The 70,332-nt window shown below is 42.9% G+C and overlaps 6 protein-coding genes across 11 annotated transcripts in view; 3 read left to right on the top strand and 3 right to left on the bottom strand.

Moving 5' to 3' along the window:
• Nucleotides 1–2,188, top strand: part of LOC122023848 (histone-lysine N-methyltransferase 2D-like) — a 2,397-nt gene extending 209 nt beyond the window's left edge. Inside the window, exons 1-2 of the mRNA XM_042582234.1 lie at nt 1–1,022; nt 1,098–2,188. The exon at nt 1–1,022 is cut by the window's left edge and continues 209 nt beyond it. Of these exons, the coding sequence (XP_042438168.1) occupies nt 1–1,022; nt 1,098–1,857 (1,782 nt within the window). The 3' untranslated portion in view covers nt 1,858–2,188. The remainder of the gene's footprint in view (nt 1,023–1,097) is intronic.
• Nucleotides 2,189–3,140: 952 nt separating this feature from the next.
• On the bottom strand, nt 3,141–3,892 carry LOC122025285 (60S ribosomal protein L26-1-like). Its single transcript, XM_042584064.1, has one exon. The coding sequence runs from the start codon at nt 3,810–3,812 to the stop codon at nt 3,357–3,359; it is 456 nt and encodes a 151-aa protein (XP_042439998.1). The 5' UTR covers nt 3,813–3,892; the 3' UTR covers nt 3,141–3,356.
• Nucleotides 3,893–4,031: 139 nt separating this feature from the next.
• On the top strand, nt 4,032–13,469 carry LOC122025284 (protein SUPPRESSOR OF K(+) TRANSPORT GROWTH DEFECT 1-like). 4 transcript variants are annotated; one of them, XR_006123651.1, is made up of 10 exons: nt 4,032–4,765; nt 6,073–6,178; nt 10,891–11,089; nt 11,843–11,911; nt 12,012–12,086; nt 12,212–12,310; nt 12,399–12,554; nt 12,654–12,809; nt 13,100–13,265; nt 13,391–13,469. XR_006123651.1 is itself a non-coding variant. In XM_042584063.1 (10 exons), the coding sequence occupies exons 2-9, from the start codon at nt 4,390–4,392 to the stop codon at nt 12,777–12,779; spliced, it is 1,206 nt and encodes a 401-aa protein (XP_042439997.1). In that variant the 5' UTR covers nt 4,032–4,242; nt 4,318–4,389; the 3' UTR covers nt 12,780–12,809; nt 13,100–13,469. The 4 variants fall into 4 exon arrangements, 2 of the variants coding, with proteins under 2 accessions (XP_042439997.1, XP_042439996.1); XM_042584063.1 differs by having other exon boundaries at nt 4,032–4,242; nt 4,318–4,765; nt 13,100–13,469; XR_006123652.1 differs by having other exon boundaries at nt 12,654–12,918; nt 13,022–13,469.
• Nucleotides 13,470–19,936: 6,467 nt separating this feature from the next.
• Nucleotides 19,937–20,743, bottom strand: LOC122025208. Its single transcript, XM_042583979.1, has 2 exons — nt 20,348–20,743; nt 19,937–20,107 (listed from the first exon to the last, which is right to left on the bottom strand). The coding sequence occupies exons 1-2, from the start codon at nt 20,741–20,743 to the stop codon at nt 19,937–19,939; spliced, it is 567 nt and encodes a 188-aa protein (XP_042439913.1).
• Nucleotides 20,744–42,233: 21,490 nt separating this feature from the next.
• On the bottom strand, nt 42,234–44,509 carry LOC122023920 (DELLA protein SLR1-like). Its single transcript, XM_042582350.1, has one exon. The coding sequence runs from the start codon at nt 44,408–44,410 to the stop codon at nt 42,518–42,520; it is 1,893 nt and encodes a 630-aa protein (XP_042438284.1). The 5' UTR covers nt 44,411–44,509; the 3' UTR covers nt 42,234–42,517.
• A 2,338-nt stretch (nt 44,510–46,847) lies between these two features.
• LOC122022460 lies at nt 46,848–65,295 on the top strand. Of its 3 annotated transcripts, XM_042580479.1 has the most exons (15): nt 46,848–47,167; nt 48,316–48,406; nt 48,508–48,592; nt 48,696–48,780; nt 56,950–57,019; nt 57,586–57,655; nt 58,469–58,514; nt 58,597–58,840; nt 60,125–60,330; nt 60,425–60,499; nt 62,967–63,036; nt 63,163–63,243; nt 63,795–63,874; nt 63,991–64,093; nt 64,907–65,295. In XM_042580479.1, the coding sequence occupies exons 1-14, from the start codon at nt 47,034–47,036 to the stop codon at nt 64,067–64,069; spliced, it is 1,416 nt and encodes a 471-aa protein (XP_042436413.1). In that variant the 5' UTR covers nt 46,848–47,033; the 3' UTR covers nt 64,070–64,093; nt 64,907–65,295. The 3 variants fall into 3 exon arrangements, with proteins under 3 accessions (XP_042436413.1, XP_042436414.1, XP_042436412.1); XM_042580480.1 differs by lacking the exon at nt 64,907–65,295 and having other exon boundaries at nt 58,657–58,840; nt 63,991–64,238; XM_042580478.1 differs by lacking the exon at nt 64,907–65,295 and having other exon boundaries at nt 63,991–64,238.
• The last annotated feature ends 5,037 nt before the right edge of the window (nt 65,296–70,332 follow it).

Raw genomic sequence — 70,332 nt, 5'->3', positions numbered from 1 at the left:
ATCCGCGTCATGTGCAGCTACGGCGGGCGCATCCTCCCCCGCCCCACCGACAAGTCCCTCTGTTACCTAGGCGGCGAGACGCGCATGGTCGTCATCGACCGTCACGCCACCCTCGCTGAACTTTCCGCCAAGCTTTCACGCGACCTCCTCGGCGGCACCCCCTTCACCCTCAAGTACCAGCTCCCCAACGAGGATCTTGATTCCCTCATCTCCGTCTCCACTGACGAGGACCTCGAGAACATGATTGACGAGCTTGATCGCATCACCGCCGCCCCGGCCACTTCTGGAAGCGGCAGCGGCTCGAGGCGCTCCGCCCGCCTTCGTCTGTTTCTCTTCCCCTCAAAGTTTGATTCGGCGCCTTCTTCTGCTATCGGGTCACTGATCGACGAGTCCAAGTCGGAGAGTTGGTTCGTTGATGCTCTCAATAGCGCGATTCACAGCATGGGCATGGAGGAAAACCCTCGAGGTTCCACTGACTCCGCCTCAATCAATTGTCTTCTTGGCCTCGACGACGATTCCTCCGTCCATTCGCGCGGGGGCAGTAGACAACTGGAACCAGAGCGCCCCATCCTCCCTCGTCCCGACTCCTCTGGTAGGCTCGGACGCCATGGCCAAGAAGTCCAATCTGTACCCGGTTCGCCAATGCTCGACAAGGCTTCTTCCTTCGGATCTACCTCATCTGCTCCCCTCTCCAATCTTCCACCCATCCCCGTTCCTTCCATCGATCGGGCCACCGAGCACCAGGATGATCACTCCTCCCGCATGAATCAATCACCCGTCTCCGCCACCAAGCAAAGGGCCGAAGAGGTTTTCAAAGATGCGGGCCATGCTCCTCCTCCACGCCAGTTTCCGTCCATCCCTCTCCCGGTCGTCTCTGCTTCATCTCCCGTGATCTCCCCAACCGAAAACCCGAATAGAGAATTCTCCGACGATGATAGGCCTGATCAAGGAGACTTCAGGAAGCCGACGCAGCTTCCGACGCCCACCCAAAACAATGACTTCACTCGTGGTCCAGCGTCAAGGTATGTAGACTAATGTGTGATCAGTAGTGGATTGACCAAAATTGTGTGAAATCTTACTTTGATTCCTAACTCCAGGGTCATGAACTCAAATCCAAACTCAGAACCTAAGATACCTTATGACGCTGGCTATTATGTATCACCGCCAGTCTCGGAATTACCAGCTTATGAGAGGCCTTCAATGCAACCAGAGCAACTACAGCAGCAACAGCCCCATATCCATATTCATCAACAGCATCCACAATTTATGCCGGCGAATACTCATTACATGCATCAAACAGCAACCGGAACCGTTCTCTCGATGCCCCCCTACTACTCTATTGCCAGTCACTCAATGCAGCAAGCACCACAAGTCCATTCACTTGATCCCCAGATTCCGGTGTTCTACATGCCTGTTCATCATGCTACACCTTACAATTTGGCAGCAGTTCAGCCCAATTTAACAGATCCAAATACTTTACCATCTCTAGGAAAGCCATCAGCGCCTGTCCAAGGAGTTCCAACAAGGCCTGGAATTCCAGCGACTGCATATGGAACAGCAGCAATTGGCCCTGCATCTGCACCTTCTGCACTGCAACCCCAATTAGTCCATGTTGCAGGCAATCAATCCCACCCTTATGCTGGAGCAGGGTATCATGTCGTGCAGCATCCTCACTTATCTCAGACCCCTGCAACAATGGCTAATTATAGCTACGAAATGCCCGCTGCCACTGGCCATCCTCAGCTGTACCACTCTCTGGCAGCCTCCCAACCAGCGTTACCCCGGCAGTATCAGACACCCAGCTCCACAGTTGTGATTCATGAAGGAGTAGATGCAAACACATCAAAATCACCATGAATCCATGATCACTGTCACTATTCAATGGAGGGAAACAAAGATCTTTCTTTTTCAATTGCAAAAGGCGAGTAGGCCTTCCAACATTATTCGCCTGTCTCGTTACTTATAAATCCTAATTCGATATGTAGTCTTATGTTTGGCTCGTTGGCATTGTTCTTTGTGTATTGTCTATTGTGATAGGATTGAGGTGGATACACGTTGCTTGTGTATACACTCTATTATGGTTTCAGGATTCATTCATGGGTAAGGGACCATTATAATCTAGCGCATATGTTATATGTTAATGTATTAGAATAAAGTTATCCGATATATGAATGGCCGCTTGTTCGAATGCGTTTCCAATTTGCATGTCTTCTTGTTTTCCTGTGACCTGATTGGGGTTTGCATTCGTGTCTCGATCCTTATCGATTTTGGTTTTGAGAATTGCGTCCTTTTTAATGTTTTATATCCGTGTCCTCTTGTTCTCTCGTTGGACGGATTAAATCACATCTTAAGGATACAGTGTATATCACGAGGATGTCATGTCCGTCCACTCAACGAGAGGGACATGGGAATCTTGGACGGAAGATTTGATCTTTTTTCCACCTGTTTATCCTCTGCGGATCTAGTTTGATTCTTATAAATTAATTTGAATGAGTAAAAACTCAAGCAGATGGATTTCTCTGGGAATCCTGTCTTGCATCCGTTGGTTAAACTCGTGAATTTAGAGCATCTCCAAGGTTTTTAAAATTGAACGATGACATAGGGCATGTGTGAGTTGAGGAGTGCCATTCAACAAATACCTAACGCATTACTTAATAAATTGGCTCATCTTCAAAGCTTTGCCGAATGCCGAGCACTAGCTCCTATCCACTGTGCACCACGAGGTGGGTGAATTAAACTTATGCTCCTCCAGTTTAAGCGTAAGTTTCAATTAAAGAAACGTTGCGTTGCCACTTCTCACAGGCCTCACCCAATAAAAGCTTGATTTGTCCTGGCCACTGTATGAATATCAACGGTTGAGTCAGGCGTTTCGTTCTTTCAAATCAGCCATCGCTCGCTCTTCCTTAAGCCAAATCAGATTCTTATGAAATGAAATTTATTAGTGGTTCGGAAGAGGTTTAGACAATAAATATGCGCTCATCTTACTCTACAGATAGGAAGAACATTAACTATATCATTATCTTGAGTACATCGGTTAAAGATTTCCCAAATTGAAGTCAACAAAATTGCTCTAAGAGTATTTTAAACATTAGATTCAATTGGAGAATGCATTATTAAGAACTATCCTATAAATGCCACACTAGAAATCGAGAGCAAATTAATAAATAGAAAGATTGTGAGGTGTTTTAGGCCTTACATGCTAATAATAATAGCTAGTTTTCTCCTCAGGCTAAACATTAACATTGATAACGTAAACTCCAGCTAATCATCAATAGTTAAGCAGACATATTAACTGAGATGATCCATAACCAGAATGTTGTAAGGTACCAGGGAAAGACCGATTGAGATATATGAGATCAGTCGATCTCCTGAAGAGAAGCAGCTCCTCCAGCAGCAACCTCATCTGCCGTGAATTTGCCCTTGGACTTGTCAGCGGCACGACCACGAGCCTTGCGATCGAGTAGAGCCTTGCGGTCCTTGTCGAGCTTGAGTTTGGTGATGACTACCTTGGAAGGGTTGATGCCTACGTTGACGGTGGAACCGTTAACCTTCTCCCTGGTGATGCGCTCGACGTGGATGACCCACTTCCGACGGTAAACCTGCACGACCTTTCCTTCTCGTCCCTTGTAAGTGCCGCGCACCACCTGCACCTCGTCGTCCTTCCGCACCGGAACCGACCGCACGCTGTACTTGTTCCTCAGATCGGTGGAAAGCGGCGCGCTCATAAGCACCCGCCGGACGCTCGATGGAGCCGTGAAATGCGCCTTCCGGCACTTCCGGCGGGAGCTCGACACTCTGGGATTGTACTTCATTATGATCGACGGAGACGGAGGCAATCGGGAGGAGGAAGAAGCGGCGGCGAGGCACAAGGGAGCGGAGAAAAGAGCACGAGCATATATATAAAGAGATCGATTTTGGAATTAGGGTTCACATGCTCGTGAAATGACCACCTCACCCTCTACACTGAACGATATCATCGTTCGATAAAAGATTGATCAGATACGACATAAGCCACGCCCACGAATTTGAAGACCCGGGGCGTGACCTATTTTGCTATTTCGCTCCGTCTTTCCACTCGTTCGCCAAGTCGTAAGGCTCGGCTGATCTGCCAACTCAACATCGATCGTATCCCCTCGAATTTGTCCCTGCAGATCTGAAATTTGTGCCGGGTTCCCTTCTCGGATTGTTATCTCGTTATTGGCGATCGATGGAATTGATCTAGGACTGCCGTCCAATTCTGAGGTTGTTTGAATTCCTCTTTCTCGCCTATTTTGGGTTGGGGTTTCGATTCCGATGTATAGCAATTTCAAGGAGCAGGCGATCGAGTACGTGAAACAGGCGGTGCAGGAGGATAATGCCGGGAACTACGTCAAGGCCTTCCCCCTCTACATGAACGCCCTCGAGTACTTCCGCACCCACCTTAAGTACGAGAAGAACCCCAAAATCAAGGAGGCCATCACCCACAAGTTCACGGAGTACCTGCGCCGCGCGGAGGAGATCCGCGCCGTGCTTGATGACGGCGGCGGCTCGGGTCCCGCCGCCAACGGGGACGCCGCCGTGGCCACGAGGCCCAAGGTCAAGCCCAAGGATGGCGAAGGTGGGGGCGAGGATCCTGATCGAGCGAAGCTAAGGGCGGGGCTTACCTCTGCAATAATCACGGAGAAGCCCAACGTGAAGTGGAACGATGTGGCGGGGCTCGAGAGTGCTAAGCAGGCCTTGCAGGAAGCCGTGATCTTACCCGTCAAGTTCCCTCAATTTTTCACGGGTTTGCTTCTTGTACAAACCATGATTGAACCTTGTTTACTGTTTTTCATGGCAAGTGACCCCATAACTGTCTTGAATGTGAATTTGTGGATTATTATGCAGGAGAAACTTCGAAATATTTGTCCTTCCGCTCACTTTATCTAGTTCTTCATTACTCCAGCATTAAAACAGTGCTGTCTAGTTGGATTAAGGATTTCACATACAGATATTGAAACACAAATAGTCTATCGAAGCACAAGTGGTCATTTTGAGATAGTCCTGTGAATTGAGAATTAAAATGAATTCGGTGTGGCTTCCTGTGTTACTCCTCATCCCAATAATGAGGTTAGAATAGGATGAATTAGGTAGCTGATTCTTAATAGGTCTGGTTGATAGAATTGAAGAATAGAGAATTAAAATGAATTCGGTGTGGCTTCCTGTGTTACTCCTCATCCCAATAATGAGGTTAGAATAGGATGAATTAGGTAGCTGATTCTTAATGGGTCTGGTTGATAGAATTGAAGAGTAGAGAATTAAAATGAATTCGGTGTGACTTCCTGTGTTACTCCTCATCCCAATAATGAGGTTAGAATAGGATGAATTAGGTAGCTGATTCTTAATGGGTCTGGTTGATAGAATTGAAGAGTAGATAATGTGAAATTATTTTGATCAGAGAGATGAGATGAGGAAAAAGTTGCCTCGCATGGTTTTTGACTTAATAGACAGGTAAAAAGAAGGGGGTAAAAGAAAACACTTTACTGATGAATCTCCTAGAATTTTTTAGTTCTTCCCACCACACATTTTCCACATTTGAAAGTAAGAGGGCTTTTTAGCTAGGTTATTGCCCTACACAAAGTCCAACAGTGAGAAACAATCCAGATGGCCTAGAAGGTAATTGTCACCAACTTTAAACTTTTTATGTGCAGATAATGAAATAGACAAGATTGGAAGGATAGACATTATTTATGTATCTTTACCAATGTAACTGTACCAAATACCTTGTTAATCACGACTTAAACCTAGAAGGTTGGCATTCAACAGGTTTCAATTTTGAGCACGATCCATCAGACTAATTTATGGATGACTTCTGTAGATGGGGTATAATTGGTCTAGATATCATGACAAATATACCGAACTGTTAAAGGTGTAGTATGAACATTCAATAATGCTTTATTTACCATGATACTAGTTATTGGGTTGCACAGGTATTTTCTTATTTGCATATAGATTGATGTTGTTTTGACTAGGTAGTCTGTCCTAAATTGGTCATCTAGCTTGTTTAATTGTTAAACTTCTATTCAATCAGTAATTATCTTTGGAAACCTGTAGGAAAGCGAAGGCCATGGAGGGCATTTCTTTTATACGGTCCACCTGGAACTGGAAAGTCATATTTGGCTAAGGCTGTTGCTACAGAGGCTGAGTCAACCTTCTTTAGGTTAACTCTCTATTCACAAAAATGTTCAATTGAATTGGTGAATGCATCGACTAGAAATCTTTTGTAGCTTTTATTACTTAGTATATTCATGCGATCTAAGATTTTTGTTGCATTTGCTCCTTATTTTCTCTCTTTTCCTTGTACGTTGCACACTTTTTACCCATTCTTTAAAGATTGTTTTAGAATGCTATCTCTTATTGCAAATCTATTCTATAGTCTGAACCTTTTGGATTAATCAGTTTAAGTACATTAGAGGTCACACTAAGGATATTTGTTTTCCATTTTAAAAAATGTGCTTATTTGTTTCATATTGTTTATTTCATTTTTTGATTATGTAGTGTGATTTTGTTCTCCATTTTCTATTTTGATGTACACCTGGTAAATTATGCTTTCTAGTCTGTTCCTGATTTCTCAAGGACTTATAAATAAGCTCATCTATCTTTATATAGTAAAAAAAACAGGTGTCTGATCTCATTTTGAGATGTATTAAAACATTTGGTGTCCTGGTCTAGGTCTACCTAAGGGCTTGTTTACAAGAGAAGAAAGAAAGTTAAAGGAAGATAAATAACAAGAGAAGATTAAATAAAAATCTTAAAATTTTGTTTGCTTGAGAAGAAAGTAGACAAGGTAAGAAAGAAAGTTGAAAATCATCAAAAGACTATTTTATCTTTCTTCCTAATCTTCTTTCCCAGTCTCTTCGTGGTAGCTGGCAGACTATTCACTGTGGAAGCAAACAAACAGACTACTCTGCCATCAGTGCAACTGCAGGCTTCTCTGTGCAAGAGCAGCAACAGGCTTGCATGGGAGCAACTCACCTGTTGTTCCAGCAACGCTAGAACCATGATGAGTGGATCCAATGTGGGAAGTGTGAGGAAGAATAAATAGGTAAATTCATGGGAGGAGGAGAAGAAACTTACTGTTTTCCCAATTTTTGGAAAAGATTGGGGTTTAATTTGTTGGAAGATTGTTGGTGCAATCATTCCCCGGGTCCAAGTTGACCAGTGTGACTAAGGTCGAGTGGAGTCGAGTTTGAGTTTCGATGTTTGGATAATATATTGTTGACAATATGTTTGGACAATATGTTGTGGGACATATGAGAGAGAAGTCCTAACTAAGGGTTAGACAATGGCAAAGTCCTAAATAGGGTTAGGTAAGGGTAAAGTCGTAACTCGAGGGTTAGGCTAAGTAAAGTACAAGTGGGTTAGGGAAGACTGCACGTTGGCAAGGAAAGTCCAAGTGGATCAAAGAGGACCGCACATTGACAAGGAAAGTCCTAACCGCGGTTAGGCAAACAAAGTCCAAGTGGATTAAAGAGGATCGCACGTTGGCAAAGGAAAGTCTAACTGCGGTTAAGCAAAGGGAAGTCCAAGTGGATCAAGGGTGATCACACATTGGTAAGGTAAAGTCCTAATTGCGGTTAGGCAAGAGGAAAATCCAAGTAGGTCAAGGAGGACCGCACTTGGTGATCGGAAGTCTAACGGAAAGTTGGTAAAGTCCAAGTGGGTCAAAAGGTTGACCGAACACTTAGTGGAGAAGTCCTAATAAGTCACGGTTGACTAGAGATTGGGCAAGAGAGCCCTAAACTTGGGTTAAGCAAGTTAGGGTTGGGTAATCAATCAGGTGATCGATTGAGACATGTGCTAATCGATCAGTGCATCTCTTCGCGAAGTGCATGGTGAATCGATCAGGTGATCGATTCACCCTGAACCCAATCGATCAAGTGATTGATTGGAATCTGGTTTTCACGAAGCAAAGTGTATTACACTGTGCTGAATCGATTGGGAAGAATCCCAATCGATTGAGGATATCGCGAGAGGCTTAATCGATTAAGCTTGGTCACGAGCGAATAGAGGGCTTTTGAATCAATCAGGTGATTGATTGAAGCTTCTTGATCGATTAGGTAATCGATTGGGAGAAGCTAGCGAGCAACATAAGACTTCGTAATCGATTGGGTGATCAATTAAGTAGGCCCATAATCGATTAAGTGACCAAGAAAAGAGTCGTTACAAGGTTTAGATGGCTGGATGCGCTTGGATCTAACGTGGCAATTGATTGGGGGTATGACTATCAATTGAGAGCCCTAATCCGCGGGATATAAAGGTAATGACAAAGATTCAAACGTAACTCTTCTTCTCCGATTCTTTCCGCAAGTTCTTGAAGGTTCTTGGTGCAAAGTGTTGTTGCATTTCCAAGCATCAAGAGACGATCCACAACAACAAGAGATCAAGAGCAAAGGTCCTTCATTGTTATATCTATTTCCTTGTTCTTGTTGTATCTCGTCTTCGCTTGTGTATTTGTTTGTACAAGGCTTCTTCGCCTCCTTGAAGAAGGATTTCATAGTGTACTGCGAGTGAGGAGAGTGGATCCTTGGATTAGTCACTTCAAGAAGGTGGATACCAAATAAAATTAAGAGTATTAGCGTTTGCTTCGAGTTCCTACTGCAACAAATCATCAATGAAGCTAGCTTGCTGGAGTGTCCTAACATAATCTTCCCAATGTTTTACTATCTCTCAGTTTCTCTCATAAGAGCATCCACATTGGCATTAATGTGAATGCGATAATGCCAATATGTTGTTTTTATTTTTTATATTTTTTTAACCGGTAGGCATTAACGCGTTCAAGGAATTGAACGCGTTAATGTTACAGTGCTGCTAAAAGCATCCACATTGGCATTAACGCTTCAAGCATTAACACCAATGTGGATGCTCTTAAAAAAAAAAAAGGAAAAAAGTCATCTCCCCGGTATTTTCCCTATATTTTTTGTTTTCCCTTTCTTGAAAATAGGGGCTTCTTGGCATGACTAACATTACTCCATGCCTCGGGGATGTGGAAAGTAGCTCATGGAGTTACTTTTGCTAAAAGGGAGCTATGTTTGTTCCAGTGAATGAAATCTCGAGCCGTGCCGTCCGAAACGGGCGATTTTTACCGTTCGGACTCGGGACCGGCACTGGCACTTCACGCACAACAATTTCGCGTGCGTCACACGGGCGCAACAGAAGGAAGAAGAAGAAGGAAGAAAGAAGAAAGAAGAAGAAGGAAGAAGAAGAAGAAGGAAGAAAGAAGAAAAAACGAATCAATTTGGGGATGAAGACCTACCTCGAATCATCGGTGCGAAGCGACGGCTGCGATGAGGCGACGGCGGCGGTGGCTGCAGTGAGGTGGCGGCGAGTGCAAAAATCGTGATGGGAGAGGTTGAGAAAACATTAGGGTTTATTAAAACTTTTAAATAAAACCATTATATTTTATATATAATTTCTAATTAATTATTATATAAATTATAGTTTTATATTATATAAATTAATAATTAATTAAAGAAACGGTTAATTAATTGATCTAATTAAAATATATAATTTTATATTTTTATTTAAATTATAAAAAAAATTAAAGTAAAAATAGATAATTTTAAATAATTTTAAAAACAAACTTTAAATTATTTTTATAAATTTAAAATAATTTTGAAAATTATAATAATTTTAAAATTTTATAAATAATTCTAAAAAAATTAATTGTTAAAAAAAATAAAATATAAATAAATGTTTTAAAATAAATTTGATTTTATGTGTGTGTATATATATATATATATATATATATATATATATATATATAATATTATTTAGAATATTTATAAACTATAATTATATAATTATTATATATATTATGATTTTTGTTAATTTATATAATTATTATAGATAATAAATTTTTTTATCTTAGAATCAATTTGAGATTTGAAATAATAAATATTATAATACTTATCTTCTCTAGTTTTAGATTCTTAGTTCCTAAACATATAAAACACATTTTTATTGATATAAATGTCTAATTTTATTTTAGAAGTTTTTACATAAATGGTCAAGTTACATAACATTAATACAACAACCTATATATATATATATATATATATATATATATATATAATCAAGTATCGAAATCGTACGCACGATACCGAAACCGTATCGTTCCGGTCTGAGACCGAAACCTCGGTACGGTCGAGATTTTAAACCTTGGTTTGTTCTGACTATCACAACTTGCCATGGTTGTCCTGTTGATTCATGTTTCTAATATAATATATCTTTAATCCACATTTATCTACTTTTGTTGTTTATCCTTTCTTGTGTTGTCTGATTCCATTAATTTTGATGGTATGAGTTTGTCCTTGTAATAACTTAACTGAAAAAGGCAAGTTTGGCATAGGGTTTTCTGATAGATAATGGATAAGATCCATGTTGCTAATTATGTTGACACTGTTTGATGATGATGATGATGAATAAAGATTCTTATTGGTCTACTGTATAGGATCACCTATAGTTCACATTCCTATATTACCTAAATATGTTAAAACAGAGGCTAAACCTTTTATTTTGGTTCATTTTAACTGTTTGATTAATGGCTTTAGCAAAAAGTGGAAGTTGATTAATTTACTCCCTTATTGTTGGTAGAATAAGTTTCATACAAACTGTTGTTTAGAGGTATGCTTGTTAAAATTTTGCTAAAGCCTCATTGGGGCTAAACTAGTTGTAGTTGTCGGGCTTTTAGCTACTCAGTCAGGAAGATCCCTTATTTTACTTCTTCTAGAGCACTGTTTCTATAAAATGTCGATGCTGCAACTATGATTTCTGGTTTATGCACCTATGAGTGATACTCAACAGTTAATTGAAGCAAACAAGTCTACAAACAATACTAGTGATGTTCTGAATTTAGTGAAACTGTTGTAGTATATCTTCATCTGACCTAGTATCAAAGTGGATGGGTGAAAGTGAAAAGTTAGTTTCCAACCTTTTCCAAATGGCTCGTGAAAATACACCATCCATAATCTTCATTGATGAAATCGATTCTTTATGTGGACAACGTGGAGAAGGCAATGAAAGTGAAGCTTCTAGGAGAATCAAGACGGAACTTCTTGTGCAAATGCAGGTAATGTGCTGTACATAACTTGTTTGAACCTTTATTCAATATCATCTTAATATCCATGTTAAAAACCACAGATAGTTAAGGGCATTGTGTTGTTCTTCTCTCATGTACTTGTTAAATAACTTGTTTTGTCTTGGCCTCCATTTTATGGATACGAATGAGATTGTGTTTTCCTTTGTTCACTTGAAGTGAGGCTTCTCTACTATGGATGACTGATACTTTTTTCTCTACACCAATCACCGATAAGGTTGTGGATCAAATTAGGGTTTCCTATTCACGTTTGAAGTTTTGCTATAGATATGTGCTACCGTAGAATATAGATTGACTTGAACTGTTGGGATTGCCTGGAGGTTCAGGTGGTTTATGATTCTTTGTTCTCCTTGTTTGTTTGCAATTATAGATGTTTATAATGGGTTATAATGGGGGTGGCTAACAGCAGCATCTTGTTAAGATTCATGCAATATGGTATTACTGGTGGGTAGTTGTACATTGATATCCGATACAAGTAGCAATGAGACAGAAATAAGTTATCGGAATGAATATATTAAGAGATTAGTTTGAGTAACTTGTCCATGACAGGTGGCTTATCTGTCATTTTCTTGGCTGGTTTCTACTGGTTATGTTCTGGTAGTATTCCCTAGTCCCATAGGCTAGATATTTGGGCATTAGAGCACACCGTCTGAAGCTGACTGTAGCTTCTTCATCTTGTATAACTGACCATTGTATCTTTGGCATTGAATTATTTGAATTCTTCAGGGTGTGGGAAACAATGATCAGAAAGTTCTTGTTCTTGCTGCAACTAATACACCCTATGCTCTGGATCAGGTTATTGGCTTAATGATTTCCCTTTTTTTTTTGTTAGTGCTATTGCCCTTTTGAAGGCTCTAAATCTTATCACTTTTATTATTTACAATTGCAAGCACAGGCAGTCCGTCGACGTTTCGATAAGAGAATTTATATTCCTCTTCCTGATCTTAAAGCCAGACAACACATGTTTAAGGTATCGATTATGAAGTGTATATAATTGCTAGGACAATTCCACACCTTGTTTTCTGTTATATCAATCATTGATTGCAGTTCATAAATTCAAAACGTCTGCTTCAACTGTTTGGACATGTATCATAGGTACACCTGGGAGACACCCCTCATAACTTGAGTGAAAGTGATTTTGAGTATTTAGCTTATCGCACAGAAGGCTTTTCTGGTTCAGATATTGCTGTTTGTGTAAGTGTTCTTCAAATTTTGGAGAATCCACAGGGTTTTAGTGATTATATTGCTGTTTGAGTCCTCTTGAATGTTTTTGTCTGCACAGGTCAAGGATGTACTTTTTGAACCAGTTCGGAAAGCTCAAGATGCCACGCATTTCTACATGACCAGTGAGGGTATGTGGTTGCCATGTGGACCAAGACATCCAGCTGCTGTTGAGACCACACTGCAAGATCTTGCTGCAAAAGGTCTCGCTGATAAGGTGCATCCAAAACATTGTTTAGCTGTCATTTTTTGAAAACTAATCAGTTTTCATAAATTCAAAGTTGGTGCTTATCAATCAACTTGATTGCATGAACAGATCCTTCCGCCATCAATAACAAGGACAGACTTTGATAAAGTACTTGCAAGACAAAGACCAACTGTCAGCAAAGCAGATCTAGAAGTCCACGAGAGATTCACAAAGGAGTTTGGAGAAGAGGGTTGATCGGTTTTGATGCTTGTGTTCTTCAGCTATGTGAGTACACATTGTAATTTGCTATTCCACCAATCAACACAGACAATTTGCTTACAAGAGCGTTCTTGAAAATTGAAATGAAACACGCCTTAAATCACATTCATCTCAAGTAGGTCCCGTTGCTGGGAATTATCTGATTATTTATGTTTTATCATGAACTACTTTTTTCTCTTCTAATATTCGGCTTCTGCACCATACATGTTTGTGTACAGTGGGACAACAGCTTTCTAAATGAACTCCTGGAATGTTTATTGATATTTTGAAATTGAAAATTGGGATTTGATGCCTAGATATACGAAGGGGAGCAGTCTATTTTGAGCAACAATCGGAGGCCTAGGTTCATGGATCACAAAGTTCATCCTTTACAGAAGATAAGGATGGAGGATCATCAAATGTTGCCCAAGACAACTTGTGAAAGTCAACACTATATGCGGTGCTTGTTCAAGTCTTAAATTTGTGAGATTTGAACTCTATTAATTGTAAATGGCAGATTGATGTCTAAACTTATTTTTGCTGATTGTGATAGGTGTAAGTGGAAAACTAACTATATTGTTTTTGTTTTTTTTGCATTTTATGTACAGATGTGCAGATCTTGTTCTTAACAAATCTGTTGGTGCCTAATCTAAAACTTGGTTGCAATTTAGAATGTGCATTTTGTTAGGTTCTCAAACTTTTTAATGGCAATTTGATGTAACTTTTTTGGGTGAGTGTGATATATCTATGAATGAAAAACTCAATTTTAATGCTGGCTTTACTTTTTGTGCACAGATCTGGTTGTGCTACATATGAAAATTGATTGCAGTTTGAAATGCTTATTCAGTTCATTCTCAGACATGAACAAAGTGTTGTCCATGTTTGAATTATATTTATGGGGTCCCCAAGGCATAGCACAGTTGGGGGTGCATGATTTCGTGGCCGAAAGGTCCAGGGTTCGATCCTCATAGTGTCATTGTCTGGAACTAGTGTCCTGGTCATACGTTTTTAACTGTGTATCTACATTTACTTCTCTTTATATCCGTGAGGCCGGTTCTAGGGAGTCGTTGATGTGGTGGTTCCATATTTTTGAATTATATTTATGAAAAAGTAAAATTTTCAATGTGGAAGTAATATAGAGGAAAATTAAAAAACAAAAGATTTTGTCAAAAAGCTCATGAGCAAGCTGCGCATTTAAACAATTTATTTACGTTGGTCCAATATACACCATGTCACTTAAATAAATAATTTTAAATAATTCATTAAGCTAAATAAATACGTTTGGATTAAGTCATCATAAAAAATTGTGAATGGTAGTAAATAAAATCCACAAACAAAACTTTATGAACCTATTTACCAATATATTGATTATCAAACTTGTAAGTAAATAGCTCATCCTAACAGAATATTCAGTTGATTGGAGAATGATAGTTTCATTATAATGGGATGAGCGGTTAATTTTCGACGTTTGAGACAAGTATAATCACTTTTTTTTTACTATAATTATAAATTTCAGATTTCACTGACTCGACAAACAAGTATGGATCAGTGTGGAGACCATCAGTGGTGTACTCCTCTCAGGAATTCATTCACGTTCTCTTCAAAGCAACTTTACTTTGTAAGTTTTCTCAAAGTGTCAAACATTACCATATCTTCATGCCAACAAAAACTTACATCAAACGAAAGAACGGACTGCCAAATTGGTCCAATCGTGAGATAAGGAAAATAATAAGTCAGAATGGTGATCTTTACCTAAAAGACTCGCCAATCAGCATCGCAAAATGTTATTCCCTCCTAAACCCATCACCGGAGTGTTCATCTGCACCTCCGGCACACAATCACAGTTTACGATTTAAAGTGTACTTATTTAAGGATATCGTCTACTAATTCATGACAATATGATTGATCCATGATTGTTCATGACAACATAAAAATGAAGACTTCCATTTCGACCCTGTCCATTAACATACTCTAACCGCTCGAAAGGCATTCGCCATGCTTCAGCATTTAAATCATTAAGTATGGTCACCTGGGTGGAGGACAGATTTGTCGGAGTAACCGAGATGATTTTTATTTCTCATCGATCCTGCTAATAGCAAAGTGTGGTGGGCTGAGCAAGAACCGTACCGGCGAAAAACGTAAATCTCTGCGCGAGGAAATTAATTTAGATCGCTGCAACTCCTGTTTGAGACATTTCCTGAATTCAATGGCCACTGTGCTGCGCAGAACATGAGAGCAGCTAGCTAGCAAGTTGGTGCAAGGGTGGACTTTTCGAGGCGATGCTCATGCGAAGACTTTGCCAGACAAGTGTGTGCGTGTTGGATATACGGTATCCTTTGATTATGATGTATAATTGTCTTTCAACGGCATAACCCTGGCAATGCAGCTTGAGCTTGTCATGCTTTGTGCTGACCACCGTCCTCTCTCTTCAGGGAAGGAGCGAAGGGCAACTGGAATCTGCTGGATCATTCACGTGCCCTACGCCATTACCAAGGTAAACTACGCTCTCTTTTCCATTGTTGATCTCGCCATCACTGTATTTCAACGAGCGGCCATAGACATGCGGACAACCATACACCTATTTGTTTTCTGCTACGACAGTCCCGAGAGTTGTTTTTTTTTTTTTTTTGCCCTTTTATTTTGAGCATTTTGTTGTACTGCCTTAATAATTTTTTTTTTTTTTCGATTAATAATTTTATTTTTCGAATTTTGGTACGGATGGGGTGGGTATGAAATCGGTGCATTGGTAAGCGTACTAGCTTTGTGGGTCGCATTTGATCCCCGACTGGTAGTGGGCGTGGCCCCTATTATGTTAGTTCCCCTTCAGGGCCCCACCGTCGCTTTCCGGACAAGCAGATGATACCGGATTCCACTGCCATGTCTGTGATCGGGACGGTTCGAGGGTCCGTTCTGGTATAATCCGTCCCTTTACTAGCTCTTTTTGATGATTATCTATAGTAAAATTGTAAAAATATTACTGTCTTCGAATTGACAGCGTAATCGTTAATTATTTATCCTGTCCAAGAGTATAGTCAATGGATACTGAAAACGTGACGTTTTCTATTATCTTCGGATGATGCGGTTGTTGTCTTCGAATGAAGTGGCTGCTGTCTTCGAATGAAGTGGACCTCCGACGAACCTGTAACAAAGCCGAGCTGAGAAGGGATTCTCGGCGACGACCTTTCGACGCTCAAATCAGGCAACGATAATGAGAAGCAGAGTAACAGGATGAGGATTGTAGCTACAGTAAAGATGAATGCGTACCTCCGTCAGAGTCTGGGGATCCTTATATAGGATCCTTGGGAGGCACGCGCACACTTCTCGAGGCGTGTACGCTCCTCAAAGCATATCTCTGCTCGAGCGCTATGAAGATGATACACAGCCGCTCGGCGGTCTAACCATTGAGGCACTACGTTGGTCGCTGATTGTCTTGCCGACCCGGTGGCAGTCAATGCTGACGTCTTAAAGATCTCCTCGGAATTCATGCAAATCCTTGACATTAAGGCTGAGCACACGGCAACGCCTGCGTAATGGAGCTCATTAAATGCGCCCTATGAGTGGGCGACGCGTGGCGACGTCGCCGTCACCGCATGATCGGATCATCAGGTTGATGTGACCTTTGGCCTTTTAAAATTATACGGTGGGATCTGGTCCTCGGGTCCTGTGACCTGAATCTAACGGCTCGGAGGAATCGAGCCCAACCTTTATAAAGCTTTCACCGCCCCCTCCGCCGCAGCTTTGTGTTCGTGCGTCCAGAGGCTTCCGGTTGCGTTCAGTGCTACGGCGAATCCGTTCCTCAGCATTCCGGCAACTCTTCCTCTCCTTCGACCATCCTCTTCTCTGTAAGGATTCTTCGCCTTTTGCATCTTCATTCTTTCGCGTTTCTCTTCGCATTCTAGTAGTGTTTGCGCCCATTTTCTACTGTTCCGATCATCTTCTTCATCGACCCCTTTGCCTTTCTTCGGCTTTTGCTCTTTCTACGATTCCGGTGATGGCTAATTCTTCTTAGCCTTCGGAACTGGCTCTGGGCCCATGGTACACGACCATGGAGTCGCGGTTCGACGCGAGTGACGCGGAGAACCTGACCAATGCCTTCGATCTTCCTTCTGATTTTGAACTCATTTTGGTCTCGCCTTCCGATCGGCCACATATGCTGCCGCGCGGCACGATCTGTGTCTTCCAAGATCAGTTTGTGGCCGGACTGCGGTTTCCTATCCATCCCTTCATCATCGAAGTCTGTAACTTCTTTCGCATTCCGATCACCTAGCTCGTCCCTAATTCCTTTCGCCTCTTGTGTGAGGTTGTGGTGTTGTTCAAAATCCACAACATACCTCTCCGTCATGAGATTTTTTGCTATTTTTATTATCCCAAGCAGTCCGAGCTGGGCGCTTATCTGTTCCAGTCTCGGATCGGCTTAGTCTTTTTTGGTAAGATGTCTTCCTCTAATAAACACTAGAAGGATTATTTTTTCTACCTGCACCTCCCCGAGCTGCCGCCTTTCCGAACAAAGTGGCAGGTCGGACTTCCTACTCCTCCCGTGCTGAAGCGATATAAAATCCGACCGGACTATCTCCAAGCTGCAAGTATGCTGGCCGTCCTGAAGTTTGATATCCATAAGCTGTTACCAGAGGGAGTGATGTATATGTTTGGTCTGAGTCCGAGCCGAACCAAGCTCCTGGACAGCTTTGGTAAGAAATTTACTTAATTATTTGTTTTAAGTCTAACTGATTTTCTTCCTTTTCTTTCGCAGCGAGCATCGTGATGGAGTCCGTGTTGTTCGGTATCCTGAAGCAGAAAATCGACGCGATCGAGGTGACAGCAGCCAAGGAAATAGAGCGACTTGACATTGCTCCGATCGGCTCTCATGAGGGTGAGAGCGAAACGGCTATGGGGGAGTCCGCCGCTCGGACCTCTCCCATTGAGATTGGCGCAACTTCTAGCAAACAGCCTGCCGCTCGGGGCGACAACTCTGAGTCGGGGGACGATCTTCCCCTTATCAGACGGAAACGACGCAGATCGGGGACACATTTGCGATCAGCCGCCTCGGCAGCCCAATTGTCCGAGCAGACGGGTCCGGTCTCCCCAAGAGACAATTCTCCCTCTGTTGAGGCCCTCTCCTCCGATCGGACCCCTTCCCAGCTAGATCTGCCAACGGACCCTATCGTGGCGCAACCGGTCAGCTCCTTGCCTTCAGCGCGTCGGAGGCTCCGTCGCTTGGGTATACTCTCTGCACCCGCCGACCAGCTGTCCGGTCCCTTAGCATCCGCTAACACAAAGCCGGGTAGGCGCCGAACAATAAAGGTCGTTCTGCACCTTCCAACGGAGGCATACATGGCGGAATCTGATCGGCCTACGACCCCTGGACACGTTATCACCATCCGAGGACCACTCGCCAAAGTATGGGAGGACGCCCGCGCTCGTGTCGCTGCAATGCCTCCCGGTCTACTGGCCAATAGCTACCTGCAGCACGCCACTGGCGTAAGTTTTCTGTCAAGAACTCTTTCGCGTGATCTTTCCGAGCGATACTCAACAGCTCCTTATTTGACAAAACTGGGTGGAAAGCGTGGTCGTTCCCAATCGTATGGCGATGTTAGAGGATGAGCTGAAGAAGCTCAAAATCTCCGGCGGGTCGTCTTCCTCTCGGGGACCGTCCTATGCCGAGCTACAGGCAGAGCTGACCAAGACGAAGGGACTGTTGGATGCCGAGCCGAAGAAATCGGCTGATCAAGCATACCTGCTAGGCCAGTTCGAGAAGCAGGTCAAAGCTTTCGACCACAAGATAGAGCTAGCGACTACTCAGAAGAATAGTGCCATCGTCGATCTGGACACGAAGAATGTAGAAGCCCGAGCCTTGGAGCAACGGGTGAATGAATTGGCCGACCTGCTGGACGTCGAGAAAAAAGGCCGTTCGGCGGAGGTGGTAGCTCTCAAGGAGGAAATGAAGACCCTCCAAGATGCACTTGAGGCTTCCCAGGCTGCCCTCAAGGAGTATCAAGAGGTCGAGCCGAGCCGCTTCGCTGTAATGGGGCAGAATTACATTCGTTCGACCGAATTTATTCAGAAAGTCTGCGACCGGCTCGTCCTCGCCTTTGAGCTGACCATCACTGCTATGGCGGATCATCTGAAGGCCAAGGGTCATCTCCCAGAGTCCATGACCATCCCCGTCCGGGAACACGCCGCGCTCCTCCGCACCATACCTAAACATCTCTTTAACTATCTCGAGTAAGGTCCCAGTGTTCGTGTAATCCCGTCGCTCGACCGGAAAACCTTATTTTCAATGAAGCTATCATGTTTGCTTTCTCTCCCTATTAGTATGATTTTTCTAGTTGGTGTAAATAGTCATGCGACTCGATAGGGTGCCATGCCCGAGGGTCATGGTTCTTTCCTTATCCTTGAGATTTATGGTCGTCACTTGTCCATCACTAAATGTCGTGTCATATCATAGCCGCTTGACGATCTTCAAGCCGGGTTTATAGTCGCCGGTTCGACTCTGGCGTTTAATGTCGCCGCTTGACGGTCTTCAGGCCGGGAGGTTTATAGTCGCCGGTTCGACTCTGGCGTTTAACGTCATCGCTCGACCGTCTGATTGAGCTTGGCCGTTCGGCATGAATTTGGTATACCTTTGTGTTTCATGATTTCATTCCTGCAGTCAAAAGGCGTCGCAGAACGGAAAATTTACAAAAGGAATTACATTCGCGCACCTTTTACCCAGCTCGGTACAGCTGGAGATGGTTAGCGCTCCAAGGTCATTCTAGTTGTCATCCATCTTCATCTTCCAGGTAGTAGGCGCCCGATCGGAGCTTCTCGATGACCTTGAAGGGCCCAACCCATGGAGTCTCCAACTTGCTCACATCGCCGACCGACTTCACCTTTTTCCATACTAGGTCGCCAACTTGGAATGCCCTGGTGATCACTCGCCTGTTGTAATTCTTCTTCATTCTCTGTCGGTACGCCATTAGCTGAACGACTGCTTTGGCTTGCGTCTCGTCTATCAAGTCTAGCTCTAGCTGCATCCGTTCGGCGTTATCATTGTCGTATCGTTGCACCCGATCAGACTCTATTCTGACCTCCACGGGAACGATAGCCTCACCTCCATATATGGCCAAGTGAAAAGGCGTAACTCCCGTTCCCTCCGTTGGGGTTGTGCGGATCGCCTATAGTACACCTGGAAGCTCGCCCACCCAGCTACCTCCGACACGGTCGAGCCGAACCCGAAGAATACGTAGGATTTCCTGATTGGCGACTTCCACTTGCCCGTTGCTTTGTAGGTAGGCCACGGAGGTGAAGTGCTGCTGAATGTCGTACCTCTCACACCATTCTCTGAGCTGTTGACCGATGAACTACCGACCATTGTCAAACACGAGCCTTCGTGGGATGCCGAGCCGATATATTATATGCTGCCAGATAAACTTCTTGATCATCTGCTCGGTTATTTTTGCCAGCGGCTTGACCTCGACCCATTTGGAGAAATAGTCCACCGCTACAAGTAGAAACTTCCGCTGCCCGGTCGCCATAGGAAAAGGTCCCACAATATCCATGCTTCATTGATCGAACGGGCAGGATACCGTGGACGCTTTCATCTCCTCCGTCAGCCGATGGGTGAAGCTGTGGTATTTCTGACAGGAAAGGCACGTGGCGACGGTCTGAGCGGCATCTTTCTGGAGGGTCGGCCAAAAGTACCCGGCTAGCAGAATCTTCCTTGCCAACGAGCGGCCGCCCGGGTGTCCTCCACAAGACCCGTGATGTATTTCTTTTAGTATATATTCCGCGTCCTCCGTGCTGACGCACTTTAGTAACAGACGGGAAAAAGCATTTTTGTAGAGCTGATCCCCGATGAGGGTGAACCGACCAGCTCTCTTTCTTAGCAGCCTGGCCTCTTCCCGATTGGAAGGCGTAGCTCCCGATCGCAAAAATTCCATGATCGCCGTCCTCCAGTCGCCCGGGAATGCAAGGCCTTCCATCCTGTCGATGTGAGCCACTAAGGACACCTACTCGATCGGTTGTTGGATGATAATCGACGATATTGCACTTGCAAGTTTAGCTAACTCATCCGCTGCCTGGTTCTCCGCTCGGGGGATTTTCTGTATAACGACTTCGCAGAAGTTGGCTTTAAGCTTTTCAAAAGGCTTCCGCGTAAAGCTTGATCCTTGAGTTGTTTATCTCGAAAGCTCCTGAGAGTTGCTGGGCGACAAGCTGAGAGTCTGAGTAGATTGCCACTCGGCTCGCTCTCACATGCCGAGCGGCCTGCATGCCAGCTATGAGGGCTTCATACTCTACTTCATTATTGGTTGTTCGATATTCCAGTCGAACGGATAAATACATCCGTTCTTCTTGAGGAGAAAGCAATATGATACTTATGTCACTCCCGAGCCGGGTGGATGACCCGTCCACATATACTCTCCATAAAGCTTCTGGTTTGGGATTCTGCACTTCGGTGATGAAATCTGCCAAGGACTACGCCTTAATCGCCGTGCGGGACTGATACTGGATATTGAATTCACTGAGTTCGGTGATCCACTTAATCAGCCGCCCGGATGCCTCCGGGTTGAGGAGGACTCTCCCCAGAGGGATGTTCGTCATGATGATTATTGTGCACGCGAGGAAATAAGGTCGGAGCCTCCGAGCGGCGAGGACTAGCGCAAAGGCAAGCTTTTCTAGACCAGTGTAGCGGGACTCGACATCCTTTAGAATGTGACTCAGAAAGTACACCAGCTACTCTTCGCCGTCCTGCTGCACTAATGCCGAGCCAACAGCATGCTCGGTCGAGGATAAGTAGATGCGGAGCGACTTGCCGGCAGTTGGCTTAGCTAATACAGGTAAAGAGTTTAGATAAACCTTTAATTCTTCAAACGCCTGATCACATTCTTTGTCCCACTGGAATTTGGTAGCTCGACGCAGAATCTTGAAAAAAGGCAGGCTTCGATCGGTCGTCCTGGAGATGAACCGTGACAGAGCCGTTATCCGACCGGTGAGGCGTTGCACTTCCTTCAGGTTTCTGGGAGGTGACATGTCCTGCAATGCCTTTACTTTGCTATGATTCGCCTCTATGCCCCGCTCGGTGATGATGTGGCCCAGGAAGCGTCCATTTTTTGCTCCAAATAGACATTTCTAAGGGTTTAGTTTGACTCCATACATCCTCAGCGTCCGGAAGGTCTCCTCTATATCTGCACAAAAATCGACTACTCGGAGTGATTTAATGAGTATATCATCAACATATACCTCCAGGTTGCACCCGATCTGCTTCCAGAACACTTTGCTCATCAACCGCTGGTATGTAGCCCCGGTGTTTTTTAATCCGAACGGCATCACGTTGTAGCAGTAGGTGTCGTCCGCCGTAATGAAGCTCACTTTCTCCTGATCGTTCCGGGCGAGCGGCACTTGGTGGTATCCCTGATAGGCATCTAGCATGCATAATAGCTCGCATCCAACGGTCGAGTCCATTATTTGGTCAATTCAGGGCAGAGGGTAGAAGTCTTTGGGGTCATGCCTTATTCAGATCCTGAAAGTCGATGCAGACCCTCCACTTATTACCCGGCTTGGAGACCAGCACCACATTCGCGAGCCAGCTCGGGACTGCACCTCCCGTATGACCGTATATGGTCGGCCTCCAGAAGCTTCTCGAATTCCGCTCGGATGATGACGTTCTGCTCGGCACTGAAGTCCCTCTTCCTTTGCTTCACAGGCCGAGCGTCCGGTCAGACATGAAACTCATGTTGCGCGATACTTGGTGAGATGCCTGGTTGCTCGTGTGTTGACCATGCGAAGACGTCATGGTTCTGCTGTAGGCACGTGATCAGCTCTTCCTTTTGGCCCGCTCCCAGGTCGGACGCGATGAAGGTGGTGGCTTCTGGGCGGCAAGGCTGAATCTGCACCTCCTCTTTTTCCTCATAAACTAAGGTATGAGGCTTCTCGGTTATGGTGTTTACCTCAAGGCGCGGTGTTTTCCGAGCGGGCTTGGATTCAGAGCGGACCATCTCCACATAACATCGCGGGACGACCAGCTGGTCTCCTCGAACTTCTCCTACTTGATCCTCTACGGGGAACTTAACCTTCTGACAAAAAGTGGAGACGACCGCCCGGAACTCATTGAGAGCCGGTCACCCCAATATCACATTGTATGCGGAGGGAGCATCGACCACGATGAAGTTGGTGGTCCGCGTCCTCCGAAGTGGCTCTTCTCATAGCGAGATAGCCAACCTTGTTTGCTCGACCGACATAACCTCGTTACCAGTGAACCCATACAGGGGGTTGTCATCGGTAGCAGCTCGGCTCGGTCAATTTGAAGCTGATCAAATGCCTTTTTGAAGATGATGTTGACCGAACTACCTATATCAATGAATATGCGGTGGATAGTATAATTTGCTATTATCACACATATGATAAGGGTGTCGTCGTGTGGCACTTCAACACCTTCTAAGTCTCTGAGCCCGAAGCTGATCTCGAGCCCTTGTGCCCGCTCTTGACTGCAGCCGACCATGTGAATCCTGAGCTACCTGGCGTGCGACTTCCTTGCTCGGTTGGAATCTCCGCCGGTGGGCTCCCCTGTTATGATATTGATCTCCCCCCGAGCGGCGTTGCTTCTGTTTTCTTCTTCCCGTGCGGATGGTCTAACTCGCTCGTGAGAGGTTCGGGGCTGATCACCGTGATGTGGTCGCTCAGATGATCGCCTAACTTCTCGCCGCCCGACGTCCTGGTGCCGATGTCGTTGGTTGGGCGAGGGCGATCGACAGCGATAATTTCTTGTCATTGGCGAGACAACTAGGGCGAACCTTCGACAGTCGCGTGTATTGTGACTAGCAGACTGGTGTAGAGAACAAAACATGGGAGTCCATACCTTTCCCCTTGCCTTCGGCCATTCGGATGCCACATATTGAACGACGCGTGGTCTAGCTTCTTGATATGGCCTCATCCCCTCAACTCGAGACCCTCTAGGTGGTTGATTGACCGGCTGCCTCCGCTCGGTTGACGCTGGTGGTTCAATAGGCATCTCCTTCCTTATGGCCGCCTGAGCCTCCTTCACATTAATGTACTCGCTTGCCTTTTTTAGCATATGGTCGTAATCACGAGGCAACTTTCGGATGAGCGAACGGAAGAAATCCCCATCGGTTAGTCCTTAGGTGAAGGCGTGTGATCCGGCGGTAAGAACAGGGGACCCCCGTTTTGTGAAGTCAACGCCACATGGAAGTCAAAGGGTAGGTGGCTGGCCGGAGAGGGGGTGACCGGCCGGCCGGCCGGTGTCTAGTTGATGGTCAAAGGCACCCTGGCGAAAGGCAAGATTCCGGCGCTCATTGGACAGAGATCGTAGGGCCGAGCGGAGGGCACGCTCGGCCGAAGACCGGAGGTAGCATGCTGCTAGTAGTATCCACCAAGTACGTGGCTGAGGATCTTCCAACCACTATACCTATCCGGCCGGCTGGACGTAGGTCGAAGGCTGTCCGGCCGGATGTTAGGCAAGGGGTAAGGGGAAAAGGACAAGGGACATCTTGTTCTGACAGCAGCATGTTCTACGTTCAGGCCATACTCAAAATCCTACAGCAGAAGGATCCGATGTCCCATCGAAGACGTGCTTGGACTGTAGTAGTATGGGGTCAGGTAAGCTCACTGACATGCCTTTACTTGGGTATGGGTTAAGGACACGTGTACACCTCGGTATGCGTGTACCCGCTTCTCCACAGCCCTATATAAAGGCTCTCATCCTTAGACGGAGGTACGCATTCTACAATTCTTGGAGCCACCTTCTTGTGGTCGAGCTTTGCCTGACTTGAGCGTCGGAGGGTCGTCGGCGGGAACCCCTTCCCGGCCCGACTTCTGTGTAGGTTCGCCAGAGGATCATACGACCAGTCGGATATCCACATCAGCGACTCGGAGAGCGCCACGTGCCCAGCGTCCGTTGATTCAGCTTTCGGACAGGATCAATTTGGAGCCGTCTGTGGGAACCGCTCCTGCATCTGAACGGAAACAATGGACGAGGCTGGACGACAGCACACGGTGACGCTTTCCACGGAGGAACTCGACGCTCTGATCGAGTTGAGGGCCGCTAAGCTCGTCGAACAGAAACAGAAGGCACCAGCCGAGCGGGCAGAGCAGCAAGCAACATCAGCATCAGGAGGCCGAGCGGAAGCACCTCAGGCCACCGTTGCATTCCATCGGGCCCTATTCCGCACTCTTGAAGTCGCAGCAACTAATCGAGATCGGGGATCTTCTTCGGATGAAAGGCCAAGACGAGACGACAGAAAAGGGAAAGCCCCCGAGCGGATACATCGCCCGAGCGGATTAATCGCCAATTCTCAGAAGCCATCTTGAAGGATCCTCTGCCAAAGCACTACGTGCCCCCGACGATCGGCGAATACAATGGGACCACCGATCCGGATGATCATCTGGGTAAATTCGACAACACTGCTACCCTTCACCAATATACGGATGGGGTGAAGTATCGAGTTTTTCTAACCACCCTCTCTGGATCGGCTCAACGATGGTTTCGGAGGCTGCCGGATGGGTCCATCACAAACTTCAAGGACTTCCGAACGGCCTTCCTCCATCATTTTGCAAGCAGTCGGCGTTATCAGAAGACGAGTGTCAGCTTGTTCGCCATCAAGCAAGAGCCAAGAGAGCAGCTCAGAGCTTATATTCAGCGGTTCAACCGAGTGGCCATGGATATTCCAACGGCCACCTCGGAGACCATGATGAATGCCTTCACACAAGGCCTAGTGGATGGGGATTTCTTCCGATCGCTCATTCAAAAGCCGCCCCGAGACTATGACCACATGCTACACCGGGCCAACGAATACATCAACGTGGAGGAAGCCCAAGCAGCCCGGAAAAAAGAAACTCCAACCGAGCGGGCTCCTCCTACCGAGCGGAAGCCGCACGCTGCTCATTCACCCAGAGGACCGAGGGCCGAAGCCATCCGCTCCCCCCATGCAATGTCCCACGTGCAAGAGGTAGCTGCCGCCCGGCCCAAGCCAAAGAAGAAATGGACCCAGATGTTCTGCTCCTTCCACCGAACGGATACGCACAACACAAGGGATTGTCGAAGTCTTCCCTTGATTGCTCATCCCGTTCCCCGGAATGGTGGTCGACGATCTCCCTCATCCGATAGGCGACAGAAAACTCATGAAACCGATCGGACACAAGCCGATAGGCGACAACAACAGACTCCCGATCGGCATTGCTCCCCGAGGCGGGAGAAGCGGCGAATGTCTAGAGAACGGTCTCGACCGTCCGCTCGGGAAGAAGAAAATAGAAGTAATACTTCCCGAGGAGAGATCAACATCATAGCTGGTGGTCCGACCGGAGGAGATTCCAACCGAGCAAGGAAAGCGAGCGTCCGGCAGCTCCAAATCCATGCGGTCGGCTGCAGCCAGGAACGGGCGAGCGGACCCGAAGTTAGTTTCGGGCCCAGGGACTTGGAAGGGGTTGAAGTTCCTCATGACGACGCCCTTCTCATCAAAGCGGTAATAACCAACTACACCATTCATCGTGTTTTTATTGACACAGGGAGCTCGGTCAATATCATATTCAAGAAAGCATTTGATCAACTGCAAATTGATCGAGCCGAGCTGCTGCCCATAACAACCCCCCTTTACGGGTTTACGGGCAATGAAGTTCAGCCGATCGGACAAATCCGTCTGGCCATATCGCTGGGAGAGGAGCCGCTCAGAAGGACGCGTACTGCAAACTTCGTCGTGGTGGACTCTCCGTCGGCATACAACGTCATATTGGGGCGACCAGCTCTCAGCGAATTCCGAGTGGTCGTTTCCACCTTCCACCAGAAGATCAAGTTCCCCGTCGAGGACAAAGTGGGAGAAGTACGAGGGGATCAACTGACAGCTCAGCGATGTTATATCGAGATGGTCCGAGCAGAAGCCAATTCCGCTCGGAAGGTGCCACGGATCGAGGTGAACGCTATAACAGAAAAGCCTCCCTCTTTAGTTTATGAAGAAAAAGAGGAAGTGCAGATTCACCCGACCTGATCGAAGGCCACAACGTTCATGGCGGCCGATCTGGAGGAAAGTCGTAAACAGGAAGTGATCAAATGCCTCCAGAGAAACTGTGATGTCTTCGTCTGGTCGACGCACGAGCTGCCGGGAATTTCGCCGAGAATAGTGCGGCACGAGCTACATGTCCGACCGGACGCTCGGCCGGTGAAGCAGAGAAAAAGGGATTTCAGCGCCGAGCAGAATGCCATCATCCGGGCGGAGGTGGAGAAGCTGCTGGAGGCCGACCACATACGCGAGGTACAGTTCCCGAGCTGGCTGGCGAATGTAGTATTAGTATCCAAGCCGGGCAATAAGTGGAGAGTGTGCATAGATTTTCGGGATCTCAACAAAGCTTGCCCGAAAGACTTTTATCCTCTGCCTCGAATCGATCAATTGGTGGACTCCACAGCTGGCTGCGAGCTGATATGTATGCTCGACGCTTACCAAGGCTATCATCAAGTGCCGCTCGCCCGTGAAGACCAAGAAAAGGTTAGCTTCGTCACTACCGACGGCACATATTGCTATAATGTAATGCCGTTCGGACTGAAGAACGCGGGAGCCACATATCAGCGTCTGATGAACAAAGTGTTCAAGGAGCAGATCGGGCGAAATATGGAAGTATACGTGGACGACATTCTCATCAAGTCCGTCCGAACGGCCGATCTATGTGAAGACATGGAGGAGACTTTCCGAACGCTGAGGAGGTACGACGTTAAACTAAATCCACAGAAGTGTCTGTTCGGAGCAAAAGGAGGGCGTTTTCTGGGTTACATAGTGACCGAGCGGGGAATCGAAGAAAATCCCAGCAAGGTGAAAGCCTTACAAGATATGCTGCCTCCAAGAAATCTGAGGGAAGTGCAGCGCTTGACCGGTCGGATAACAGCATTATCCAGATTTATCTCGAAGACCGCCGATCGGAGTCTCCCATTTTTCAAAATCTTGCGCAAAGCCGCCAAGTTTCACTGGGACGAACAATGCGATCGGGCGTTCAAAGATTTGAAGACATATTTGAACTCTCTCCCGGTACTAGCCAAGCCAGCCGTAAGTGAGCCTCTGTGTATCTATTTATCTTCAAATGAGCAAGCAATCGGCTCGGCATTAGTGAGGGCGAGCGGAGAAGAGCCTGTATATTTTCTGAGCCATACTTTAAAAGACGCTGAATCTCGCTACACGGGGCTCGAGAAGTTGGCCTTCGCTCTGGTCCTCGCCGCTCGGCGCCTTCGCCCATATTTCTTGGCGCATACCATCATTGTCAAAACTAATAGTCCGCTCGGACGAATATTGCTGAATCCGGAAGCGTCCGGGCGGCTCATCAAATGGACAACGGAGTTGAGCGAGTTCAACATTCAATACCAGCCCCGGTCGGCGATAAAAGCGCAGTCCTTGGCGGATTTTATCACCGAAGTACAAAGGCCAGAGCCCGAAGCCATGTGGAAGATATTTGTTGACGGATCATCCACCCCGCTCGGGAGTGGTATTGCTGTCTCCACAAGAAGAGAAGATGCACTTATCCGTTCGGCTGGATTATAGAGCTACAAACAATGAAGCTGAGTATGAAGCCCTCATAGCCGGCTTGCAGGCAGCTCGGCATGTGGGAGCCGGACGGGTGACAATACATTCAGATTCTCAGTTGGCCGCTCAACAGCTCTCTGGTACTTTTGAGATTAACAACGCTCGGCTCAAACTCTATGCTGAAGCCTTTGAGAAGCTCAAAGCCAATTTCAGAGAGGTCATCATCCAAAAGATACCCCGAGCGGAAAATCAAGCGGCCGATGATTTAGCCAAGCTTGCAAGTGCAGTAACGCAGCTCGGCACCCAGTCGCCAATCGAACAAGTATCTTTGGTGGCGCACGTCGACCGGAAGGAAGCTCTCACGTTCCCAAGTGATTGGAGGACGCCTATCATGGAGTTTCTCCGCTCGGGAGCTACGCCATCCGAGCACCATGAAACCCAACTTCTCAGGAGAAGGGCCGGTCGGTTCACACTTATTGGAGATCAACTCTACAAGAAGGCTTTCTCCCGCCCGTTGTTGAAATGCGTGAGCTCGGAGGACGCGGCGTACATCCTCTAAGAAGTGCACCAAGGATCATGCGGAGGACATCCGGGCGGGCGATCGCTGGCTAAAAAGATACTGCTGGCCGGATACTTCTGGCCAACCCTGCAAACAGACGCCGCTCGGACCGTCTTGACGTGCCTCTCTTGTCAGAAGTATCATAATTTCTCACACCGACCGGCAAAAAAAATGAAAGCAGCCACTGTGTCCTGTCCCTTCAACCAATGAGGAATGGATATTGTGTGTCCATTCCCTATGGCGACCGGGCAGCGGAAATTTTTACTAGTGGCAGTCGATTATTTTTCCAAATGGGTGGAGGCCGAGCTGCTAGCCAAGATCACCGAACAAATGGTCAAAAAATTTATTTGGCAGAACATCATCTGTCGGTTCGGCATCCCTCGTCGACTTATTTCCGACAACGGGCGGCAGTTCACAGGAAAATTGCTCGAAGATTGGTGCAAAAGCTTTGGCATTGAACAGCACTTCACCTCCGTGGCGTACCCCTAAAGCAATGGTCAAGCCGAAGTAACCAATCGGGAAATTCTTCGCATTTTGTGCGCGCGGCTCGACCATCTGGGAGGAAGTTGGGTGGATGAAGTGTCGGGCGTTCTGTGGGCCATCCGGACGACCCCAAAGGAAGGAACGGGCGTCACGCCTTTCCATCTTGTGTACGGCGGCGAAGCGGTGATTCCTGTTGAAGTCGACGTCGAGTCCGCCCGGATCCAGAATTATGATGATGGCAACGCCGAGCGAAGGAACATGGAGCTAGATTTGATTGACGAGGAGCGCGCCAAGGCGTCCGTTCGGCTGATGGCGTACCGGCAACGGATGAAGCAAAACTACAACCGGCGTGTCATCCCCAGATCATTCCAAGTCGGCGACCTTGTTTGGAAGAAAGTGAAGCCGGTCGGCGACGTCGGCAAGCTAGAAGCTCCTTGGGCGGGCCCCTTCAAAATCATCGAAAAGCTCCGGTCGGGCGCTTACTGGATGAACACGGACGGCAGCTGGACCGACCTTGGAGCGCAAATCATCTCCAGCCTTATCGAGCTGGGTGAAAGGTGCACGGATGTAACTCATTTTTGTGTATATTTTAGTTGCCCACGTCCTTGTAATGCAGGAAGCAAAAAAGATTTAAAAGATTTAATGTGTCCGCCGGGCGGCTGTGTCAAAGTTCGCCTTGAAGGCCGTCGAGCTCCGACGTTAAATATCGAGAGACGAGCCGATGTCTATAAACGTCCGAGCGGAAGACCGTCGAGCTCCGACGTTAAATATCGAGAGACGAGCCGACGTCTATAAACGTCCGAGCGGAAGACCGTCGAGTTCCGACGTTAAATATCGAGAGACGAGCCGGCGTCTATAAACGTCCGAGCGGAAGACCGTCGAGCTCCGACGTTAAATATCGAGAGACGAACCGGCGTCTATAAACGTCCGAGCGGAAGACCGTCGAGCTCCGACGTTAAATATCGAGAGACGAGCCGGCGTCTATAAATGTCCGAGCGGAAGACCGTCGAGCTCCGACGTTAAATATCGAGAGACGAGCGGGCGTCTATAAATGTCGGCGGAAGACCGTCGAGCTCCGACGTTAAATATCGAGAGGCGGCGTCTATAAACCCTCCGGCGGAAGACCGTCGAGCTTTGGCGTTAAATATCGAGAGCGAGGCGGCGTCTATAAACCCTCAGCGGAAGACCGTCGAGCTTTGACGTTAAATATCGAGAGCGCGTCGTCTATAAATCCGGCGTAAGACCGTCGAGCTCCGGCGTTAAATATCGAGACGAGCCGGCGTCTATAAGCGTCCGGCGGAAAACCGTCGAGCTCCGGCGTTAAATATCGAGGACGAGCCGGCGGCTATAAACGGCGGAGCGGAAGACCGTCGAGCTCCGACGTTAAATATCGAGAGACGAGCTGGTGTCTATAAACCCTCCGAGCGGAAGACCGTTGAGCTCCGACGTTAAATATCAAGAGACGAGCCGGCGTCTATAAACCCTCCGAGCGGAAGACCGTCGAGCTCCGACGTTAAATATCGAGAGACGAGCCGGCGTCTATAAACCCTCCGAGCGGAAGACCGTCGAGCTCCGACGTTAAATATCGAGAGACGAGCCGACGTCTATAAACGTCCGAGCGGAAGACCGTCAAGCTCCGACGTTAAATATCGAGAGACGAGTCAGCGTCTATAAACCCACCGAGCAGAAGACCGTCGAGCTCCGACGTTAAATATCGAGAGACGAGCCGGCGTCAATAAACTCTCCGAGCGGAATATGCCAATAAAAAGAATGCAACTGCCCTAGAAATTCGCCTCCAATATTGTTAGATCGTCTCTACGTTCCGCTCGGCCCAGCACCCAAGGGTACTTCATCGGTATCTAGCGAGCGATTTCTGCTATCAAAGCGGGATATTAAGTTGTCGAAATATTACATATTTAGCCGAGCGGAAGGGCGATGCCAAATACTTAGTAAAAATCCCTTTCGAATACCAGAGGGGTGATAATAGGCGAGCGGGCAACACACATATTCAATAGCAAAAGGACAGAGTACGTGAAAGAAAAATATTGCATTAAGATTAGAACTTAAGGCCGAGTGCCCTAAGTACAAAAAAGGACATTTTTTGGCCTAGCGGCCCAACTACACCTACAGACGCCTACTCAATGAAATCATAAAGGTCCCTGGGAATGTTATCCAGAAGCGCCACTTGATCGTCGGCCGGAATAGTAGTGGACTCCGGAAGAAGACCCTTGGACTTCAGATACGTCATGCTGGTGGTCATAGCCAAGTCGAAGGCTGTGTACATCCGCTCGCAGATTTTCTCCGAGAATTCGGGCGAGCAGATGTAACTTTGTCTCAGAGTAGCAACTCGGCTCGGCTCAGCCTCTTGGTACTCTTTGAAGGCTAATTGAGACGCAGCGAGGGATTCCTGCAAGGTGGTCAGCTCGTCCTTATGCTTGGTTGCTTCGGTCGAGCGACTCATTTTCTCTTGGTCAAGCTGCTCCATCAACTCCTTAACTTTCCGCTCCAATCCCCGATCCTCAACATTCTTTTTCTCCAGATCGGAGATGGCCGTGTTTTTTCGAGTGGTGGCCAAGGTTATTTTTGTGTCGAGCGACTTGACTTGCCGCTCGAGCTCGGCCAAATGGTGAGCCTGGTCGGCTGTCTTCTTTTGTTCGGCCGCCAGTAAACCCTGAGCCTTCTTGAGCTCCTTCTGCAGCTCGGAGTACGACGGGCCTTGTGAGCCGGACGGACCGGCTACCGCTTTCAGTTGCCTTAGTTTCTCGTCCACCATCGCCAAGCGGTTGGAGACTGCTATCTCCTCCACCCATCTCTGATGCAAGAGAAGTTGTTAAGGGCCGATCGGAAAAATGCATGCAAAACTTCAGAAAAAACGAACTTACCCCCGTGGCCTCCTGTATGTGGCTATTGGCCAAGTTGCGGAGGGGGATCAGCGCGATGCGCGCCCGAGCGTCGGCCCACATCTCGGCTAGGGGCCCTTTCAAGGTAATGGTGTGCTCGGGCGCGGTGGGCCGGTCGGTTTCTGGCAGCAGTTCTTCAGTCGGGAGATGAAGAGTGACTCGTACGGTGCGGCCATGACCGTGGGTCGTCCGACTGGCGGTCGGAAGGGGATCAGAAGCCGACGCAGAAAACTGAGAATGAATGGTTGAGCGCTGGACTGAGTGACGAGCGGGCGGAAGGGTGTTGCAGTGACCCGCTCGGATGGTTGGACCGCGGAGGTAGCCGACCGCAGGGGAGTCTCCACTCGGCGCCTCTTTTGTAGAGGTTGCTCCTCCTCCCGAGCGGAACCTTCCTCGGGGACAGTTGGTTCCGCGGGGTGGCTCCGCAGCCACGTTTTGTTGAGAAGTCTGAGCGACCGACTCACCTGAGTCCCGCTTTCTCCTTCATGGGATCCGACCGGCTGGATACCCAACATTTCCATTTTCTTTGCTGCCGCGGCTTCGAGCGCTGCAGCCTTTCTCTTCAAAACGCCGGCCATTACCGAATCCATGACGATGTCCGCTGCAAAGGAAAGAAGAGAAATCAGTTAGCAATTAAAACAAAGGACCAAGTAAAATGCTTACCAAAGCCGCTCGGAAGGGGAGTCCGCATTGGACTCAGGCCGAAGATGTACATCACCCCTTCGTGAAGAAGCTTATTGATGTCAAGCCGCAGACCGGCTAGCATATTTGCCGCATAGAGGTAGTCCGGTCGGGTCTTGAATTTTTCTTCAGCTCGGGAGTGGGGGGTAAGTTGACCTGCCACTTGGTCGGGAAGTTGGCCGGATCGGGCATACGAATATAGAAAAAATGCTCCTTCCAATGTTTATTGCTTGGGATGGATGCGACAGCTAGACCCGGTGGCAGTGGCCAAATATGGCAGCAGCTTGGGATGACAACACACGGAGGACAACAAGAGATAAAAGCCATAATAGTTGAAAATTAGATTTTCTATTTATTGCTTTTATATTGTGCTGTGTGTGCATGTTAGTTTACATATTTAGTAGGCTAGCATAGTTAAAATTCCTCATTTATAAATAACTAAGTGGGAGAGGGATTTTTAAGTAAATCTCATGATCTCCATTACTGGTTTGTAAGTGATGCAAACAAGCTTGCGCGTTGGCTCTGAGTGCCTTTCTCCATAACGGATGAGCTTGTTTGTGGATCACTAGAACAGACTTCCATTTTTGGATGACTATAGGAAGTTAATTAAGAGCGTGTGATCTTCCCCAACGGAAGGGGCATAATCTTATTAATGGACTTAGTGTCAAGTAATGGTATACACTTAGACACATCTAATAGTATCCTCTCCATCGGAGTCACTGCTATTATTTGTATGACCAAATGATACCAACTATTAATTTTATTTGTCAAAAAGTTAGGTTGACAAGATAATAAAATTAATGGGTTAAAACCCTCCTTTTACAAATGTTGAATTTGTATACGTCCACACTAACGTGGCATGCAAAATTCACGGTGTTTGAGGTGTTGGTGAATTTAAATAATTTTGTTTGAGGAATCAATATTTTTTAAATTCAAAAGTTTTTGACCAAATATTTGATCAAAGACAGATCAACTATTAATTTTATTCGTCATAAAGTAAAGTTGACGAGATAATAAAATTAATGAATAAAATCTCCTCTTCGATTTTGTATACGTCCACACTATCGTGACATACAAAATTCATGGGGATTTTTTTAAGGAGTTGATCTTGACCAAGTATTTTTGTGATTTTTAGGATTTAAAATGTTTGTCAATCCCCTAGAAGTCATACTATAAGAAAGACTTAGTAATCTCAATTGTAATGATTGGAAATAGGACTTGGACATTAAGGTAAACTGTCTTCTTAGAACTAAGAACAATATAGGTGTATTTAATTCATTAGTTGAAACATGTTTAGTGGTGTTATCTACCAGAACCTGGAGTGTAGATACAGATGTCATTAATCATGTCCGCAATTCATTGCAGGGTTCCAGGAAACCCGGCAACTAAATGAAAATTAAAACACTGTCTACATGGGCACTACTGTAAAAATGGTAGCTGTTGCAGTGGACGATGTTTATCTTTTGATAAGAATAAAACATGGATTTTTAAGTAATTGTCTTTACGCACCAAGTTTAGAAAGAACTAGTTTTCAGTTTCTAAACTATTCAAAGAACTTGATATTCTGTCTCTTTTAATAACAAAGTTGTTATTAAGAAAAAGAGGGAAGTTAACAAAGTTGTTATTGCAAAGGGCTAAGAGCATCTTGTGTGCAAGCTCAATCAGTCTATGGACTGAGGCAAAACTTCAAGGTTTTGGAACATCCGGTTTATCAAAATAATCCAGACCTATGGATTTATTGAGTAAACGGATAAGTCTTGTGTATACAAAAGGTGTGCTGAAAACGTGGTGGTATTTCTTGTACTATACGTAGATAACATTTTTGGTAGTTGGAAACAATATCAAAATGTTGTCAGAAGTAAGGGTATGGTTGTCTAAATAATTCGATATAAAGGACTTGGGAGAATGTATATATTTTTGAGATCAAAGTAATAAGGGATCGAAAGAAAAAATATATTTTACTTATCCCAAGCTTGATACATCGGAAAATCCTTGCTCGTTTTAAGCATGCAAAACTCCTCGAAAGGTTTCTTACCTTTTAAGCATGGAGTGTCTTTATCTAAAGAGATGTCTCCGATGACATCAAAGGAGATTGAGGACATGTAGGCAGTTCTTTCGGCAATTAGACAACCTAATGTATGCTATGCAGAAATCTGTTTTGAGCATAGTTAGCGAATATCAAAGTAACCCTAGACAAGGACATTGGACTGCGATAAAGCATATATTAAAGTACCTTAGAGGCGCTAGAGATTATATGCTAGCTTACAAGGCGCTTAATTTGGTCCCGGTTACACGGATTTTGACTTCCAATCGGATAGGGACAATAATAAGTCGACCTCGGGGTTTTGTGTTTACTTTAGGAGGAAAAGTCATAACTATGGAAGAGTGATAAGCATAGGTGTTTTTCTGGACTCCACCATAGAAGCTGAATATATGGCAAGCCTCTGAGGTAGCCATAAAAGCTGAATGACTTAATTACCTCAAGATAGACTTAGATATGATTTCTAGTTTGTCCAAAGATTATTACAATTTATTGTAATAATAATGGTGCAGTAACAAACTCGAAGAAACCATGAGTCTATAAGGCAAGTAAACACAATAGAGCGCAAGTACTACCCAATACGAGAAATTGTATAACGAGGAGAAATTGTTACCGCCTAGATTGCATCAGATGATAACCTAAGGTCCTTAAGGCAAGAGCTTTTTGAAAGACATGGGAATCAGATGTATGACAGCAGATATGGCAGCTTAGTCTTTTAGTATAAGTGGGAGATTGTTAGAGTGTATATTAAAAGCCTAGCTTTTGGTATAAATATTTATCTAGAAATAAGAATCACATTGGTCAAATGTCTACATTTATGATAAATGTAGTTGCTCAATTAATTTATATTGTAGATAACATGGTGTGTGGTGTCACACACAGAAGATCATGTTATTGGTTCCTTATAAATTATAAACAGTAGCTCACGACCAAGATGGAAAGGAACAAACCATTGGAAGGTCGTAGTGTAATTAGGTATTAGTTTATCTTAACTATATAATTACACTAGTACACTTAGAGTGTATTGAGTAGGACCATTTGAGGTTGTTCCTTTTAAATTGACTTTATGAAGGAACAAAGACCTTAGTTATTATGGAAGTGTGTGCTCTTAATCCTAATATAATAACAAGCACATATATTTGATATTTATTTTTTTAATTTATCAATGGGTGAGATTTAGTTCGATGAATCAATAAGCCCGATAAGTTGGGAAATGATATCACTTATAGTGTGTGTTGTTGATTATAGAAGGAAACTGTTGGTCCCTTTGAAGGCCGGCAAGAGGGGAGGGGTGAATTGCCCTATAAAATTGAAACCAAAAACCCTTCTCGGATATTCAACTAACTTAAAAGAACTTGTAATTAAAACGGCAGAGACTAATTAAGACAGAAAGTAGACACAGAGGAATTACTTGGTTTGCAATCAGAGGATTGCTAATCCAAGGCAAAGAAGGCGCACTAATTGATTCTCCTCTGGGCGGAGTAGCCTCTTACAGCGTTGAAAGCACAGAAAGAAATAACACAAATGAAAGCACTGGATTACAAGTAGTTCGTTGTATTTAAGCTTCTGGACCAAGGCTATATTTATAGTCTTGGTCCGAGCGCCTGGAAGGGTTCCGGGCGCCCTGGGGGGATAAATTTTATCCCCCAACGGTCGGATCGAGTCAAAACTCGATCCTGTTGAAAAGTCGATTCCGGGCGCCTGGAAGGGTTCCGGGCGCCCCGGTCGATTCCGGGCGCCCGGAGCCCTAAGGTCAACATAAGTTGACTTTTCGACTCTGGTTCAGCTCGTCTTAGTTCGGCTCGTCTTGGTCTGGGTCTGTTCGCTCCGGCTCCGCTAGCTTGGGTGATCTCGACCTTCCGGAATAGGGCTCACCCGAACCCATGTTCCGGCCTTCTCCTCGAGCAGCCTTCCTTCCCGGTTTCTCATCCCTCGAGCGCCGCGCACACTCTTCTCGTCCACCGGTGTACTCTTCCGCGGACACCTCGTCCCTCGGACGCACCGAGCCCGTCGGCTCTCTCCCGTGCCGTCCTTCTCGCTAGCCGCGTCTTCCGCTCGACTTCCTGTGTTCCTAAGCTCCTGCACACTTAGACACAAGGGTTAAACAAATGCAGGACCTAACTTAGCTTGTTTGATCACATCAAAACACCTTGGGGTTCCAACAGAAACTGTGTCCTAGTAATCTAGGTTGAGAATGTCCCCAAGAGGAGCTCATAAGGATTGTCATGTTAAACCCTGTAGGTGGACTTAGTCCGACATGATGATGAAGTTGAGTGGTCTACTCTTGGAGCTAGATATTAATTAAGTGAGTTGTCAGTAACTTACTTAATTAGTGAACATTTGTTATCTTAAACACAGGGAGATTAACACACTCATAATAAGAAGGAGCCCAAAATGTAATTTGGGATTGGTGCGGTAGTTCAATAATAGTTCTTTAGTGGAATGAATTATTATTGATAAAATTAAGTTGTGTGTTCGGGGCGAACACGGGATGCTTAATTTCATCGGGAGACCAAAACCAATTCCTCCTCTCGGTCCCTATCGTAGCCTCTAGTATATAGAGATTTATACCCACCGCATACCCACATTCTTACCCATCCAATGGGGCCGGCCAAGCTAGCTTGGAACCCAAGCTAGGGCCGGCCAAGATCAAGTGGATGAGTCATGTAGGTGGCCGGCCAAAGCTTGGGTCCCAAGCTTAGGTGGTCGGCCACTAGAATATTAAAAATGATTTTTATTAAAATTATTTCTTATGTGGATATCATGATTTTAAAAGAGAGTTTAAAAATTAAAAATTTCCTTTTATAGCTTTCTACAAAAGATTAAGAGAAGAGATTAATCTCTTTCCTTATTTGTAGTTTAAAAGGATGGTTTTAATTTTTGGTAAAAACTTTCCTTATTTGTAAATCATCTAACATGTTTAAAAGGGAGTTTAAAATTTGAAATCTTTCCTTATTTGTTGATTAAAGGGGATTTTAAATTTTAAGAAAACTTTCCTTTTTAACCATGTTCATGATTTAAAAGAGAGTTTAAAATTAAATATTCTCTTTTATAAGTTTCTACAAAAGATTAAGAAAAGATTTGATATATTTCCTTATTTGTAGATTAAAAGAGATTTTAATTTTTAGAGATAACTTTCTTTTTACCCACATGTTTAAAAGAAAGATTTTAATTTATTGAATTTCCTTTTTATAAACCAATCATAAAGGGATTAAAATTATTGGAGAAATTTTTATAAATTTATGGAAACAAATTAGGAAGTTTTAATTAATTAAAATTATCCTTGTTTGTAGCTTTTATATGGTCGGCCAAATAAAATTGAGAAAGAAAATTATTTTTAATTAAATAAATTTTCCTTTTCAATGGCAAAAGAATTAAGGAAGTTTTTATTAAAATTTCCTTATTTGTCAAGATCAAGGATTATAAAAGAGGGGGTAGAGGAGGCTTCAATGCTAACGAATCTATTCTATTTTTCTCCCTCTTTTCCTTGGTGGTGTGGCTGGCCCTTCCTTCTTCTCTTCTTCTTCTCTTTGTGGCCGAACCTCTTCATGCTTATGGAGATTTAATTGGTGACCGGATCTAGCTTGAGGAAGAAGGAGAGAAAGCTTGTATCCCTTGGAGCTTGGTTGGTGGAAAAAGATCTTCATCTTTTGGAAGCTTTGTGCTTGGCCGAAACTTGAAGAAAGGAGAAGAAGGTGCTTTGGTGGTTTCTCATCTCGGAAGATCGTTGCCCACACAACGTCCGAGGTTAGAAGAGGAATACGGTAGAAGATCAAGAGGTTTTTCTAAAAGGTATAACTAGTATTTTTTCTTTCCGCATCATACTAGTTATTTTTGGAAATAATACTAAATACAAGAGGCATACGGTTCTAGAGTTTCGAATTTGTTTTTGATATAGTGTTCTTTTGTTTTTCTTTTCCTTGTGATTTGATTGTTCTTTTCGGTTAACCTAAAGTTATTTTAGAAAATTAAATATTAGCTTTCCATAAAAGGTTTTGTCTAGTCGGTGGTGGTTGCTCCCATATCCAAGAAGGTCATGTGCCTCGCCACGTCAGTACTGGGAACCAATTATGAAAATTAATATTTAATGGAATTAATAACTTAAGGTGACTTGGGTCGAACGTGTTAAGTTCCGCAGGAGATCCAAGTCAAAACCTAAAAGAACAAATAGATTAAGTTTTGGATCAAACGTGTTAAGTTCCGCAGGCGATCCAAAATTTAATTTAAAAGAACATATGGTAGCTAGGAAAAGGTTCAGACCTTTGTACAAAATTTTTGTACAGTGGAACCTCTAGGTTTTCCGAGTAGCAACCAACACGGACGGCCTCCACCGTCAGATCCAGGTCACGGGAATCAAAGCGCGCATCGCGCCATCCATTTCGAACCGCCTCGATCCCTTCAACGCACCACGCTGCCGCCGTCGTACGATGACGGCAGGGTGCCATGTGGCATTCCGCCATTCGAAGCATTTAATGAGCGCATGCTCAGCCTTAATGTCGAAGATTGGCGCAGATTATGAGGAGGTTAAAGGGATGTTGCCGTGGAATAACCTCAAGGCCATCACTGCAGGAGGGCGAGCGGAGAGTACTGGCACGAAGGAGCCGCCCGGCTAAACTCGCAGTCCAGTCAGTCGGACTAATCGCCTCCTTCGACTAGACTTGAAGGGGAGGCAAGTGATCCGGCGGTAAGAACAGGGGACCCCCGTTCTGTGGAGTCAACGCCACGTGGAAGTCAAAGGGCAGGTGGCTGGCCGGAGAGGGGGTGACCGGCCGGCCGGCCGGTGTCTAGTTGATGGTCAAAGGCACCCTGGCGAAAGGCAAGATCCCGGCGCTCATTGGACAGAGATCGCAGGGTCGAGTGGAGGGCACGCTCGGCCGAAGACCGGAGGTAGCATGCTGCTAGCAGTATCCACCAAGCACGTGGCTGAGGATCTCCCAACCACTATACATATCCGGCCGGCCGGACGTAGGTCGAAGGCTGTCCGGCCGAATGTTAGGCAAGGGGTAAGGGGAAAAGGACAAGGGACATCTTGTTCTGACAGCAGACATGTTCTACGTTCAGGCCATACTCAAAATCCTACAGCAGAAGGATCCGCTGTCCCATCGAAGACGTGCTTGGGTTGTAGCAGTATGGGGTCAGGTAAGCTCACTGACAGGCCTTTACTTGGGTATGGGCTAAGGACACGTGTACACCTCGGTATGCGTGTACCCGCTTCTCCACAGCCCTATATAAAGGCTCTCATCCTTAGACGGAGGTACGCATTCTACAATTCTTGGAGCCACCTTCTTGTTGTCGAGCTTTGCCTGACTTGAGCGTCGGAGGGTCACCGCCGGGAACCCCTTCCCGGCCCGACTTTTGTGCAGGTTCGCCGGAGGATCATACGACCAGTCGGAGATCCACATCAGCGACTCGGAGAGCGCCACGTGCCCAGCGTTCGTTGATTCAGCTTTCGGACAGGATCAGCGTGCATCATGCTCTCGGATGAAACTGTCGAGATATCCATGGCCGCCTGGTTAAATCGTTGAATGTAGGCTCGGAGAATCTCTCTGGGCCCCTGCTTCATGGAGAATAGGCTGACGCTCATCTTTTGATAGCGTCTTCTACTGGCGAAGTGGTGGAGGAACGCCGTTCGGAAGTCCTTAAAACTCCGAATCGATCCGTCCGGCAACCTCCGAAACCATCATTGCACCGAGCTGGATAGGGTAGTGAGGAAGATTCGGCACTTAACTCCGTCAGTGTATTGATGGAGAGTAGCAGCGTTATCGAACTTACCGAAATGGTCGTCTGGGTCAGTCGCACCACTGTACTCTCCGATTTCCATGGGGGCATAGTGCCTCGGGAGCGGATCTTGCAGAATCGCCTCTGAGAACTGACGATTGATCCGCTTGGGAGAAGCATCGGTCCGTGGCGCCTTGCCCTTCTTGATGTCCCGAGCGGAAGCCTCATCGGATGATCCTTGGTTGGCCTAGGCGAGCTCGGAGGGAGTTTGGAATAGAGCCCGATGGAATGGAATTGGGGCGGGCGGGACCTCTCCTGGCGTGCCGGTCTGCCCCTTATTCTGCGCCCAGGTAGAAAACTGCTCTGGTCGATTTTCCAACGCCGCTCAGCCGCCGGATGTCGAGGTGGCTTGCTGCGCAAGCCGTTTAGCTTGCGCCTTCTGCTGCTGCTCTACTATCTTTGCCGCTCGCGCTTGGATGAGCGTGTCGAATTCTTCTGGAGAGAGCGTCACGGTGTGTGAACGTCCAGCTTCCTCCATCTTTTCGACTCGGATTCAGGTGCGTTCTCACAGACGACGCCAATTTGATCCTGTCCGGGAGTAGAGTCGATGGACACTGGGGACACGACGCTCTCTGCTATCTTCGGATGACGTGGACTTCCGACGAACCTGCAACAAAGTCGAGACGGGAAGGGGTTCTCGGCGACGACCCTCCGACGCTTAAATCAAGCAACGACAAGGAGAAGCAGAGTAACAGGATGAGGACTATAGCTACAATAAAGATGAATGCGTACCTCCGTCGGAGTTTGAAGGTCCTTATATAGGATCCTTGGGAGGCGTGCACGCTGCTCAAAGCATACCTTGGAATGGACGTGTCAGAAAAATGTGTCTGACGCCATACCGCAACCGTCCGAGCATATCTCTGACATGACAGTGGAAACTTTCACCGTACGATTCTCTGTCCGATCCGACCGCCGACCATGTTGTCTGTCGACGGCACATGTCTCGAAAAAGATATCACCAGCTGCCCCTTTTGTCTTCTCTGAGTCTTTTGTTGGTTACTAGGCCGAGCGGGAGAACCACTCAGCCATCTTAGCGTCCGGGAGTGCAAGCGTACCGGACTGAGTGAGAAGGTCACTCGGTCACATACTCGGACGGGTTTGCAACCTTAGTTGATCTGTCGCTCAGCCGAGCAGACAGGCCGACCGATGGATCAGCTCTTTTATACGAGTACTCATGAACGTCGGAAACCCGACCTGAGGTCGAGTTGTTGTCACGCCAGCCTAGGTGCTATTTTAGCCGATCGGCCAGGTAAGTTTCTCCGCTCGACTAGACTCTTAAGTTGACCATCTTAATTTTGATATCCACGTATCATTAACCCCTATTCGTATGAGCCCTCCATTTTTTACTATCGGATCAATTATAATTATAATTATAATTATAATTATAATAATTATTATTATTTTTCTTTCGAAATAGAAACTCTTTATCGAAGGAAAACAGGATGTTGTTCGAGTGTTTTTGGCGGAAAGCATTTTAGTTTTGAAGATGCAACGTACGGCTGATCAGGTCGATCCAAATATGGTAAAAGTAGAAATGATTAATTGGGTAGGTGCAGCTTCGTAGATCGATACATCATTAAAGTAGAGCGCCAGTGGTTCGTGAACGATTTAACATTTGACGGAAAAGATAAAAAAAAAGGACGGGAGGCGAAAAGAGGCCCCACCACCGGCGTGAGCCGAGCCTGGGCGGATCCTGCGGGCTAAGTTACCGTACCCGATTCCCTGCGGACCCCACGCCGAACGATGCTTGGGGCCGTGCGATGCAACTCGGACGGCTGACACGGAAGGCATCTTGGAAATGATCATCGAGCGAAGCGAGAATCGGCGGCGGCGGCGGCGACGCGCCAGGCAGAGGCGGCGATCAGCGGGCGGGTGTGCCAGCCGAGGGTGAGGGAGCCGTCCTTCTCTTCCACCCGGTAGCCGTCTCCGCCGGCGAAGAGGGCGAGGAGCATGCTAGCCTGCTTGAAAGCGTTGGAGCCGATGGGAACGGACTCGAAGCCGGCCCCCGTCAACCTCTCCCGCCACTGCTCCACCGCCTCGTGCCGCTCCCTCCGCTCCGCACCTTCGCACGCCACCACGTTACAGATCTGCCGGCCGAGATAAAGTTCTGACATCACCTGGTCCCGCTCTCCGCCACTCTTACCCCCGCCCTCCATAGAGTCGAACATGGTGGAGTAGTAGCGGAGCGCCTCCGTGAATCGCTCGTGAAACGTGCCGCCGTTGTGGTTCGCTTCCTGCTCCACCACTGTCAGGATGCGAGGCCGAACCGCCCTAATCGTCCCCAGCACCTTCTCCAGTGCTCCCGGCCGCGCCAGCAGCCGATGTAGTTCGAGCACCGAGTTCACCGCCACTACCTCTGGCTCCTCCTTCTCGGCTCCGCCGCAGTCGTCGGAGTTTTTGCCGAGTAACATAGAAGGCTCCAGATCCGCGAGGCTAGAGGCCACGAAGCCGCGGTAGCGGAAGTCCACACGGATAGTTTCGGCGAACTGCGCAAGTTTCCATCCTACCTCTTGCAGAGCGTCTGAGTTGTCGGGCTGCGGCGGCCCGATCCCGGTGAGGCGGAACGAAGGCGGTCCGCCGGGGCGAAGAGCAAGTGCCTGTAGAAGGGCGGGCCACTGCAGGCCCTGACGCATCCCGAAATCGACGACGTGCACCCGGCGGAAGCCGGCGAAGGCCTCGAGGATTGCCTGGTTGGCGGTGAAGTGCGCGAACTTGAGGTAGGGGCAGCTCTCGTAGAAGTGCGCGTGCAGCATGTCATCGAAGGCAACGGAATCGAAAGAGGGGCATCCGACAACCCCACCCAGGGGAGGCGGCCTGTATATGCGGCGGGCGAGGGCCTCCGCGAAATAAGCGGCGACCTTGCGCATCGCGCCGCCCTGGGAAGCGGCCAGCACCGTGATTTGCTTCACCAGGGCGTCCGCTGCCTGGAGGTTTCCCTGTTCCACCGCCTCTGCGCAGGCCAACAGCGCGTGGACGAGGCAGATCCCAGCCTCCTGCGTGTCGACTACCACCGCTGGCAGATTGGACGCGGTTGAAGTCGCCGCGTCGGTGGTCGAGGACGACGACGAAGGGGGCGAACTGCAGAACTTGATCCTCTTCGAATCTCTCGGCGACGGATCGACGACGTCCATCTGGGGATCCGAACTGTAGGCGAATCGTCCTCGAGCACGCGCGACGTTGACAGCTGGGAGTGGCTCGAGGTCGTAGACTTGAGCCGGGCGGCGGGTAGGCAGGGGAAGTTCGACGGTTGTGATGGAGGATTGCGCCGCATCGGAGGGGAGAGCCTCGGGATGGCGTTTCTGCGGATCGAGCGGAGCAGGGGCGTTGGGAGGCGGCGACGAGACAGGAGGAGGAGGAGGCCCGTTGAGCTCCGAGAGGATGTTATCGACCCAGGTGGAAATGTCCGAGGGGTTGTAGTGGACGGTATCGGCCGCAAGTTGGAAAAAAAGGGCATCATCGTTGGCGACGACGCTGCTTCCCATAGCCATCTCCGCCTGCTCCAGCTTCTGCGCGATGTCGGCCATGTTCGACGATCGGACTTTGTAACCCAACGCCGCCAGGAGCTCGTCCACGTCGCTGTCCTCCGCCATCGCCGCCTTTTTCTTCTCGGACTCCATCTCCGCCGCCGCTCCGTACCATCCCCTTCCGCCGCGGAGATTGCCTTGGCGCTCCCGTTGGAGTTTCATTGGTTCCATTTCGAAGCACAAGTGATCGATCTTCTTTTAATTCCTTTGCGGTCCGGACGCGGTCAACCCTCGCCCCGGACTCCCCCAACAACGCAAATACAAAACGCTGAAATATTAGCTCCACCTCCTCAAAATGTGATCAAACTTTAATAATTTATTTAATATATATTTATTCTTTTAATAAAAAATTTAATCTTAATGATGATACATTCGATCTCATAACACAAATTATCGCACCAAAACTTAGGGGCAATAAGAGATTGAACTGACGTTTGGCTTTAGGGTTTAATTGGTCATACCATAGTGCTTAAAATTTGTTGATAGACAATCAAAAGATCAAATTTTACGTCACCCCCTTCTAAAGGAGGTCAATTCAATTTGATGCCAAAATAATGCAGTTACAGGATCAAAGTTTTACTGAAAAAAAAAAATAGCTTCGCACGATCTGGTTGGAAAAAGGTGCAACGTCTTAATCAAGAGCCAGCCAACTTCTTTGTATTTGTACGTTGTCAGTAGTGTGGAAGAATGTTGTATATCATAGCAACATATTCAAGCTAGCCGGAATCTCATAATTTGATATTTTACTCCCGTTTAATATGTAATTTTAATAGCAATCTCGCCATGCATGTAGCAACCTTTATTACCTTACTCTATTAATTGGATTCATTCATTTCATCGAACAGGAGCAGGAACAGTAGGTTCCATGGGATAGTTAGTGATTAGAAGTTGATTTTGTTCATAATTTATCTATTTTCATAAATTAATTTGAGAACGAGCGGATCATGGAAAACATTTACCATAATTGTAATTACTTTACTTCTCAAAGAGCATGAACAGTGCGGAGCATGGACACGGAGTTGGGATTACTAGGCGGGCCCCTCTTTGCCCCAACCGCGCACGAGGGCGTGGTCCATCTGTTGCTGTCACGCACAGTCTTGCCTCCGCTGGGTTCGGTCGAGGTCCACGTCCACGTCCACGTCCACGTCCACGCGGTCCGTTGATGAACAGATAGATATTTGTGCGAATCCAAGCTCCAGTTCATGTTCATCGATACCGTTTAAGCCAGTTTGAAGATCCATGTTGAATTATGGTGCCGAGGTGGGTCGTCATAATACATAACGGTTTGCCGGACCACCTCGTTGTATTTTTTCATATAAATCTTAAATCTTAATCAATTCAAAGAAAAATATTATATTAAACTATGCTAGTTTGCCCGTTCAATTTTGCTCATCCCATCTGTGACTTGCGCGCCATTGAATTAAGCATCGGGCACGGAAGGCAACTAGGAAGGCTATTTTAAAGCATTTAGCAAACGACTTCATGTTCTACCTTGGACGAGACGTTGATGGAATCAAACGCATGAGCCAAACGATTATATATATTTGCTTGTTTAATTGAAGAGACGTAATTGAATAAACTATTAGAACGAGAATAAAGATGGGCGATTAAACAGAGGAGTTTTAAATTAAACTAGCCGAATATTATTATATATGTATAAGAATATATAATGAGAATCGCTTCATCCTTCGTTCACGGTAAGTTGACTAATGGTATGAAAATTATTGTAATGGAGAATGTGTAAATTATTCGGACCATTTTGAAAGGGCCAAGCAATCTACCGGCGGGGAGGAGAATCTAATTGGCTCTTGGTAGCTGTCATTAACTCCAGGATCTGCCAGATTTTACTTTTATATTATTTTTTTTCTGTGTATCTGTGTGTGTATTTTGTACACGAACTTGTCGATTTGATTTGTCGTTTGGCGATATCCAAAAATACTCTCCGAACTCATCCTCATTTCAAATTTTCTCTATAGGACCCCGAATATGTGGGAAAAATTATCATCCCTAATCATTTTTCATTGGAATTTGCAGGCGTGAATTAACTATTGCAACTTGAAAAATTAAATTAAGAGGATGATGGGCCGTCAGTAAATTCCAAGCCCACTTAGTTTGATGGGCCGAAGATGGAATCGAGAGGAATTTATTTATGCGTATATAAAACTTAAAAGTAATATGCAAGTGGAAGTGTGGTCAGAAGCTAAAGCAGGAGAGTAGTGGAAGCTTTCGAAGAAAAGAATTTTGCCTTCTTTAATTTCAAGTGGAAAACGAAAGGATGGGTGTCCTTCTCCTTGAGTCTTTGTTCACACACTTTATTATAAAGGAGTATAGAATTTATTCAAATTTGATGGCAAGGATCATTATAAACCCTAAAGGATTATATTTGTCTTGATGTCGATACTTTATCAAAGATTTCAAAAGGATTGGTTGTGGGAGGAGATTTGATTTTTATCATTCTTATTTTAATCAAGATAAAGGAAACACCAAGAAGATCCTTGATCAACGGTGCATCGGTGGCTTGGATGTATACCCTACGCCGCTGACTCGGCCATGGTAATTTCCCGGGCTGACTCGACTACCTGCTCTATCCCTGCAAGATATATAAAGAAAGATCCAGAAAGAACAGATAGGAAAACAGGGCGTGAAATGGCAATCGTCCCGATGACCTTCGCAGCGTCCCTTCGTTATCCAGCTCAACAGGGGAAATCAGGGTAGAAATCGCGAGGCAGCGGTTTTCGTGGCGCCGCTTGTTCGGAAGAGGGGAGAGAGAGAGAGATAGAGAGGAGCGGCCGCTATGCATCGGCAAAGGGCCATGTCGTGGAGGAAGGTGGGGAAGGCGGCGCAGGAGCTGGCGGCGCACGCGCTCCTCTTCTGCTACACCTTTTTACTCGCCCTGAAGATCGATGGCGGGACGTCCTACTCTTGGTGGTCAGTTCTGCTTTTGTTTTCGTCCCATTGTAGTTTGATGTCCTTTTCTTCGATTTAATTGTGCTCGCCTCTGGATTTTTTTTTTTTTTGCCACGAGAGCACTTTTAGCCTTTCAGATCTACGGTTTGGCGGTTGATTTGGTTAATTGGGGGTTTTACGACCAAGTGTGGGTAGGGATGACTACGATTATGCAAGTTTATTCCTGTTTTCAATTCTACGACTCTAGTTTGAGATAAGGAGATCTGGATTGAGTGTCTGCGAATTCGAATTCTCTGCTTCCGCCCCTCCATGTCTCGCGCCTTTGGTTCTGCCCCATTCACTTGTATGATGGCTTGTTAAGTTCTCTTGGTTGCTCTTCTAACTTGCTTTGATTAATTTTGTCTTAATATTATCTTGGAAAAGTCTCTCTCTCCCTTTTTTTTAGAACAGGACAATGCTCTTAGATTTTGTGGTCGTTATCATTATCCTTCGACATCATTACTACTAGTTTAGATGCTAGAATCAGGAAATTGCTATTCTTCCTGTGAAGAGATGATGAATGTTAAATAGTGATTTTTCATCTTGTATCATTCTAGGGATGCTCTTTCAGGAGTCAATGCTGCATGAGCTTTCGTAAAATAGAAATTATCATTTTTTATGCATGTTCTATATACAATACTTTCCCAGGGAAGTTAGTAGCATTTTTTGGATTTTAATACTTCTCCGAGTATGATAGTGTCGCTGCTGCCGATCTTGGTCACATGCATGGGTTGTTATTCTCCATCACCAGAAGTGTGCGTAGTAAAATGGATGTCACATGGGGCACTTTGTTAAATAAAATCTGAATGAGGGATTTTGTAGTATAAGATTTGTGACATATGGTTTACCTTGTTTTAATCTCCACATTGGTCTGGATGTAGCATGTATCTTTAACACAATCACAAACAAGGACAAAAATATATTTCATTGAACAAGGGGATTGCCCCTCACAATTTGTCTGTCTCTCTCTGTTGCAACTCTATAGAATAGTAATGTGATATTTTTTTTAATTTCAAATTTCAATAGATTATATCTTACCCATTATCAACCCATTTTATGTTGTTGTAATGTACATTAATTTAATGGCATATATTTATTGTGTCGGTCTTATTCTTCTTCTGATGTGCCAGGATAATATTTGTTCCTCTTTGGCTATTTCATGCTGTTGTAGCACGAGGAAGGTTCTCCTTACCTGCTCCATCATTGCCTCATGATCGCCACGTATGATTTAATGCCTATTCATTAATATGTACTTTCATTTATGGTATAGCTGGTAATAATTGTCATATTATTAACCTGGCCTGATATACTTCCTTTTACAGTGGGCACCTTGTCATGCTATTGTTGCAATACCTTTGCTAATTGCCTTTGAACTGCTCCTTTGTATATTTCTTCACAATAAAAGTGGTAAGACACAATTAGTAGTAGTCATTTTCTGCACTGCACAAATACTTCCACCGGCAAGTATATGAACTCTATTAATCATTTTTATATTTGAACTTTCATACAGTTAATGCTGAAAATTATATCAACTTAAAGGTTGTGTTTCTTCCCCTTTTGGCCTTTGAGATAACCATTCTTGTTGATAATTTCAGGTAACTATATTTATATTTGTATTTATGTTATCTTAGAGTGCAATTGCAGGAGAATATTCACAATCAATTGGACATTTGTATTGTTATTAGCACCACAATACCTTATCTCAGATATAAAATGTTAAGGCTGGCTAAACTGTTAATTTTCTTTTATGACACTGTAACTGATCATTAGCCATAAACTCCATAAGCTAATTGCCATAGCTTATCCAGTTTTTAATTTGTGGGAAGTTTAAGAGATTGTGTATCCTTGATAATCTCAATATCTATCCTTTGTGAGTTCTCACTCGTTAAGTTTGTTTTGTGTTGTTTTCACAAAACTCAGATAAGGCTTAGGCTTTGTTTGCTAGAAGGGATAGAAGGAGAAATCTTTCTCTCACATCACTCCGGTTCAATCAAAAAAAAAAAATGATAATCTCAGTTAGCCTCATTGGCTATCCCGGGATGACCAGCCCGACCCCACGGAAATTTTCCACTGGCCACCATGGAAATGATGGGAAAGTTCTCTCTATCCCTCCTTCCACCTTCTTCCCAAGTATATTGAGAAAAACCATTTCTTTCCCAATTTTCCCTACCTCTATTTTTTGCCCTTGTCTTTTCCCCTCAGCCTCAAATGCTACGTTAAAATAGCCTTATTATTGTACTATTTTACAACATTAACTGATTCCCTCAATATTTCTAGCATGATGGCTTTTGGAAAGTTATTGGCAATCTATGTAGTCTACTCAAGCTAAGTTGGCGCCTGATCAAAGGAAACCACAAACAAAAATTTTAGTTTTGCCTAGTATCATTAATGTCCATTGATTTTGATCCATATCTGAACCATCTAAAATTTGTCAACATGGACTCAGATAGGTTGAATTTCAAGGATAACAATACTAGTGTTTATAGCTTTGTGGAATGGTAGAATCCGGTGTTGATTGACCTATGTGATTTTGCAGGGAGTTGTTGTTTTTTGCATTGATTAGAAGGGAAAGGGAGGAAAATCACATACATGAGTCCCTGAAATTTCTACCTTCTCATCTCAGCCTATGATTCCACTAGTTTGTCATCCACGCATCCTTCATCATAGCTTTGGCGTTGCTGCTAGCCTAGTGTTGGACCTGTTGGGTGCTGTCGGAATTACGTTCTGTTTCCCCTATACAAAAATTTGTACAAGCACAGAATTTTTCCTAGCAACCCATGTGCTTTTCAGAAGTTAAACTTAGATTGCAAACGAAACTTAACATTATTAATCTAAGTTCAACTCATGTGTTCATCAGAAGTTAAACCATATTACAGAAGTTGATTAAATATCTATTTCAAGGATTGACTTTCAGGTCGTTGGCGAGACACTCGACCTTCTTGGGTATGGGATCATCCACCACTTCCTAGACAAAGCCTTTCAAAGAAACTGAATATTTAAACTCCTTACAGTAAACCTTAGGTTTAACTACAGAGACCTCAATCGAAGCACAAAATCGCTAGCCTCTTGTGTTGGTATTTCAGGATCCATACAAAGGAAAACTAAACTAGTACACAACGGAAACAATTAACTAGTTATACTTTTCTTTGTATTTTAAAGACCTCTTGATCTTCTGTATTCCTCTCCTCCTCTTGGACGTCGTGTGGGCGACGATCTACCAAAACAACCCCACCCGAACCACTTCTTTGTCTCCAAGACTTTCAACCACCAAGGGATGCTAGAATAGGGAGCCTCCTTCTCTTCTTCTTCTCCTCCAAGTAACCGACCACAAGAAGATGGAGCCTCTTGACACTGTCGGCCCTTGGTAAAAGAAACAAGGGGAGAATTGAAAGGGAAGAGGGTCGGCCACAACAAGGATTAAAAGAAGAGACTTAGGTTGTGTTCTACCCTAAGGCACCATCTACCTCTCTTTTATAATCCTTGGTGAATGCAAAAAAGGAAAGATTTAAAATTAAAACCTTCCTATTATGTGTGGTCAACCCTTATTTGGGTAACAATTAAGGAAAAATTTTAAATTAAAATCTTTCTTTTAAACCATTGTGGATGTCTACAAAAAAGGAAAGATTTTAAAATTAAAATATTTCTTTTAAATCCCTTTGTGGATGACTATAAAAGAAAAGTTTTAAAAATTAAAATCTCTTTTAAATCCCTTGGAGGATGACTATAAAAGGAAAGATTTTAAAATTAAAATCTCTCTTTTAAATCCCTTTTAGGATGGCTATAAAAGGAAAGATTTTAAAATTAAAATCTCTCTTTTAAATCCCTTGGAGGATGACTATAAAAGGAAAGATTTTTAAAAAATTAAAACTCCCTTTTAATTCCCTTGTGGTTGGCCCCTTGCTTGGGCACCAAGCAAGGCTTGGCCGACCACCTCTTGGGCTCCAAGAAAAGCTTGGCCGGCCCTTGCTTGGGCACCAAGCAAGGATGTGGCCGGCCCATTAATTAGGTAAGAAGTGGACTTGGTTGGATATGAGACTTTATACATAGAGGCTACAACAGGGACCTAGAGGAGGAATTGACTTTGACCTCCTAATGAGCTTGAGCTTCTTGTGTTCGATCCGAACACCCAACTCAAGTTCATCAATAATGACTCATACTACAAAAAAATTATTATTGAACTACCGCACCAATCCCATATTACATTATGGGCTCATTCTTATCATGAGTGTGTTAATCTCCCTGTGTTTAAGATATCAAATGCCCATTAATTAAATGAATTACTGATAACTCACTTAATTAACATCTAGCTCCAAGAGTAGTACCACTCAACTTCATTGTCATGTCGGAACTAAGTCTACCTGTAGGGTTTACATAACAATCCTTATGAGCTCCTCAAGGGGACATCATCATCTAATAAATAGGACACGATTTTCTTATATAATCAATAACACACCATATAAATAATATTATTTACCAACTTATTGGGCCTATTGATTTAACGAATAAATCTCACCCTTTGATAAATTAAAGAAGTAAATACTAAGTACATGTGCTTGTTATTATATCGGGATTAAGAGTACGTACATCCATAATAACAAAGGTTCTGTTCTTTTATGCAGTCAGTATAAAAGGAACAATCTCAAATGGTCCTGCTCAATACACACATAGTGTACTAGTGTAACTTTATAGTCAATATAAACTAATACCAAATTATACTACAACCATTCCAATGGTTTGCCCAATCCATCTTGGTTGTGAGCTTCTATTTATAATCTATAAGGAACTGATAACATGATCTTCTGTGTGACACCACACACTATGTTATCTACAATATAAATTAAATGGACAACTGCATTTAACTAAATGCAGACATTTGACCAATGTGATTCTCATTTCAAAATAAATGTTTATACAAAAAGCTAGGCTTTTAGTATACATTCTAACAATCTTCCACTTATACTAAAAGACTATGCTGCCATACATTTGATCCCCATCCCCTCAACATGCCCATCAAAAGCTCTCGCATTGTAATAGTCGTAGTATAATTTGGTACTAGTTTATCTTGACTATAAAATTACACTAGTACACTGTGTGTATAGAGCAGGACCATTTGAGGTTATTTCTTTTATACTGACTGAATAAAAGAACAGAACCTCTATTATTATGGATGTGCGTACTCTTAATCCCGATATAATAACAAGCACATATACTTGATATTTATTTCTTTAGGAGAGTGCACATGTGCATAAAAGAACAGAACCTTCATCGTCCACCTTTCTTGTGATTTCTCTAGCTTCCAAAGCTTTGTCATGATGTCGTCCCACCTATGCTAAGGTTTTTGTTGGAGCAGCTGGGTCGGCAAGAGGGGAGGGGTGAATTGCCTGCAAAATAAGAATACCCTCCTCAAAACTTTCAACTCAAGAATAATAGCAACAATAATAATAAGAAAATAAAATGAAGAAAAGCAGGAAGACTCAATGAGTTGACTTGGTTACAACCAAGAAGGTTGTTAATCCAAGGCGGTTGAAAAAGCGCACTACGAATCTCCTTCACTATAGGCGGAGAAGCCTTTTTACACACTAAAAAAGCACAGAGGTTGCTAGGAATTGAATATAGAGTTGAATGAATAATTTCCTAGCTCCAGAGGCCTTTATATAGCTCTTGGAAATCCTATCTCGAGTGTTGAAGGCGCCTCCAACGAGGTTGAGGGCGTCTCCAGCAAAGGTATGGATAAAACTTTATCCAATCTGCGAAATAGTCATGTGGATTGGGTCGAAGGCGCCTTTAATGGCATTGAGGGTGCCTTCAATGTTGAGGGCGCCTTCAACTTGTACAGTATAAATAGCTTCCAGTTTCTCTTTTTCTTCTTCTTCCGAAGCTTCGATCGCTTGGGTGATTTCGACCAACCAAAATATGGCTCACCCGAACCCAATTTTCGGCCTTCTCCTCGAGCAGGCTTTCGTCTCGGCTTCTCGTCCCTCGAATGTCGCGCACGTTCTTCTCGTCCACCGGAGTATTCTTTCGCAGCTCTTTCGTCCTTCGGACGCACCGAGCCCGTCGGCTCCCTTCCCGTGTTGTTCTTCTCACTAGCTGTGTCTTTCGCTCGACTTCCTGCGCTCCTAAGTTCCTGCACATTTAGACACAAGGATCAAATAACAAACATGACCTAACCTAACTTGGTTGATCACATTAAAACAACCACGGGGTCCAACAATCTCTCTCTTTTTGATGTGTATCAACCCAAGTTCAAGTTAGGGAAAAAAAACAGACAAGTAATTTAAAACTAACATTTTAAGCAAAAAGGTTGCAATAAAGAATTTGCAACACTAAGTAAAATTAAAAAATGTAAAAATATTAACTCCCCTAAAACTCCCCCTAAACTTGTACCTATCTCTCCCCCTTTGATCACATAAAAAAAAATGGGATAATAATTTTCAAGTAAAAAGGTATTCAAGTTTTAAAATCAATCATTTTTAAGCAGGAAAATTTCTAAGTAAGAGAAAAATTCTAACTTAGGCAATTTTTAAAAAAAATTTGAGAAATTTCCAAAATAAATTGTTTAAAGCATTTTCTAATTTCTAGTTTCATGCTTTATCAGTAAGTTAATTAAACATTTTATTTCAATATTTTGGCTTCGAGGCAGTGGCGAGACACTAGGCCTTCTTGGTTATTGGAGCAACAACCACTTTCTTAGACAAAACCTCAAAAGAAATTAACTGTTTAATTTTTCTTGCTGAAAGCGCTAACTTAGAAAAATTTAATCTAGAAAGGTTTTTGGAATCCAATATAGATTTCTTCCTACCGGATTAATCAAAAACTTAGGGGGTACATAACTTTTGGGAATTTTTCTAAGTTGTCCTTGATGTTTTCTAATATACCAATTCAACTTTCCATTAATTCTAAGTTTTGATTTTGGAAATTTATTTAAGCATGCATTATTTTTTAATTTTTCAATTTCAATTTTCAATTTTTCATTTTCTGATTTTAGATTATCGTACATCTCAAGAGGACATGCCTTTGCTAAGTTTAATTTTAACATATCATTTTCCTTTTCTAATTTAACTAAATCTTTTGTAAGCACTTTAATAAACTGAAAGGACTACTTGGGAGTTAGAGAACGATGATCCTCCTCCTTCATTTATGCTCATCTCTATGCTGGTTTCTTCTTCCGATTGATGGTTGGCCATCAGTACTAATCCCGAGAAGACTTCGACTTCAGATTCGGAGGATGATGATTCATCCCATGTAGCCTTCAGACTCTTGGGCTTCGAGGACGTCGGCCTTTGAGACTTCTCCTTATCCCTTTTCTTTAGTTTTGGGCAGTCATCCTTGATGTGCCCTTCCTCGTTGCGGTTGTAGTATCGGACCGTCCTTCTGTTGCGTTGATGCTTTCTCGACTGCGACCTAAATTTATTAGTCTTAATAAACTTATTTAGTTTTCTTACCAATAGCGCCGCTTCAGTTTCATCGATCCACGTTTCGGAGTCAGGATCGCCCATCTTGGCTTGTAGGGCAACATTGAGATCTGAGTTCTCTATTTGTTTCGGTTATTCAATTCGAGACTTGTGAAGTTCGAAAGTAGAAAATAAATTTTCTAAAATACTTACCTCAAGGTCCTTAGAGATGTAGTAAATATCTACTAAGGACGCCCACTCTGGAGTTCTTGGGAAGACGTTGAGCGCATACTGGATAGAATCTCGGTTTGTTACCGATTCTCCGAGATTGGTCAGTTGAGTTATCAACTCCTTAATTCTCGCTTGGAGTTGCGCTACCTTTTTGCTGTTGTTCATCCGGAGATTTGCAGCTGAGTTCGGAGGATGGCGCGCCTTGCTAATTTCGCTTCTGAGGTGCCTTCGTAGAGCTCCAGGAATTTTTCTCAGAGGTCTTTGGCGGATTCGTAGTTTCCGATCCGACTTACCTCCTGGGGCGGCAGTACGCTGAGCAGATGAAACTCTGCCTTTCCGTTGGCCACGAAATCGGCTTGCTCCTTCTTCATCCATTGGTATGCTTCTTTGTCTTTTGGAGCTGTAAAATCATATTTCATAGTTATAAGAATATCAAAATTCATTTTAAAAAATACCTCCATTCGTCGTCTTCACGTAGCGAAATCTCCGTCGAATTTTGGGGGATGAATACTTGTTCCGGCCATCGTCTTGATCTTTGTTGCTTCAGACGGCGGTTAATCCTTCTGAGCTAGACCGACAAGAGGGGAGGGGTGAATTGTCTGCAAAATAAGAATACCCTCCTCAAAACTTTCAACTCAAGAATAATAGCAACAATAATAATAAGAAAATAAAATGAAGAAAAGCAGGAAGACTCGGCAAGTTAACTTGGTTACAACCAAGAAGGTTATTAATCCAAGGCGGTTGAAAAAGCGCACTACGAATCTCCTTCACTGTAGGCGGAGAAGCCTTTTTACACACTAAGAAAGCACAGAGGTTGTTAGGAATTGAGTACAGAGTTGAATGAATAATTTCCTAGCTCCAGGGGCCTTTATATAGCTCCTGGAAATCCTATCTCGAGTGTTGATGGCGTCTCCAACGAGGTTGAGGGCGCCTCCCGCAAAGGTATGGATAAAACTTTATCCAATCTGCGAAACAGTCACGCAGATTGGGTCAAAGGCGCCTTCAATGACATTGAGGGCGCCTTCAATGCTATTGAGGACGCCTTCAATGTTGAGGGCTCCTTCAATGTTGAGGGCGCCCTCAATGCTGTTGAGGGCGCCTTCAACCTGCATGGTATAAATAACTTCCAATTTCTCTTTTTCTTCTTCTTCCGAAGCTCCGATCGCTTGGGTGATTTCGGCCAACCGAAATAGGGCTCACCCGAACCCAATTTCCGGCCTTCTCCTCGAGCAGGCTTCCGTCCCGGCTTCTCGTCCCTCGAACGTCGCGCACGTTTTTCTCGTCCACCGGAGTACTCTTCCGTAGTTCTTTCGTCCTTCGGACGCACCGAGCCCGTCGGCTCCCTTCCTGTGCCGTCCTTCTCGCTAGCTGCGTCTTCCGCTCGATTTCCCGCGTTCCTAAGTTCCTGCACACTTAGACACAGGATCAAATAACAAGCAGGACCTAACATAACTTGGTTAATCACATTAAAACAACCATGTGGTCCAACAGTTTTTACATGCATTGATCCTAGTGTCTCACTGTAAAACTTTCTTCTCATCTGGATTGGGTGAGATAAAGAGCATTTAAAATCATGGTAAGATCGATTTGCATCTGTATGACTGATGAATTTATCCAATGGTTCATGACTTTTTGAAACTTGCTATAGGATGGTACCTCTATTTAGATGGACTTTGAGATAATATTAAGATAGTTATTATTAAATAAGTTACTTTTTATTGATTTACATGCTTAAGTTTCTTAATAGCGTTGTTTTAATTTACAATGTACTAGTGTATTTGAGAATGAGCTGTAGAATGCTGGGTTGCAAGCATTCATATACTAAGAAATACCAACACTTATCAGAGCATTTTCTTTTATGAGAAAAGCCGCTGCTTATAAAATCATGTACAAAAGAGGCATTTGGATATCTAAAAAGGGAACTAGGAATATTGGTTTACTTCCTTAAGAACTATCTTTCAAATAGGTCTATGGTGACTCTATAATAACTGTTGGGAAGTAAGCAAAAAGTGCATCTGAAAACACTAGAAAAAATAAAAAGGCAATAAGAAGAAAAAATCCATCACATATTAGCGTTATCACGTCACCTTGAAATTCTCTGGGCAATTTGACCTCTCCGGCTGATGCTCTAATTTTCAGGATGTGTAGAGCTTTAATGCCAGGAGATGAAGAGAGCATGAGTGATGAAGCTATCTGGGAGACACTTCCTGTAAGTTCACTTCAGTTGGATTCTTCAGTTAGTCTCAGTTTTTACGAGTATATTGGTTTCTTGATGAGAAATAATATTGATTTGGCATCTCATGGGAGCTTGTTTTTGAAGAGAAATTTTAAGTATATCATGTAGAAAAGTTTCACTAGTAAATGTTACAAAAAGAATTCAATTCCTTCCTAACAATTGTTCTTATATATATATATATATATATGGAAGATTTTGTTCATCCAGATTTCCAGTCATCTATTGCAGCTTCCTACTTTTCTGTGATCCAATCAACTTTTTATATTTTCAAGCTTAAGCTCATAAGTTCCTAGTTTTTATAGATCACATGAAATTAATATTAACTACTTTTTGTTACCTAATTTACTTGCCATACTGGCAATTTGGACATTGAGCAATGTAAGAAAGATGCATTATTAATAAAAGGAAAATGAACTTGTGTTAATAGGCCATGTTGCCCTTTTTCATTAGTTTCTAAGCTAGAATATTACAAATTGCAATACGATTTTGTTTTTGACTTTCTGAAGTTTGTATACTAAATACTGTGGGACTTGTCTTAGCACTTCTGGGTTGCGATCTCCATGGTGTTTCTCATAGCTGCTTCCATATTCACCCTTCTTAAGCTGTGTGGTAAATCCCCCTTCACCATTTTTTTCTAAAGCTTTTATATCTTGCAGTAATAAAACATTTAATTTTATTATCCAACTTTATATGAACATTAAATTTGAGCTCTAGTGTATTTTATGTGCTATTTTGTTCTTTACATGTTCTCTGGAAAAAATAATCTAAGATCCCTTTAAGGGAAAAAAGGTATCAACAGTTAACTGGAATTGAAGACAGTCAAATTGTAGTTGTTCTCAAATTGGGATTTCATTCAGATATGCCATGGTTTACCGTTTAATCTGTACAGAGCCTTCAAACAAATACAGAGCTAATTGACAAGAAGTCAAAATGAATGAAATTCTGTTGATATTACTATCATGTGGATCTGTTTTATCTGGACTCGGGTTTACGTTTATACTCCTGATCTAATGCTGGCTGCTGCCAGGCACTAATGTGCTCTTAGCCTGTGCTTTGGAGTTGGACTTGCTATACATGGCTCAGAGTGTAGGTTTGATCTCGAGAAATTTTCTGTCATGTGTTTGCTGATTAGTGCCTTTGTTGAATTCCCACATAGAGGAGCATCCAAATGTTTGTACTTGGATATAAATTAATCGTCATCTTGAAACTTCTGTTTATCTACTATATCCCCTCATCTTCTCTCTTCTCCTCAAGCTATTATCTTCTTTCTTCGCTTCCCTTTTGTCCTGTTTTCCCCTATCTGATTCTGTGTTTAGGATATTCAATATATATATATATATATATATTGTCATGTATAATATTTTAATATTTTAGATGACAGCTACTTCATACAATTTTGCAACTATCTTTTTGTCAGTGCAGGTGATGTTGAAGCTCTTGGTTGGTGGGATCTATTTATAAATTTTGGGTAGCGCATCACTCCTTTCTATTTCACATCAATGGTTTTTTACAATACCACTTGTATTTTCTGATCTACCAACCATTTTCAGAATTGCAGAATGTTTTACTTTTCTTGTGTCTTCAAAGTGGTATAATCTAATGATCCATAGGCGTCCTCATGGCGAAGCTTCTTCTTCAACTGCAATTAGGTATCGGGATTGGAATAGTGGTCTTCTGCTCTCTTCTATTGAGGACCATGATCAGGATAGGCTATGTAGTCTGCAAGACATTGGAGGCCATATAATGAAAATTCCTATTGTAGTTTTCCAGGTTTTGCTTTGCATGCGCCTCGAGGTATAATGTGCATTTGTAGTTCCTATCTTTTTTTCTTCCAGCTCTTGGATGGGCATGCTTCAATCACTCAACGATATGCTTGTTTGCTAAGTTGCTCTTATTCAACTAAGAATAGTACAAAAACACTTGATATAATAACAGCCATTGAAAACCACCAAACGTGGCTTGAATTATTGAGGACTTTTGCACATTGAGAAAATAATTTTGATCCTGATGGTGTACTCTAGCCATCCATTTGTGTATTAATAGATGCTGCAAATAAAAATCTCTCTATAAAATTAAACTTGCTTAACTATTACTTGCACTATATTCTGCCTAAAAATGATGCTCATTTAATGGCTCTTACATCTTTGGATTCAAGTAGAGGGAGACTAGCACAATATTGCCTTCTATGTTAAGTTGTTTCGTCCATCATCTATTGCTATGTTAGAGTGCTTCATGTTCGGAGGATTATCATTAGGGCAATTCCTTTTGTGCAATTGTAGCATTCTAGGGCATGGAATCAATTACCATAGTCCTAGGCACATATGTTGCTATTCTAATCTATGTTACTTGATATGGGAGTATACTTATTGAAATGAATCTAGGTGTTTGACTCATCATTTACTAGGTGTCCAAGTTGCTGTAGTACCTGTATTTGTTGTGCTGACATGAGTAAGGGGAATATGAAAAGTTCAATTGAAAAAAATTATAGTTCATACTAATTGCATGCCCAAAATTTTAGTTTAAGACTGGTGCAATCATCTCCTTGTCCATGTGCGAATGCTTAATAAGTTAGGACAAGTCTAAGCTAAAAGGGAACTTGAAAACAGGAACGATGTTGAAGTTTTACCTTGCATTTAATATTTGAACACCATATAATTCTCAACTGAACTTTTGAATTCGTTAATATTACAACCTCTGTTAACCAAAGTACCAACATACTTGCAAATGGCAACTGTATAAATGAGCATAGATAATCATAACTATGGATCGGTACGCTTTAAGTTCAAAGAGTATGTAGGAGTCTAATACAAGGGCTGTCCAATAGCTAGTTTGTTCAAGTAATGACAAAATGTAATCTTAACTAAGTAAAACCTTGAACTAATAATGCCAATCTATTTGTTGTATTAATTTTGAATGCTAGGAAAATCAGCTATTACCCATTATATAATTCATTTGCAATTAGAAACTAGAATTGAACATAGTTCAAAGCATACATGCTAAAAAACTTGCTACTGCAAAGTTCGTTTAAGCAAGATATTATGCCATGCTGATATGTTTATTACTTGTTTGCTGGTTCAGGGAACTCCTCCTAGTGCTCGGCATATTCCAATTCTTGCAGTTTTCTTGCCATTATTTCTTTTGCAAGGTGCTGCTATCCTATATTCTTTTTCAAGATTGGTGGAGAAGCTTGTTTTTTTACTTCATAATGGAACTATTGATAGTAGATATCTCAGAATTTCATCAAATGTTCACAACTTCTTCGCCTTTGTGCATCGTGGTTCAAGGTACTATTTTATCTGTCTACTATTTGAATATGGTATTTTGGATAAAAAAATTAGCTTTCTTCTTTATTGGTACATCGTGTCCAAGTTGACACAGATTGCTTGGCTGGTGGTCAATTGATGAAGGAAGCAGAGAGGAGCAAGCTCACCTGTTTCATGCTGAAGAAACGGGGTATTTTTCGACTTCATCTAAAACTCTAGATATTTATCTGATGAGCTAACTAATCGACTTTTATGTATGGACTGAAATGTTGTTCCGTGCTGGGCGGCACGGAAGGTGTTTATTGTTCTACCGCCCGGCCGAAACCGGCACCTTAAACTTCCCCGTCTCGATGCGTCGCAAGGTGCGCCGGAGGAGTTACGGGACGCCTTTGGTGCCGAAGGCGTCGTGGGACGCTTTCAGCGCCGCCGGAAGGGTCGCCGGACGTCCCCCCTCCTCGCGATCCACCGCGGCCCCTATCGCGACCTGTCGCTGCCCTGCACAATATTTTGACGATGGGAAATTAAAATTTTCAATTAATTAATTTAAACAATTCCCATGTGTAATATTTTGAATAAGCTTTTATAAATGCTAATTAAATTATCCCAATAAAATACATTTAAAATTAATTTTTTTAATAAATTTAATTTAATTAATCTTCTGAAAATCATTTTTTTAATATTTAAAATTTCATTTAAAATTTTTTAAAAATTATAATAATTTTGATTTATATTCTAATATTTTTTTTATTATTGTAAATTTCATTTAAAAATTCTAAAAAAATCTTTAAAAATTATAAAAAATTAAATTTATATTCTGATAATTTTTTTTATTATTTTATATTCTTTTACTATTTTACTCTTTAATTGATAAATTTTTTACTATTTAAAATTTACATTATTTACCTAAAGCAGAATGTTGCAAGAATCAATGTTTCCATCTAATTCACACCACTCTTTTTGATATTAGTAAGGTAATATATTATGATGTATCAATTTTAATTTAAATTATCAGTAGATTAATTTTTTTTTAAAGAAAACTGTTTTAATTATTTTTTTTAATCATATTACATTGTCCAATAATTGAGAATTTATATCAAATCAATATACAATTTATTTTTAAATTATACACCATAACATATTTGTCTAATAATTACTATATATAAATAAAAAAAATATCGAAACCGTATTGGCACGGCACGATATGATACCGAAATCGTATCGTTCCGGTCTAAGACCGGAACCTCGGTATGGGTCGAGATTTTAAACCTTGCTTTTATGTGCTTAAATAAAGTGAAGTGGCTGAAGCTGTTATGCCAACTTGAGATATTAGCCTCCGAATAGAACTTTCATTGCTTATTGATAGATATGCAGAATTGCAGTGTTACTTTTTTGTCTTGTTTATTTCAATTCAGTGTTTTCTGCCACCCTGTGCACGCTAAAAGTCAAACTATGAAATTATTCGGAACTGAGTCTACTAACACTTTCCATCTGGTGATTTTTAACTAGAATTTTGGATTTTTAATTTCTGTTATCAATTGGTCATTGGTGCACGCTGATAATTCCTCCACTTTTTTTTGATAGTCCATAATTACAGTAAGCCTAGTAATAGTGTAGGAACATATCAATGCAAAACAATTCTTGCTAGTATTTAGAGTGCAAAATCTCTTATATATATATATATATATATATATATATATAGAGAGAGAGAGAGAGAGAGAGAGTTTGACTTGTGGTGATAAGATGAACTCATTTAATTGGATTCTAGTTTAAATAGGAGGTGAAACTAACCAAGCTTGCAAGGAATGAATGGTTAAGCCACATGCTTGTATTTTTATATTAGATGTAGATTCTGGAAATAAAATTATTTTGTTGTTGTGAAAATGATGGCTGTAATTTGTTCAAATGAAATTGCAATAATGAGATTGGAGAGTGGACAAGTGATCTCTCATGCTATTGTTCATGTGACCAATGCCTGATTTGATAGAAAATGTAGAGCTCTTAACCATGATGGAAGAATAGACATTTAGACCACAAGTTGTTATGGATACAGATATCTACAATGTAGGGACCAAAAGTATTTTACCATTCTTCAAGATTGATTTAACTGTCCAAGTACGAGACACCAGTAAATCTTGCTAATCTGAGTTTGTGAATATTTCAGCTTCTAGTGGTCAGCTTTGGGGAATATTTATTGTAGGAAATTAAAATATGTAAGGAATGAATCTAATCATGGTACATGCCTTATATTTTCTCTTTGGATGATTTTTATTATTATTTTGAATATCTATTAATAATAACTAACTAACTCTTAACCTTTTAGGAATGAATCTTTCTAGACAGGTTGCCTGACTGTGGTTTTTTATGATAATACTTGTGGCTCATTTTGTGCTAAACCCTAAACCCTAAACACATAGGATATCATCATTGGTCTTGCTTACTGTTGAAGATTAGTAAATGTTCTAAAAGCAAAGATAGGCATTGTCTCTTCTTAACAAAATACTTTGGAACACAAAATTCAAGAAGTAGATTTCATAATATAAAGAGATTGCTGATCTTCCTCATACGAGGGTCTTGGATCAATGCTGTAAATTAATAGCATTGAAAGTAACTAGTAGGACAACTATCATCTTTCTTCTGACCATTTGGAGTCTCTTTAGGTATAACACTTTTTGTGGTTATCCACCTGAGGTAGTGAAGAAAATGGCAAAGAAGGATTTAGCCGAGGAGGTACAGTGGATTTTTTTTGCTTGTGTCAATCACCAAGTTGTATTCTAGAGTTTTAGATACTATACAGCAGGTTTATGTACCACAACACTGTCATTTGTTTGATCCCCATCTGTGTTTGCACCTCAGGTTTGGAGATTACAAGCAGCTTTGGGGGAACAAGTTGAAATAACGAAGTATAGCCAACAAGAATATGAAAGGCTTCAAAATGTCCGTATTTAATCTATAATTGGGTTAAAAAAATACCTGTTGAATAGCTAGGGTTTCTAATTCCTGGTTTATGCCTTTTATTTTTCTTGTAAATATTTTTATCATATATATATATCTATATATATATATATGTATGTGCCTTTTTGCTTTCACAGGCTTCAATTATTGCTTTTCTCACCCAGCACAATGATCTGTATAGATTAGCATTATTGCTAATATACACACACAGGCTGACCTGTTACTGACGGATAAACTACTTGGAGTAGGAAAAATATGCCATTTTAGTCACAATTAATAAGAAGAAACAAACAATAAGTGGTAGCTGTATGCTTAGGAATAAGCAGGCATTAATGATCATCTGTTTATCTATGGTACGAATACTGAGGCCAGAAAGCGGATAAGATACAACCACCCGGTTTGCAATCCAGAAAATTCCTTGTATTTGACACGGTGGACATAAGCTGGTTTTTTACATTGCATGTTACTATATTCTCTGCAAGTTCACTTTTGTGCCAAATTTCTGAAATAATTTGTGTATCCGTCTATTTCAGGAGAAAGTGATATGTAGGATATGCTCTGAGGCAGAAATTTGCATGGTCCTCCTTCCATGTCGCCACCGGATTCTTTGCAAGTAAGTTTTGTGCTAGTTTGTTTCAGTCGCACAAGGGTGGCCATCATAGCTATTGGCAATACCTTCTTGATATGCATTAATTGATGTTTATAGTATTAACTCCACTATGTCAACAGGTCCTGCTCTGAGAAGTCCAAGAAATGCCCTATATGCCGAGTACAGATTGAGGAGCGGATGCCTGTATATGATGTTTAAGTCCTCACCAATAGAGACCCACAAGTAATGTTAACATCCTCACCAGCTTGTGTTCATAGACAGATGTATATAACTGTAAGTTAGAGCTTTCGAGTGCTGTAACTAACTCCTTCAGGTATAGTGCTGCTTACATGGGGTTCTAATCTACACGAAAGTACAATTAGGTTTACTTTCTCAATTAGATTAGTAGCTGATGAGCTTTGAAATTTTATTGTTAATTATAAAAAAATTTAATCAAAAGTAAGATCATTAATTGTAATACAAGATAATTTAAGATTCATGAAAGCCAAATTAAGGTGTTAGACTCGGCAATGGATTGGGTGATTTTGATGTCAGTGGAGAGTGTCTGTCCCATGTAGTCGGCAAAGTCCCTTTAGCCATAAGTTATTGGGTGCCACGGATTAGTTCAAATTTGAGGTTCTGTAGAGCTCAATCTAGCAAGAGCAATCACATTAATTAGGAATTTATGAGCACTGCCTTGCAATTAATGGCTTGCCAACGAAGTGTGCTTGGAGGATGTGTGGCTCTCTTCGCTTGCTAGAGGCGTCCCATCCTTCTCGATAGGACTCTTTCACGATCAGTTTGATCAATCAACTAATGGAAGTGGAAGTCCCACTGGATGAACTATTCCAATTCTCCAACTTCAGTTAATTTTTTATTGCATGCTCTTAATCCCTATCATCAGTTAATAGAATCCCTCAACCTCTTTTATCTAGTCCCGGCACCTGCATATATATGAGGAAAATTTATCTAAACTTTGTCAACGTCTTCTGTGATTTTGACAGTGGAATGCTTCCTTTTTTGCTTTGCTATGTGGTGCTTTTGACATGCATGCAGGTCCAGGATTTCTGTTGGTCGATGTATCTTTCAGCATCCTTCTTTCCAGCCTCCCAAGATTCACCACTAAGCAATTGGAGCATACAAGTCAAAATGAATATGCTATATGTTACAAGAGACACAACGACCTCACGATGTGCATGTCTTGAAAGCAAACGATTAAGAAGAGCACATTGCTTAGAATGCATGCATCTTTGATATTGCTCATGGTTTCAACGGGAGGTCAAGGTTGGCTGCCAGCCAATGCTGTCTCAGTGACAAAAGAGAGTGGCCATATATATATGTATGGCTCGACTAACGGTTCATTGTTTCTCTTGGTAAAAGCACATGGTGATTTTTTGTCTTCTTTCTTTGAAATTAATATAATCAAATAACACGTCGCATATCAAGTTTGGCTATGAGCCCGTGACCATGTGATCGGGTCGGAGGCTCGGAGCTCATAAGTAGACGACTATCAAGATGGTAAAATGTGAATATTAGTCTTTAGAATAATACTTATCATATTATCGACATTTGAATCTTAGATCTTATGATGATAATACTTTATGCGTTAACCATTAGATAGAAAAGAACAAATAGGTTATCAAGATTTGAAAAGAGGAGAACTTTGCCAAATAGATTAAATGGCGTTTAGCTATATATTTAATTTCATTGGGATACAACCAAAAATCTAGTATTTAATGATATTAGTAAATGTCACTAACATGGTTCAGTGTTATTAATTATATCAATCTATTGCACACTTTATTTGATATTTTATTGTGCGTGCCAGAAAATATACAGGCCATAGGGCATACTAATTTGTCACTTTCAATTTTTTTTTTTTAAAAATGTAATGCATAATTAAAACCGAATCCTTATCTCACTAAATAAAATCGATTATATATTAAAAAGTACAGAATTTATTCCTACATTAATTTTTAGTACGGAATTATTACATATTATAAATAGTTTCTCTTGATTTCTGACAGAATAATAATTGAGAATTGACAAATGAAAACAATAGCTAATCATGTGTTTGTTTCACTGTAAATAAATCGACAGACTAAACCAATCGAGCAAACAGTTGATATTATGAGTTTAAAAATTACTGAAATTTTTAGCATTAATTCCTACCATTAATTTCACCTATTCGATGAAACAACACGTAGGAGGAATTTAATAAATTCAAAATTTAAAAAGGATAATTTCCCATTAAGTTATATATATATTAAATTTATTTTAATCTTAAGATATTCTTTCATGTTGTTAGGTTAAATAATTTAACTTAAATTAATTAAATTAAATAATTTTTTTCTTGTCTCATTAAATTAAACAAATATTTATGGTAATCCTTCCGGTGTCTGTAAAAAATAATTTTCAAAACTGAGAGAGAGAGAGACCTCTTAAAGATCCAATTTAAATAATTGCTCCATCATAAATGAGGCAAAATAATTCAGTAAGAGATTTAGACCTCAATCATCCAAAAGTTCATGCGCCGTAATCATGGGGCCGTCTGCCGCCTGAAATAATTGTCGAGAGATTGCCTCGATCCACATAAGATACACTCAATAAGGTAATAGCGGTTCCACCTCCTAATAATCATTTAATAATTGATTATAAATTGATTTCATAATTTAACTTCTTTCACATAATTTAGAGAGATGTGTTGTGAGAAAAACATGAGACGAATATAATTACCTTTTAATTTTATATGTAACCTTTTATACTTAACATCATTTTTAATTTTTTTTGTTATTATCATAACAACACATATTTTTATTTTTAAAAATATCTTTATTTTTAATGCTTTTATAGCATTATATATGATTTACAAGATCATATAATTATTCTAATATAAACATTTCAATTTGATTAATACTAATAATATTATATTATAACAACTAGAGTTTATTGCTATAGTAGAAACATTTCATTTCAGATCAAGGCTATTAATATTATATTATAATAATTAAAATTATAGCTGTTACCGTAGTAACTGAAATTATATTTGCTACACATTTAGAATAATCATATTTCTCGACATAATCACTATTATATTATAACAATGATAGTCAATACTATAACTAGCTATAACTATATAATTGTAAACTACGGAATCCTAATTACCATAATAGTTTCATAATCACAACTGTAGCAATTATGTTCTCAAAATAAAGATATTTTCAATATGTCCTCATTATTTCAATAAAAACAAATGTCCTTTTAACTATTATTTAGGATGATCAATTTGATTCTATAAAAAAATTTCATCAATTATCATGATAAATTAAAAAGTGCACGAGGAGAATATAGTAATATAGTCGTCCCCTCTCTTCTTGATTTATGCAACGCTAATTAAGTGGACTTTGTCAACTCATCTCCTTATTCCACTTACATTATTGACGATGATGACGGCCTTGATGCCTCACTTCCAATGAACATCAGTATTGTTAACTGGAAGAACTGTTGGCTAGCTTCGTGTCTAAGCAATCATAGTTACAATAAATAAACAAATAAAATATGAGAAGCATGAAAAGCAGACTTAAAACAGAAGAGAGTATTCTTTTTCTTTAAAAACAATATCCATCAAAAGCGTGACAATAGGCAATGTGACTTTCATAAATTTATATATGCCTCAGAAAAATGAGAAAGCGATTGACAAGTTCGAGCACTAGGAATGAAGTGCCATAGTTTAGATGGCTAAACAGAATAGAGAATTAATCTGATGTAATCGAAACAGAAAAGTATTCTGATTGATGAACGGGGAGGCCAAAGGCATCGGGTGCTGTTTCTTCTTTCTACGCCATGGTGCTTGCTCCTTCTTCCTGTTTTTATCTTTAAGCATTGTGCTGATGGACGATGCACTAGGGACACATTTTAGATTCAACCACGTTTTATGCTTCCTCTACTTCTACCTCGACCCCACTACTTTATTACTAGTAGGTCAACATCCAAAGTTCCATAAACATAATTATGTTCCGTGTATTCCAAACACAGAATTCGCGTAGGCCTCACGCAATCTTGCTATTGGCACCCCTCTCCCTGTCAAAAAAAATGTATTCGGTTGACTTAGCTCGTTGAATTATAAATAATTCTGTTGAGTGACATCTATTCTGCTCTCTTCCCTTTAGTGGAGGAAGAAGGTGGGCCATGCTGTTGGTTTGATTGGCAAGTGTAGAAACATGAGAGGAAGAATGTATGCGCTACTTGAATTGTAAGCCACTAGACCCAAGTTATCTCGATTTGCAAAGACAAAGGCATCGGAAGAAAAAGATGGATTATTGTTGATCGGTGAAAATAATCTTTACTTCTGAACAAAAAAAACCAAAAAATTACTCAATGGTGAATTCTAATAATGCATATGTTCTTATATGAAATTGATAAAGATGTATAACTGATGAGGTGAGCGGTATACTGACCACAAGAGGACCTCGAAATGGAAAAGTCTAAAGTTTTGAGCTAACCTGTCATGTCATAGGAGACCAAGAGAGAAGGAAATGTCAGTAGACGAGCCAATGATGAGTCCCCGATGTAATTATTCCGACACTCAAATCAATTTCAGGACTAAATCTAATCTAAGTAATTATAAAAACAGTGATAGTGAATAGTTAAAACATTGAAGAATTTACTTCTGCATAGAGAAGGGACCTTTTATATAACACTTTGACCCTTGGCCCATGTAATGAGGTGTATCATCATGACAATGTAACCTCCAATGCAACTTGTCTTACCACCATACTTAAATGATACCTGGTCGTCTTCTCGTAGGGATGGTATGTTGGGACTTGACGTCCGGTTAGAGGGGGTGAATAGCTGATCACCCACGACGTTCGCTTCCTACAACTTGTTAATGCATAGCAAAATATAAAAACAAAACTAATAAGAGAAAGCTAACCCTAAGCACTACAATGAACACGAAAGACACCAAAGCTCACACGTTCATGTAACGTGATTCGGAGATCACTTACTCATACTCCACGGTTGTCCGTAAGGTCGACGATCCCGATCCGTCGATTGATGACTCTCCAGAAAACCCCGACTACCTCAAGTAATTCCTTGTGGGTGGAAAAACCTCGTCACAACTTAGCATAAGCACTCTTGATCACACAAGAGATTGGAAAACTCTAATAGGGGTTAACCACCTCTATTTTCATCAACCATGGTCGGCCTCCCCGAGCTCAATTAAATAGAACTCGGGAGAAAACACAAGCTGTCTTTCCCGCCACCAGTCAACTGGTAAAGTCATCAGTCGACTTGCCTCTATAAAAAGATCTATTATTACACCCTAAAGGCTCGATACCAGTTGACTGTCATACTTTCCATTCGACTACTACAGTAACTGCTATAGTTCCAGTTGACTACTACAGTACCAGTTGCTTGCTACAGTGCCGGTAGACTGGTTTTTTCAGTCATTGGGCACAAAAACATTATGTGCCTTGGCCCAGTCGACTAGTCCAGTTGTCAATCGACTGATAAAACCCTTATCTAGGATTTTACCCTAAGCACAATCTCTCATGCACTCATCCTTGCCCGCACAACATCGATCTTACCTTCTAGCCTCCTCCATCAGCCTTGCATCCCTCGGATGCTTCCCCATCTTTCACGCATTGCTTTCAAGAGCTTCCTTCAGTCTTGCCCTTTGTTATCAGGTCTTCCATTGCCAAGAGACTCCTCACCTCCGGGACTTTATCCTTTACCAAGTCATACTTAAATTTACGTTACCAAGACTACATACTTAGACTTACACTGCCAAGACTCCACTTGTACTTTTTCTTGTTGTACCTACATCTTGTATACTCACAAGCGCATATCAAATACAACAATAAACTTAACTTAATCTTTTACCCAAATATCAAAATCTAGGGCACTCAGATTGCTCCAATATGGTAGGGATGTCTCAAGAATGAGTGGTAAATATATGCTTCAGGGATCTTCTAACAAGTTTCTACATGACATTAAATGAGACAATGGACTGATGGGCTAAACAGATTAACGGACCTTTAGTTGCTATCCTTTAGTAGTGAACACAGATTGCTTAAGAGAAGGCATTGTGGGTCCGTAAATAAGGAATTTGAACCTAGATGAGCCTCCAAGGGTTTTGAGACCTTAATGGGCCCCCAGTGATGCTCCTTCAGCTGAATTAGCCCTGTTGGAGTCTGAACGGATCATGTGTACTATCATATCCAATTGTCTTCGGGAGGCTGAGAGATCATGAGATCATTGTAGGAAGGTAGAACTCTTAGCATCCTTAGAGTGATGTTTGAAGATTTGTAGGTCTTAGTCACTTGAATGCTCTGGGAATATGTTCCGCGCCACGTCCGATCGGACATGGGAAGCTAGGCCCCTCAAATGTCTGATCAGAACCATCCGACCGGTGTTGTAGAGGGAACCATCTCATGTGCTCATTAAAAGACTTGGGATGCTTGTCTAATCAATCTGGGCTT

This window comes from Zingiber officinale, chromosome 9B, assembly GCF_018446385.1.
Source record: "Zingiber officinale cultivar Zhangliang chromosome 9B, Zo_v1.1, whole genome shotgun sequence".
NCBI classification, from domain to species: Eukaryota; Viridiplantae; Streptophyta; class Magnoliopsida; order Zingiberales; family Zingiberaceae; genus Zingiber; species Zingiber officinale.
Note: the sequence above shows the minus strand (reverse complement) of the source record. Positions and strands in the feature narration are given on the sequence as shown.

Bases quoted from the DNA above. Each gene is read 5' to 3' on its own strand.
- LOC122025285 (XM_042584064.1), bottom strand. From the start codon at position 3,812: ATGAAGTACAATCCCAGAGTGTCGAGCTCCCGCCGGAAGTGCCGGAAG.
- LOC122025284 (XM_042584062.1), top strand. From the start codon at position 4,294: ATGTATAGCAATTTCAAGGAGCAGGCGATCGAGTACGTGAAACAGGCG. The intron at 6,179-10,890 runs GTTAACTCTCTA...AAACTGTTGTAG, and splicing joins GCTGAGTCAACCTTCTTTAG to TATATCTTCATCTGACCTAG. The intron at 12,555-12,653 runs GTGCATCCAAAA...TTGCATGAACAG, and splicing joins CAAAAGGTCTCGCTGATAAG to ATCCTTCCGCCATCAATAAC.
- LOC122025208 (XM_042583979.1), bottom strand. From the start codon at position 20,743: ATGGAAGGCCTTGCATTCCCGGGCGACTGGAGGACGGCGATCATGGAA. The intron at 20,108-20,347 runs GTATCCTGCCCG...ATCGGTCAACAG, and splicing joins AGGAGATGAAAGCGTCCACG to CTCAGAGAATGGTGTGAGAG.
- LOC122023920 (XM_042582350.1), bottom strand. From the start codon at position 44,410: ATGGAACCAATGAAACTCCAACGGGAGCGCCAAGGCAATCTCCGCGGC.
- LOC122022460 (XM_042580479.1), top strand. From the start codon at position 47,034: ATGCATCGGCAAAGGGCCATGTCGTGGAGGAAGGTGGGGAAGGCGGCG. The intron at 63,037-63,162 runs GTACAGTGGATT...TTTGCACCTCAG, and splicing joins AGAAGGATTTAGCCGAGGAG to GTTTGGAGATTACAAGCAGC. The intron at 63,875-63,990 runs GTAAGTTTTGTG...CTATGTCAACAG, and splicing joins CGCCACCGGATTCTTTGCAA to GTCCTGCTCTGAGAAGTCCA.